The sequence below is a fragment of the Pituophis catenifer genome, unplaced genomic scaffold (assembly GCF_029215685.1).
Source record: "Pituophis catenifer annectens isolate HBS135680 unplaced genomic scaffold, rPitCat1.0.hap2 SCAF_13, whole genome shotgun sequence".
NCBI classification, from domain to species: domain Eukaryota; kingdom Metazoa; phylum Chordata; class Lepidosauria; order Squamata; family Colubridae; genus Pituophis; species Pituophis catenifer.
In genome coordinates this window covers 14,288,659-14,349,606 of record NW_027256893.1, presented here as the reverse complement: position 1 = coordinate 14,349,606, position 60,948 = coordinate 14,288,659, and the positions used below count along the sequence as shown (strand labels likewise).

Here is a 60,948-nt window from a genome sequence, read left to right as displayed (position 1 = left end):
TAGGTTAGCAGAAGCTGGGACAAGTAACGGGAGCTCACCCCGTTACATGGCACTAGGGATTCGAACCGCCGAACTGCCGACCTTTCAATCGACAAGCTCAGCCTCTTAGCCACTGAGCCACCACATCCCTCTGTATAAGGATTATTCTTTATATTATTCATGTTGTCTTGTGTTTTCGTATGGAATGCACCAGTAGAGGCTAAACCAATTTCGTTGGATACATGATGTACAATGACAATAAAGGTTTTGAATTGAATCTAAGCTTTCTTTTAACAGGCAAAAGAACCACAGTGCTTTAAAAGCATTTAAACATTGGATTTCTATATAAGGAGAAACATTTCTAATCTCTCAGTACAATGGCATTCCCATTTAGGAAATATTTAGGAAATATATATATATATATCTACAGACCTGATTTTGTTTAAAGCTTGTTTCCCTTAGGTTATCTCAGTCTGCTCTGAAAATGTGTAAAAAAGAAAATCTGATTTTCTTTTTTATGAGGAATGCACAAAGAATCGAACAGCCTTTCAGTTTTACTGTTTATGGACTGGGTTGGGATCAGGGGTGAAATCCAGCAGATTCTGACAGGTTCCGGAGAACCGGTAGCGGAAATTATGAGCAGTTCAGAGAACTGGCAAATGCCACCTATGGCTGGTCCCAGAGTGGGGTGTGAATGGGGATTTTGCAATATTTAGGAGCCTTGGTAGTACAGTGGTCTAAAGCCCCCTGTTATTAAGACCAGCTGCCTGCAATTACTGCAGGTTCGAATCTCGCCAGGCTCAAGGTTGACTCAGCCTTCCATCCTTTCTAAGGTAGGTAAATTGAGGACCCAGTTGTGGGGGCAATAAGCTGACTTTGTATAAATATACAAAAGTATGAAGGCTATTGCTTAACGCATTGTAAGCCTCCCTGAGTCTCTGGAGAAGGACGGCATATAAATCAAATTAAAAATATATATATATCCTTCCCCCAGGAGTGGGGAGGGAATGGGGATTTTGCAATATCCTTCCCCTGGAGTGGGGTGGGAATGGAGATTCTGCAGTATCCTTCCCCTGCCACGCCCACCAAGCCACACCATGCCCACTAAGCCACGGCCACACAACCGGTTTGTAAAAAAAATTTGGATTTCACCATTGGTTGGGATGATCTGCCTCTGACTACGCTCAGTAGATCAGATCTACACTAGGTTCCAGACCATAAAGGTCTGCCAGCATCTTGAATCTGGGACCCCAATCATTGAGGAAATCATAATCAATATCCAAGTCTGAGGACCCTGAACCCAGGGAGCTTAGAGATTCTGCAATAGACTCGCCCCCTTCATAGCCAAATATGTGGAGGGTGTCATAGGGCAAGATATCCCCATCATTATCAGCTTCATCTTTTTTCATCTCAATCATGATGCCCATTTCTCCAATGCCTGAAAGTCCATTCTCGGGGATCTTTTGTTCCCGGGAATATTTGCAAGGTGAATCCTCCAAAGGCATTCTGGGGCCTAGTATTCCTCTCTGGCGGGCTGAATTCAGGACCGAGACATCGTAACTGGTGGTGTCCATTTCACCGCCGCCTTCTTCATCATAGGCCACCAGCTGCTCATGGATCTCTTCGACGTTCTTCTTGAGAACACCGCGATCTTTCTTGTGCCGCCTCCTCCAGACTATCAGCAGCACCGTTAATGCTGTAAAAAAAATATATGGGGGAAAGCGATGAGTAGCCAACATAACGTATTCATATGATGTTGACTCTGTGACTTTGATGCCTTGATTCTTTACCAGACCTTTTCACTATGATGAGAATTAAATACCTTCCACCTAGCTGAGTTCAAGGGTGTTGCCTACCTTTTGAATGAAATAGTTGGGTTTGAATACAACTGTTTATCATTTTAATTTGATAGGGAGGCATATCTATAGAATAGGAATAGGAATAGAGTAGAGTAGAGTAGAATAGAATAAGAATTGGAATGGAATGGAATGGAATTGGAATGGAATAGAATAGAATAGAATAGAATAGAATAGAATAGAATAGAATAGAATAGAATAGAATAGAATAGAATAGAATAGAATAGAATAGAATTGGAATTGGAATTGGAATTGGAATTGGAATGGAATGGAATGGAATTGGAATTGGAATGGAATTGGAATTGGAATTGGAATTGGAATTGGAATGGAATGGAATGGAATGGAATGGAATGGAATGGAATGGAATGGAATGGAATGGGAATGGGAATGGGAATAGGAATAGGAATAGGAATAGGAATAGGAATAGGAATGGAGTAGACTAGATTAGACTAGACTGGACTGGACTGGACTGGACTGGACTAGACTAGTTGGAAGGACTTTTGCTTGGAGGACTTCTGCTCAGGCAGGAAATCCTATACCATTTCAGACAAAGGTTGTCCAATCTCTTCTTCAAAACTTCCAGTGTTAGAGAGTTCACAACTTCTGGAGGCAAGTTGTTCCATCTTCTCTGTCACTACACCTGACCTGTCTCATGGCACCCCCTTTGAGATTTGAATGGCCCCCAATCCTGCTATCCTCAACAACAGCTTGAAAACCACAGGCACTGGTTCAAGGTAGTGCATGAGCCATTTTAAGGTGATTTAAGTGTGTTGTCTCTGGTTCAACCTCTCTATGGTGTTTTAATGGTGTGTGAGAATGACCTTGAGGACTGAGGGAAAGAGATGCTGCCCAGGAAATGATCAGACAAAAGAGGGGTGGAGGAGCCCCCAGTGGCTTAACAAACAGAGGAAGAAATTTAGGAAGGAGTTGCCCAGGGGTGGGAATCAGCCAGTTCAGACCAGTTCGGGTGAACCGGATGTTAATTTTAATGTGGTTCGCCGAACCGGTTGTTCCAAGGACTGGCTGACCCCACCCATCCCGCCTCTCCCAGGAGTCTCCATGTGGCCCGTTTTGGATGCTAGGTAAGTGCAGGGCGTGCACGGAGGCTCTGGGAGGGTGAAAAATGGGCCTACTGGAAGTACCAGAAGTCCGAAAACGGGCTTGTTTCCAGCCTCCGGAGGGTCTCCGGAGCCCAGGTGAGGCCGTTTTTGCCCTCCTGGAGGCTTGAGAAAAGCCTCCAGAGCCTGGGGATGGCGAAGACTCCCCCAACACCGCCGTGGTGCAGGAGGCCGAGTAGGCCATGCCCCCATGGCCACGCCCACCCAGCAACTGGGCAAAGAACCTGTTGCTGAAATTTTTCAATCCCACCCCTGGACCCACCTTAATGAATCAAGCAGTAAAAAGTGGTCGTGGGAAGTTTCTGCCTTCTGCAAGATTCTGTTAATGTAGCCTTACAAGAAAGTAGAATTAGCTCATGGTTCCCGTCTGGTTTATTTGGGAGGGCTGATGTCAAGCTTGCAAATCTGAAGGTACAAATCTCTGCCACTTTTAACCAGTTGATCCATTAGGATGGGTCCTTCCTAGTCCGTCCCCCCCCCCACCTCTCTTGTCTGATCTGGGGACTCCCCCACCTCTCTTGTCTGATCGTTTCCTAGGCAGCATCTCTTCCCTTGTCCCTCAAGGTCATTCTCACATACCATCACAGGAGTTTTGTTCTATTAAAAAAAAAAGCTTTTAACACTCCTGCAATTTTTCCACTGGTGCTCCTTTCACTCTTATGAAAGAGAATTTATTCTGACATTTCTACCCGAAGAGGAGGGAATGGGGATGTTCGTGTGAATGGTAACGCAGCGTTCTTGCCAAGGAGTTTCTGTGCACAGATGATCTATCATGGCACTGTCTCTTTCTTGTGATCTGCAGGGCCCTCCTCCAGGTTCACAGGCTTCAGTCAAACTCCAACCCCTTTCAGTTTGGGAAGTGAGGACTGTCAAGGAAGTTTCAAAGAGCAGGAAGAAGTAGAGGCAGAACCACCAGGTTCTTCTACCCCCTTCAAAGACTCAGAAAGCTGGAGAAATTCTAAAGGAATCCTTAGGTAACCTGACAATAAGGGGAAAAACAGAAGCCCCCCCCACTTTTTTTTTCGAAGGGGAGAAAAAATCTAAGAAATCACCAAGTCGTCTGAAGAACAGCCTTACCAAGTACCAGAGTCCTTCAGTGTCATCTTGGTTAACTTTACGAATCCATGTTAAAGCATTTTATATTTGCTCAGTTTATATTAGCTGCATTGCCTATGGTAACAGGAAAATTTAACTTTATTATTTTTTTAAAAAAACCCTCTTGCTGGTTTTTTTTTTTTGGTTCTGTGACGGTTATTTTATGAATTCTGCAAGGCCCAATTGATTCTGAGAGGAGGGAAACAAAGATGATTAGGGGACTGGAGGCTAAAACACATAAAGAATGGATGCTGGAATTGGGTATGTCTACTTATGTTAGGTTCAGCTTGCAGCTTACTCCTAACTTGTTGGTCAGGCAATATATCTGTTTCTTTAAGAAGCAACTGAGCCACGTAATCAGGGTTTGCTGAACCCTGTAATTAGGCTACAGTGCATAAATAAGCAGCACAGAGAAGCGTTCGTTCTTCCTGCTTCTTCCGGATTGATACCTGATTGTATCCTGTTGCTTACTGCGTCTGTTATATGGTACTGTATACCAAGAGTTACTAAAGTCTGTTTGCTTTGGTAAGGGAAGATACTTACTGGACTGATATTACTGTTTATGACCTTGGACTGTTTTATTTACACTGAGACTGCTTGTTATCTATACAGTAGTTTTCTCACACGAGCTGGACGTTTATCTCCTTCCCTGTGTGTTTCTGCTCTGCTCGTTGCACAAGCAACAAATACTTTTTACACACACCCTAACATCTTTAATGAAAAGAAGGACCAGGGGAGACATGATAGCAGTGTTCTGATATCTCTGGGGCTGCCACAAAGAAGAGGGAGTCAAGCTATTCACACCTGAAGGCAGGACAAGAAGCAATGGGTGGAAACTCATCAAGGAGAGAAGCAACTTAGAATTAAGGAGAAATTTCCTGACAGTTAGAACAATTAATCAGTGGAACAACTTGCCTCCAGAAGTTGTGAATGCTCCAACACTGGAGGTTTTGAAGAGATTGGACAACCATTTGTCTGAAGTGGTATAAGGTTTCCTGCGTAGATTAGAAGACCTCCAAAGTCCCTTCCAACTCTGTTATTCTGTCCCGTCCCATCCCATCCCATCCCACCCCATCCCATCCCATCTTTTTAAAAACCACCATCACATGGGTTGCTACTTGTATTAAGTTCCCTTCCATCCCCTGCCCTGTTCAAAGCAGAAAGGGAGAAGCCAAAAAAAGCCAAGATCGATTTACCAAGGATGGTGAAAATACAGACAAAGATGGTCACCAACACTTGGATGCCGACTCCCACTTGCTTCGCTTGCTCTTCGCAAAGAGTGAATTCCCCTTCCTTGTCGCACTGGCAAATCCGGATGGTAATAGTGTTTGTGCTGGTCTGTGGTGGTGCCCCATTGTCGGAGATGATGATAGGCAAGAGATGAGTTTTGAGTAGCTCTCGGTTGAACTGTCCAAACTTGACGGTGATGTTTGCTGTGTTATCTGGAAAATGCAATAGCGTGCAGTTGAATGATCAAAAAGTGATGGTTTCAAAAGGATTTCCAGCTACCACACGTAATAGTGGCCTCCAGTTTATGGAACCCAACTGATGGGTAGAAGGAGACAGCATTCCCATTCTAGGTAAGGTAAAGGTAAAAGTTCCCCTCGCACCTATGTGCTAGTCGTTCCAGACTCTAGGGGACGGTCCTCATCTCTGTTTCAAAGCTGAAGAGCCAGCGCTGTCTGAAGATGTCTCCATGGTCATGTGGCCGGCATGACTAAATGCCAAAGGCGCACGGAATGCTGTTACCTTCCCACCAAAGGTGGTCCCTATTTTTCTACTTGCATATTTTACGTGCTTTCAAACTGCTAGGTTGGCAGAAGCTGGGACAAGTAACGGGGGATACTTCGGGGGAAGCAAACTGCCTACCCCTGTCTTAATGCATTAGAAATGCAAAATCTTCCTTCCACTTTGAGGGCATTGAACTTCTGTAGAGGGGTTGGAATAAGATATGGAGATTACCAGGATGATAGGGCTAAAATCAGGGGTGCTATTTAGCAGGTTCTGACAGGTTCTGGAGAACCGGTAGCGGAAATTTTGAGTAGTTCGGAGAACCGGTAGCAGAAATTTTGAGTAGTTTGGAGAACCAGCAAATACCACCTCTGGCTGGCCCCAGAGTGGGGTGGGAATGGAGATTTTGCAATATCCTTCCCCCTGGAGTGGGGTGGGAATGGGGATTTTGCCGTATCCTTCCCCCAGGAGTGGAATGGGAATGGAGATTTTGCAGTATCCTTCCCCTGCCATGCCCACCAAGCCACGCCCACCAAGCCATGCCCCCAGAACTGAATTTTGAATTCCACCACTGGCTAAAATGTTTGTTCTACCCTTTTTTTTTAAAGACAGTAAGCTATGTTAGTGGAACTTTGGAGTTCACCAGATCTGTTTCTTTGTTTATTTCTGCTAAGTAGCAAACAATCTTAAAAAGCCATAGTTCCTATTTTTATTGCACATATTCCACAGACACGCACCACGATTGTCAATGAGGGTAAAGTTGCTGTCTTCAGAAGTCAGGAAATACTTGAATTTCACATCTGGTGGCGTTTCATCCTTGTCCACAGCCGAAATTCTTGTGATCACCTTTATGAGTAGAAAAATGTGATATTGTCTGATTATTTTCAACAAATCCTTGGGGATTATAGAACAAATGCACTGCCCTCAATCAAAGGGCATGGTTTGGTCTTGTTAGCAAAAAACCCAGATAACCCCTTTGAATAATTCTGCTCTGAGTAACATGTCTTGCAAGCTACCTGCGCGCTGATCAGTGGTGGGTTCTAACCGGCTTTACTACTGGTTCTCTTCGTGCACGCGCTTCGCTGAATAGCACCCCTGATTTTAGCCCTATCATCCTGGTAATCTTCATATTTTATTCCAACCCCTCTACAGAAGTTCAACCCCCTCAAAGTAGAAGGAAGATTTTGTATTTCTAATGCATTAAGGCAGGGGTAGGCAGTTTGCCTCCCCCCAAGTATCTGGAGAACCCCAAGATGTCGCTTCGCTCGCATGCGTGCCAAACTTGCGCTCCACGCAAGCGCATTAGGAATATGCCCAGATGACGTGCGGCAATCCACTCTGCCGCACCTATCAGCTGGGCTTAAAATAAAGAAATAAAAGGTAGGAATAACGCGGGGGCGGGTGGGAGGGACCAGCTCCCGGACAAAGAGAACCGGTTTGGTGATGTCATATCGTCACCGCTACCGGCTCGGCCAAACCGGGCTGAACTGGGAGGAACCCACCATTGGCGCTGATGGCAGAAAATGAGTCCTGTGATGTGTTCCATGAAGAGAAATATAGCAGTAGAACATCAAAGGGGAAATCTAGCCTGTAAACTAAATATGCATAATACATTTACCATGATTTGTTTAATAAACCGTAATTGGCTGAAGCCACCCAATACATCACACCACAAATCACACGGTTTGCATGATTTATGGTGCGATATATTGTATTTACAAATCATCACTGACTGAATTCAGGCAATACGTTTAAATGAAAGCGAAATAAAATAAACCCATTAGGGCTGATGAATTCAGCTGTAATGAAGTATTTTTACACCAGGAAACTCAATGATACCTAGCTAGCATTTCATGAAGCCTTTGCACAGACTGACTATTTAGTCCTCAACTTAGAACAGTTCCTTTAGGGACCGTTCAAAGTTACAACGGCACTGAAAAAAGTGACTTATGACCATTTTTCACACTTTACACCCATTGCAGCATCCCTAGGGCCATTTGATCAAAATTCAGTTGCTTGGCAACTGGCTCACATTTATGACGGTTGCCAGGTCCTGGGGTCATGTGATCCCGTTTCGCGACCTTCTGACAAGCAAAGTCAATGGGGAAACCAGATTCACTTAACAACCCTGTTAGTAACTTAACAGCAGCAATGATTCACTTAACAATGGGGGCAAGAAAGGTTGTGAAATGGGGCAAACTCACTTAACAAATGTTTCACTTAGCCACATAAATGTTGGGCTCAATTGTGGTCGTAACTCGAGGACTACCTGGGTTAAGGAGACACTACACCATACGCATGACACCGCCATCAGCATTGGCTGATCTTAGAAAAGTGAGTAGGGTTATGACTTAAATGGGAGACCAGCAGAAAATCCCAGAACTGTAGGTCACACTAGGAACTGGAAGAAGTATCCTAGAAGAAGGCAGTGACAAACTTCTTCCATATCATTGCCAAGAACACCTACATGGATATACAGACACCAGAAGACAAGCTAGACTTGAGGGAATCTTCTCTACGGGCTTAACTCTTTTACACTTATATCTCACTGTGCCAGGAAATGAAGCTGGCAAGGCAAGAAACTTTACCTGTCCAGGTGCAGCATTTTCACACACACGTGGATCATATGGAAAAGCGAATTCTGGGGCATTGTCATTTATATCCTTAATTTTAATATAAACTGGTACGTGGGTTTCTAATCTGGGGATTCTCTTTTCTGAAAAAGGAAAAAAAAATATTAACTGGTTATCATCCTGAAACCAATTAGAGTAAACACATCCAGACCATATTATTATGAAAAGTACAGTGAAGGAGGGAAACTTGTGGGAAGATCCCCAGATTCCAAATTCTCTACCTAATAGTTCCAGATGGGGCTAGGAATGACTCTTGGTTCAAACCCCTGGAGAGTTACTGCAGATCATTATTGATAATATCAAGCAAAACCATCTGATTCAATTTAAAATGAGTTCTTAAACCTCCTATTGGTGTTCCCCATTATTCAATTGTCATGAAGCAAACCTTTCTACTGAGCTTGCTTAAGACTATGTTATAGCTCAGGGGTGTCAAACTCAAGGCCCGGGGGCCGAATCAGGCCCACGGGGTACTTAGATCTGGCCCACAGGGTCGCCCTGGAAACAGTGAAGGACCGGCCTGTGGTGCATCTGCCAGTGAAAACGGACCTCGGGAGGGCTGCGTACGGTCCTCACAAGCTCTGTTTTCGCTGGCGGAGGGTTGCAGGCGGCTGTTGCAACCGAAAACAGAGGTGCTGGTGGAGGATTGCAGGAGGCCGTTGAAGCTGAAAAAGGAGCTCAGGAGGCCATTTTTGCTGGCGGAGGGTTGCAGGAGGCCGTTGCAACTGAAAAAGGCTCTCAGGAGGCCATTTTTGCTGGCAGAGGGTTGCAGGAGGCCGTTGCAACTGAAAAAGGAGCTCAGGAGGCCATTTTTGCTGGCGGAGGGTTGCAGGAGGCCGTTGCAACTGAAAACGGAGCTCAGGAGGCCATTTTTGCTGGCAGAGTGCTCAGGCCAACACAGGCACCCCTGACACGAGTGATGTCGAACTGGCCACGCCCACCCTGGCCACACCCCTCCCCAGTCCCCTGAGGTCAAACACAACCCTGATGCGGCCCTCAATGAAATCGAGTTTGACACCCCTGTTATAGCTGATTTAAAAGCTTATTTATATTTATAGGCTTATAGTTGATTTAAAAGTTACTTCAGAAGTGGTTCAACGAGTGTTGGGCTTTCCTGTTTATTGCAAATTACAGGCAATTAGCTGTAAGGTTTAGAGTTGGTAGCTATTTATTAGGGCTCTGCAGCGCTTCAGATTCAAAGGCGGAAAATGTTTTTAAAGATCATGCGGTCATGTAACATCTGTTTGTAGTTCCTTCAATGGGATCTTGTACCAGATGGTTGGATATCTGCTTTGTACCAGATGTATCAGGAAAAGGTGTGTCTGCTTTAAGGAATAGCTGCTTAATGAGCACTACAATGCTGCCAAAAGCACATTTGCTTTTTCAAATCCAAAGCACTGAACAATCCTATTGTTTATTGATATTTATTTACTCCATTTGTAACTGAAAGGATCTGAAAAGCAGTAGGAGTGATGCACTAATCAACATGTAGATCATCATCATCTTTTAACCCCATAATCCCTTGTGGGGTGGAGTCTGGGCAACTGAAAGGAGCTAGCAGAATGTTTAATGGCCAGATGCCCTTCCTGTCACCAATGCAGAGTTTTGTTTGACAGATATATTCTCATTGCGCCCAGAGAGAGAAATACCCACCTCTACCTAGGATCGAACTCACAGTCACCTGATTGTGAGGTGAGAGCTCCACCTCTAGGCCATCGCACCACTAATCAACATGTAGGTGATACAGGGAAATACTTACTATTTTGATCCAGCTCATTGGCTGCGACAGTTATATTATGCCAACTGTTTTCTTCCCTGTCCAGACGCTTTGTGGCGAAAATGCACCCACTGGTACTTATTTCAAAAGAAGTGGATCTTAAGATATGGTAACTATAGTGGGTAGAAGAAAAAGTCAACTTAGTATTACTGAGCCTCATAAAAATGGGGTTGTTTGGCAAACTGGTTGTTGAAAGAAATCCTTAGGGCAGAGAACTGGTTGTTAAATTACTTGAATCCCACCACTGGGTAGACAAATTCTTCGATAGAAAAACACTACACACACACACACACACACACACACACACACACACGTACACACACACACACACACACACATATATATATATATACATATATACATACATACATATATGTATGTATGTATAAAATTAAGTTTAATACATGGCCACCCAACTCATTCCCAGGGACTCCGGGTGGCTTAGAAGAATAAAATCCCGATACAAGAAGCAACAATCAGACTAGCCACTTGAGGTGTTCTAATGTATGTCCCTCTCCATATCACCCAATTTAATTGGATGACAATCAGGAGTTGTTGGTTTTGGTTCCTGATGGTTAGATGTATCAATGGCAGATCTACCAAAGTGTAGGAGAAGAGCAGGGAGAGATGGAGGGTGGAGTTAAATGCACCATCGGCTTAGAGTTATTACGATCCCACAAATAGTCTGAATCCAACCCTTCTAAAATTCTGTTGACTCTTATCTGGCACTAATTTGGTATTGAACTTTAGTTGACATTAAGTCAGGCGCAAAGGATCAGGACCCTACCTTAAGTTGCAATTTATAAGATTTATTGCTCAAACCCATATATTAGAATTTAGTCAACTAAAGTTCAGTACTTATTTGTATCCTATGACTGTCATTAAGTGTTGTACTTTATGATTCTTGACAAATGTATCTTTTCTTTTATGGACCAGGAGAGCGTATGCACCAAGACAAATTCCTTGTGTGTCCAATCACACTTGGCCAATAAAGAATTCTATTCTATTTTAGTAAATTTGCACCAGGTAATGGTCAACGGAATTCAAGAAGGGTTGGACTTAGAAGGTTTGTGGGATCATAATGACTTTAAGCTGATGATGCACTTAACTCTGCCTCCTGCCTCTCCCTGCTGTTCTCCCACACAAAGCTGCCTCTTTGTAACTTTGGTTTGGAGGCAATGGAATAGAATTCTTTTCTAAGTGCAAATTGAGTCATCAGGGTAGTGGGCCTCCTTAGGAATAAAGCAGGAAGGGAGAAAACAATACATTTTCTTCTCCAAACTTCCTTCTAACCTTGACAATTGGCAAGGTTACAGGAGCTGATTTTTGCATTAAATAAAAACAGAAGCATGTTAAATGCACTTTAATGCCACATTAGGGCAATGAATCTCTATGCTTATATTTTTAATATATATATTCAGAAGATACTTTTAGGATACGGTCAGTTAACTTTCCATTACTTTATTTTCCGCCTGGCTTTATCAGGATCACTTGCAGAAACACATCCAATGGATATCTTCGTTGCACCTTCTTCTTGGACGGTGAATGTATAGGAAGACCGGCTGAAAACTGGGGGTTCATCAACATCGATAACTTTGATAATTACTCTTGCAAGGTTCTCCAGGCCCTTCCGTGTAGCATAGGCATAGTTGATATTAGCATCCGTGGCTTCAACCACAAACCTGTATTCAGGTATCTTTTCAAAGTCCAAGAGCTAAATGAAGAAGGAGACATGTTCAGTTCACAAAGGCAACAGAAACTGATTGGCTAGTATTGCTTTTTTTATTGGGGTGGGGGACAACTTTTTTGAGATGAGACTTTTGAGTTACGCTCCTCAAAGCATGTGACATCGGATCAAAAGTTAAATTAAATTCATTTTTAACTGAAATTTGGATTGAAAATATACAAATATACAGTAGTGGCCAAAATTGTGGAAACCTTTTGGGAAAAGTGTATTTTCTAAAACTAACTAATCACACCACTTCTTTTTTGGAGTAGTATCATAAAAGTATATATTAATGGAAAGATAATTTAATCAAGAATGTAATGCAATAACTTTTACGAAGGATTTGCTATTAGAATAGCAGTTACAATATAAAGGAGAAAAGTGAAACACGTAGAAAAAAATGAGATATACAAAAATGATCACGTCAGTTAATGCTTAGTTGGGTAACCTTTAGCATGAATTACGGCCTTACAACGTCTTCCCATGGAGTGAACCAAGCCTTTTAGTTCTGCAGCTGTTATAATGTGAAACCAAGATTGAATGGCTGCTTCTATTAACTGGATTTTATTGCTGGGTCACTTCTGACTAACAAGTGTCTTTAGTCGGCTCCATAGATTTTCAATTGGGTTAAGATCTGGGCTATTCCCAGGCCATTCCAGCAGTGGAATAGGATTATCTTGAAACTCCAAAAAAAGTGATGTTATTAGCCATCAAACATCAAAAATACACTTTTCCCAAAAGCTTTCCACAATTTTGGCCAATACTGTAACTGAACACTTCTACCTTGGTGTAGTGGTCTATATTATTTGGAACTCCCTTGCAAGAGATTATCTTGCAATTATCTACTTTGTACTAAAGAGCTCTCTGCTTCGAGTGGGTTTTAATTGATACTAGACGACTTGTGCCCTAGTTAACTAATGATTTCATAGACATTTCATTCAGAGAAACAGAATCACCAAGGGCAGATAAAAAAAGCAGTGGGAGCGGGAATGACTTCTAATTTCCTGCTGGCTTCCCCATTGAGTTTTTTGTTAGAATCTGGCAGGGAGCATTGCAAATCCACCCATCCTTCCTTCCTTCCTTCCTTCCTTCCTTCCTTCCTTCCTTCCTTCCTTCCTTCCTTCCTTCCTTTCCTTCCTCCTTCCCTCCCTCCCTTCCTACCCCTTACCCTTGCCTTGCTGTGCCCTACAGGCAGGAAAGGGCCTGCTGGATGAAGGACAGCATAAAAAGTTGTGAGATTATCTGGAAAATTGTCATAGAACATTGAAAATGTGAATCATGTGACTGCAGCAGCAGTGCAGCAGCCGGCAGTACCACTGACGCAGCCACAACCTCTCCAAGTTTCATTCCCTCGGGAAGTTTGGATGCATTCTGTAAGTTAGCCCATTTAAGATATTTTGGTTCAAAAATTATTGTCCTGTAATGCACCGTTTCACCCAGTTAAAGGTCATGACAACAAGAGTTTTAGTAATATATCGAGATTATTTTTTAGTCTCATTTATTTATTAAATTGATATAGCCACCCATCCCACTTGCATATTTACTAATGCAGTGGTGAAATCTAAAATTTGTTACTACCGGTTCTGTGGGCGTGGCTTGGTGGTGGGGGGATAATGTGACTGAGTGGGCGTGGCCAATTTTTTTTTTAAACTTTTAAAACCATTTTTTCTACAACCAGTTCGGCGAAGAGGTTATAAAAAAATGCTTTCAAAAGACACTGACGATCCCAGCTGAGTTGCCTGTTCGTCAGAGACTTTTTTTCTTTTAAATGCCTCTGCCGATCAGGCAACTCAGCTTGGATCATCAGAGGCATAAATGCCTTTTTTAAAAAGCCTCTGCTGATCAGGCAACTCAGCTTGGATCGTCAGAGGCATTTAAAAGAAAAAAGAAAGCCTCTGATGATCGCGCGGCTCAGCTGGGCATGGGGGAGGGCCAGGGATTTTTGCTACCGGTTTTCCGAACCACTTGCCTCCATCGCTACCGGATCGGGCGATCCGGTCTGAACCGGGAGCATTTCACCCCTGTACTAATGCTGTAACAGCTAAACAGCATTAATAATAATAGTAATAATGTTTGAATGTTACTTTTCCCCTCCCCCATAACATGCATTCCACATATCATGTATTCCATAATATGCTTTCTTCACTTTACTATTTCAGGTAGACCTAGTTCTAACTGGCAACGTATAAATATCTCAAGACACAAAATCAATTGAGGTTCAAAAACAATACCTTTGTTGGTTGAATTACTCCTTCATTTGTGTAGCGATTTGGTATAATTTTAAAGGTGTCTTGGTAATTCCCTTGGCGAAAGCTATACTTGGTATCCCTGTTTTGCGGTTCATCGATGTCCTCTACTTTTAATCTACCGACTTCACCGGTCAAACTGACATTTTCAGGGACTTCGAAAGTGAAATTTTCTGAAAAAGATGTTCCCCAAAACCCCCCGGTATTTCAGATAAAGTTTTCAATGATGAAGAAGAGATAAATGTAATGAGAGGGACTTGCATTTTTCCAATCCACACTTTTACAGTGTCTGAAGATACTATCGCAAAGAAAACATGCCAAAAGTTAAGTCCCTCAGCAATAACAAAGCATTGCATTTTTATATGATATGTTAATTGGAGCCTGCAGAAATAAAGATAGAGTGTGTTTAGATTCAGCCCTTTGACTTTGCAAAACTCACTTTCCTTAAATGTTGGGAAATTGTCATTGATGTCAATTAATTTAATGATGACAGTAGCAATGCCAAATTCTTCAGCATGTAGACCCATGCCGTCCCTCGCTTTCACCCGAATGGTATAAGTAGCCTTTTGTTCTCTATCCAAGTCAGGCACAGCTGTGTAAATGGTTCCTTTAACATAAAAAGAAAACACAAACGTTAGTTTATATTGTCACTTCCACTGGTTTTTTTCCCCCAACAGGGTTTAATTTTGAGTGCTGGTGATTAAAATAACAAAGCACAAAGATTGAAATTCTTCAGGCAATGGTTGTTCCTGTGATGTTCTATAAATGTGAAAGTTGGACTTGGATGAAACTGGATAGAAATATACAGTCTCTCTCTCTCTCTCTCATCTCTCTCTTTCTTTCTCTCTCTCATCTCTCTCTCATCTCTCATCCCTCTCTCTCTCATCTCTCATCTCTCTCTCATCTCTCTCTCCCATCTCTCTCTCCCATCTCTCATCCCTCTCTCATCTCTCATCTCTCTCATCTCTCATCTCTCTCATCTCTCATATCGCTCTATCTCATCTCTCTCTCTCTCTCTCTCTCTCTCATATCTCTCTCTCCTTCTCTCTCTCCCATCTCTCTCTCATCTTTCATCCCTCTCTCATATCTCATCTCTCTCTCTCATCCCTTTTTCATCTCTCTCTCATCTCTCATCCCTCTCTCATCTGTCATCTTTCTCTCATCTCTCATATCGCTCTCTCTCATCTCTCTCTCTCATCTCTCTCTCTCATCTTTCATCTTTCATCTCTCATATCACTCTCTCATCTCTCTCTCTCTCATCTCTCTCTCATCCCTCTCTCTCATCTGTCATCCCTCTCTCATCTGTCATCTCTCTCATCTCTCATATCACTCTCTCATCTCTCTCTCATCTCTCTCATCCCTCTCTCTCATCTGTCATCCCTCTCTCATCTGTCATCTCTCTCATCTCTCATATCGCTCTCTCTCATCTCTCTCTCTCTCTCTCTCTCTCTCTCTCTCATCTTTCATCTTTCACCTCTCATATCGCTCTCTCATCTATCTCTATCTCATCTCTCTCATCTCTCTCTCTCATCTCTCTCTCTCATCTTTCATCTCTCATATCACTCTCTCATCTCTCTCTCTCTCATCTCTCTCTCATCCCTCTCTCTCATCTGTCATCCCTCTCATCTCTCATATCGCTCTCTCATCTCTCTCTCTCTCTCTCTCTCTCATCTTTCATCTCTCATATCGCTCTCTCATCTATCTCTATCTCATCTTTCTCTCATTCCTCTCTCTCATCTCTCTCTCTCTTTCTATTGCTATCTCTCATCTATCTCTCATCTATCTATCTATCTATCTATCTATCTATCTATCTATCTAAAAAAAAGATAGAAAGATCGATTTGAACTTTGATGTTGGAGAAGATTTCTGGTCAGCCTGGAAAACAAACCAATGGATCATAGAATAAATCAAGCTGGGATTCTCACACGGAGTACTAATGGCTGGGCAATTACTGTTATATTTTTGACATATCATGAGAAGTTCCACTTCCTTTGAGAAATCCAAAATACTTTGAAAAATTGAAAGAAAAGGAGGAAGGGGATGGACAACAGCTAAGTGGTTGGACCTAATAATGAAGGCATCACTGAAAGAACAAAAAGGCCAAGTTGAAGGCAGATATTTTGCAGGCAGTCTATTCATGAGGTCACTAAAAATTGACACCGATAACAGAACTTACTCAAAAGCTTTAAAAAACATCTAGGTTCTATTGGTGCTTGTTGCTAGGACAACATCTGGTCAGTTCTCTGGTCAGAAAATTATTATAATTCTTTGACTTGGAATATATTTATTAAAAATATTTTGTCCATCCATCTATGGAGATTCTCAATGATCCAAGTCATGGTTCTCCGAACTGAAGAGAAGCAAAACATCTTCAAAGAAAATACCAATAAAGTCCACTTGTCTTTTGAAAAAAGCACCTTTGGGACATTTTGTCCAGCGTTTTTTTAATTAAAAATTTCCCAGAATCGATTTCAACTTTCAGTGAAAAAAAGTTTAGATGACTTTTTGGGTTTATAGAAGCCTATTATCCTATGCATTTAAAAGGGATAGACCACTCAAAAGTCTTGAAAAGCATAAATAGATTTCCAAGACTTAGAATCCAAATGTCAACTCACAAAGCTTCCCTGGCCAGCTCTCAAGTTGCCATAGGCCAGGGGGGATGGGAAATCGGCGAAACGGCATTGCAACCAAAGACAGATGCACATTCCATGCTTATCTCTCTCAAGGCTGTATCCCAGGGTTACCTACAGCAGCCGGAGGGGAGTGACCTGTACAACCCACGAAATTGCTCCAGTGGTGAATGTGATTGATGACACATCCTGGGGTATGTCATAATTGGGGCATAAATTATGTAGAGTCAGAGCTGGCTTCACTTGGGAAATGCCGACATGAAGCTCCTAATAAATAACTGGATTTTTTTGGAGCTTGGCTCGAGGCTCATGATTTAATTATGGCATCCGTCAGAACCCTGACAGCAAGTATGGCTAGTCACTTCAGATATGACAAGGAATATACCTCCTCAGTCAGATCTGAAGTGTACCTCAGCCTGCTATTAATAATTGAGTGAATTAAGTGAGTTAATTAATAATTTAAAATAATCACAGGCTTACTAAGCAATCTCTTCTACATGGAAAAGAGAATAGATGTCATTTTGTTCTTTGATCAGGCAGAAAATAGACAGTTACGTTTGCTTGTTCTTGTACAAATTTTTATTTATACGGTAGATCCTGTACCTGAGTTGTCTATTCTGAAGTAGTTTTTGCCATCAGTAACTTCATAGAAAACATCTGCATGACCATGAAGGGTTGGGTCATCAGCATCCACAGCTGTCACTTTGGTGACAGATGTTCCTAAAAGGAGAAAGAGAGCGAGAGAGAGAAAGAATGAAAAATAACAAGTATATTTGAATGGTTTGAAACATCTTGTGTCAACAGAGGGCTGAGGAAATTAGCCGTGAAAATAGAAATACAATGATGAGAGACATTTCCCTCAGCTCTTCTCCCCCTATTCTAGATCATGGCATGAATATATTAGAGACCTTTAATATGGCAATCTCCATTTTGCTCTCTGAATTTCCTGTAAGACAACCTAACCTTAACTAACCTTGTTCCTAACCCTAACGCTCATTTAGTTTTCATTGGCAATGTGTCCATTGATTGAAGCCATTAATATGGCTTCCAAAGCTGACACAATGGGATTTTCCCATGTATTTTGCCGTGGTCCAGAAACAAATCCAAACAAAAAGCTTTCACTTGTATCTGTATAGAGGATTAAGAAGCAAAGCAAGGGTTTCAGATTGTTTTCTCACTGAAGGATTAATTCAGCGACGTGATATGAAATTTTAGACCAGGGGTCAGCGACCTGCGGCTCCGGAGCCACATGCGGCTCTTTGGGGCCTCTGATGTGGCTCCCTGTCCCATCACTGGCTGGCCCCACCCCTCACCCTTCCCTCCCAGTCACTCCTAGCCTGGCCTGAGAAGGTAAGGGTGACGGTGGGGGATGGAGAAGTGGCCAGGGCAGAGACAGAGAGATACAGAGAGAGGGGAAGAGCGAGAGAGAGATATAGAGAGATACAGAAAGGGAGGGAGGAGAGAGAGAGATATGTCAAAAGGGTTTTGTGGTTCCCGGTGTTTTTTAACAATTGGTTCTCTGCCCTAATGACCAGCTGGGTAGGCGTGGCTGGGGGGGTGTCATGTGACTGGTGGAAGTGAGTGACATCGGGTTGGCCATGCCCACCCAGCTTTTGTGGCTCCCGGTGTTTTCTTTTCTGTGGGAAACGGGTCCAAATGGCTCTTTGAGTGCTTAAGGTTTCAGACCCCTGTTTTAGACAATCTGGCTCCAAAATGAGGAGTAAAAAGCTTACCTAGTGGTGACATTTCTACCACTGAACCATTAAACACCTTTTGAACAAATACTGGGGCGTTGTCATTAATGTCATGAACAATAATGCGGAATTTGGAGGGGTCCTCCAATTGTTGATTGGTAAGACGATTGTAAATCAGAGCTGTGAGTTCATATTCAGCTTTCTTCTCTCGGTCCAGCGTTTCCGTCACAGAGACATCTCCAGTAAATTCATTAACTCTGAACAAAGTCCCAGCACCTTCACCTTCAAGGACATATTTGGCATTGGGATTCTTGATCGTTGAGGTGATCTAGAACACATAGGTATGTGAGAAAATCACTTCTAAAAGATGTGAGAGGATAAAAAAAAAATCAGTATCACCACTGTTATTCTTTAACATTTCATTATTTTTATTAAATTTATTTGATGCCCATCTCATGGTCTGAGAATTTTATAGTTCCACCCAGTGGTGGAATTCAAATTTTTTTTACTACCGGTTCTGTGGGCGTGGCTTGGTGGGCATGGTGTGGCTTGGTGGGTGTGGCAGGGGAAGGATACTGCAAAATCTCCATTCCCACTCCACTTCAGGGGAAAGATGCTGAAAAATCTCCATTCCCACCCCACTCCTGGGGGAAGGATATTGCAAAATCTCCGTTTTCACCCCACTCTAGGGCCAGCCAGAGGTGGTATTTGCCAGTTCTCTGAACTACTCAAAATCTCCACTACCAGTTCTTCAGAACCTGTCAGAACCTGCTGAATTTCACCCCTGGTTCCACCTCAGGTTACAGCATCTCAGTTTTATGTATACTTTTTTGATTTTGAGTTTCTAAAGATATTCCTCTGCCATTTCTGACATCTATGTTCTACCTAACTTTTCTCTGTTTTCCAGAAAATTCTTAGCTGTAGGCCCAAATGCGGATAATTTTTCCTCAATAAATCAATGAACAAATTTAATGTTTTGGAATCATTGATGTCATTGGATTCCCTTTATCTTGCTTTTGGACTTGTGTGAAGAACACATCATATTTTAGGTCATATTTCTGCAGAAACATTGGTGATTCACAAAGGTTCGTAAAGTTCAAAACCACAGTTTGAATTCAAAAAGAAATTTTTAAAAAGCTTTAAAAAGCACCAACATGCTTCTTTTTCATGCAAAATGGTAAATTCATTTAAATGTTTGGGGATTATTATTATAAATTATGGATCTTTTAGGTTAAAGGTATGATGAACGGAAATAAAATATACTAATTTCTTCTACATCTGTTTTGTGCTTAGTTGTAACTATATAATCAGCAAATAATGCATAACCAGGGATGGACTGCTGGGGATTCACTGGTGTTTAGGAGAACCACTAGCTAAGATTCTGTGCAGTTCGGAGAAGCCCCAAATCCCACTCCTGGCTGGCCCTGCCCATCCCACCCTGCCCCTCCCAGGAGTCCCCAAGTGATCCGTTTTGGATGCAGGTAAATGCAGGGCACGCATGGAGGCTCGGGGAGGGCAAAAACCAGGCCTATCAGAAGTTTGGTAAGGCCTCCAGAGGGCCCCTGGAGCATGGGGAGGTCGTTTTCACCCTCCCGGAGGCTCGAAAAAGCCTCCAGAGCCCGGGGAGGGCAAAAACGCCCCCTCTGCCGTGGTGCAGGAGGCCGACTAGGCCACGCCCATCATGGCCACGCCCACCCAGTAGCTGGGCAGAGAACCCCTTGCTAAAATTTTTGAAGCCCACCCCTGTACATAACATTACTGTTACTACTCCTATATAGTTCTATAAAGCTTGTAAAGTTTTGTACAAAAAGGTTAATATATAATTGGCTGAATACAATATAAATAGTATATTCAAATCTTGGTCCAAAATTAATAACATCATCTTATTAGATTTATCTTGAAAATGCATCTCCCCTCGGGGTCCCTATGAGACTTGAGTTATGCAGAAATATCTACTTTAGAATGGAGCTTTTGAGACTTACTCCGTGCACTGCAAATCATCCTAGCTAGCAAAAGGTTTTGTTTAGCTGGTTTTTAATGGCCGTGTGCATGTTTTTCTTTCTTTCTGCTTTTTGTGGGATAAGTCAGATTGCCGTGACAAAGAGGCGAGATCTTTTGAGGTCAGAAGTATTGCCTAGATGGGCACTTGGAATAAGTGCTATCAGCTAAGTTAAGTCAGCTGTGTAGGCTGCAGTGAATTCCTTTCCTCTTCTTCCAAGTGCCTTTTTTGGGGGGTACTTTTGTTATCGGATCTTCCAAGAAAGGCTTTTGTATCTAATGTCCAAGAAAGGCTCTTATATCTAATGTCTCGGCATTTTTTTTTTTTTGATGGGTTCTCAGAACTGAGTGCATTCAGAATTTACTAAGAGGCCATTCATGAGGCGAAAATGTCACATGTTACAAAACTGGAAAAAGTATATAAAAAAAGAGGAGTGTTCATGGCTTGAACAAGAATGCTTGCTTAGAGAAGTTTCTAGCAGAAAGAAAGCATACTTAAAATTATTAAGACTCCTTGCCCACCAGATAATTCAACCATGTATCCCAGTGTCATCTATTTGGATTGGCAGGAGTTTCACAGGATCTTTTGAAATAGGAGTTTTTCTCCTACCCCATTATCCCATTATCCACCACCTAGTTCTTTTCAATAAAGGCAGGGGTGGGATTTCAGCCGGTTCGGATGCTAATTTTCCAGCTGGTTCACCGAACCGGTAGTTGCAAGGACTAGCTGGCCCCGCCCTGCCCTGCCCCGCCCATCCAGGAGTCTCCACATGGACCGTTTTGGATGCCAGGGCCCGCATGGAAGCTTTGAGAGGGCAAAAAACAGGGAAGTTCCAGAAGTCTGAAAACGGGCTCATTTCCGGCCTCCGGAGGGCCTCCAGAGCCTGGGGGAGGCCATTTTCGCCCTCCTGGAGGCTTGAGGAAAGCCTCCGGAGCCTGGGGAGGGCGAAAACACCCCCTCTGCCATGATGCAGGAGGCCGAGTAGGCCACGCCCACCATGGCCACGCCTACCCAACCACCAGGCAGAGAACTGGTTGCTAAAATTTTTGAATCCCACCCCTGAATAAAGGGGTCATGGCATTCCAATTGCAAAGAAGAACATGGACACCCGACACTAAAAATCTGCTTCTCCCCGACAATGGTGATGATTGAAATGGGCCTTCCAGAAGTCTCATGGGACATCAGATTTGATGATAACCAAGCTCCCAAAGATTTGCTGCCTGCATCTCAGAACATCAGGAAATGGAAGGCAGCATTCAATTATGCAAAAGGTAGATAGGTACTATTGCATCTCTGCCTAATGGGCTTTGCTGGGCAAGTGGAAAGCGAAAGTCCTTCTCCATGCCAGGAATTTGCTTGTGGTACCTCTTGGGTGGGTGACTGTTAATTGACCATGACCAAATCTATGCATACCTTTCCAACATGATGAGGCAAAGTCCCATTCTGCTCTTCAGGAATATGCATTTTATTCCAGATCCATTCTCTTTTCATTCGCTTATGCAAGTTATCGTTTGTGTTTGACTTTGAGGAATGATCTCCATGCACACCAGAAGACGTCGGGATCAAGAAAACGAGGAGGAGGAGGAAGTAAGAGCAGCTCGCCATCTTTGTCGTTCAACGATGTTGGAAACTCCTGCGTTTGAAGAAGTCAAAAACCATCTGGTGAACTACATGGGCACAACATTAACACAAAAGATTTGTTACAGGCTGGGGTTTGTTTGTTTGTTTGAACTTCCCAGTATAGCCTGTAGTCTTGGAATTCTTTGATGGTCTGTCATCCCAATGTTAACCAGGTCCAATCTTACTTAGCAGAGAAGGTTAGACACTCTACCTGCTGAAAAGAAAACCCTATAGCCATGATGGCGAACCTATGGCATGCATGCCACAGGTGGCACGTGGAGCCATATCGGTGGGCACGCGAACTCAGCTGATTTTCGGGCCTTCTGGGCCCACCGGAAGTAGGGAAACAGGCTGTTTCCTGCCTCCAGAGGGCCTGGGGGGTGGGGAAGGCCCGTTTTTTGTTCTCCCCAGGCTCCAGAGCCTCTCTAAGAGCCTGGGGAGGGTGAAAACGGCCTTCCCCACCCCCTGGAGGCCCTCTGGAGGCCTAGAGAGGCTCTGGAGCCTGGGGAGAGCAAAAAACGGGCCTACTGGGCCCACCATGCATTCGCGTGCCAAAAGTGGGGGGAGCATGGGGGGGGCGCATGCGCATGCAAGGGGGCCAGGCCCATAGAATTATGGGCATGGGCACACATGTGTGCGACCACCCCCCGCTCTCCCCCCGCTTTTGGCACGCGATGGCAAAAAGGTTAGCCATCACTGCCCTATAGTATAAGGCAGATGATTCATTAGACATTTAGTTGGTGTTTTCATATAAGAATGTTTTCAGGCACCTAGGGCTGTTACTCACCAGCTGTTTTCTAATAGCAGGTTAAAAAAAAATGAAATTCAAGGTTTAATTAGTGAATTAAAAGTTAATAGTGAATTTTTGCTGTCATTTTTAGACACGCAGATCCCTGAAACCGAATGCTCTTTTTGAAAACCAAACTAAACCAAATCCTTTATTCCACATGTCTATGGAGATTCTCAGTCATCCAGGTCATGGTTGTCTCAAGTGTTTTTTTTCAAAAGGCAGCTGGCACTTTATTTTCCTTGAGAACGTTTCTCTTCTCATCCAAGAAGCTTCTTCAGTTCTGAGGAGAAGCTTGCTTGATAAGCCAGAGAACCGTGATCTATGCTGACTTCGTAAGATTCTTAATTTATTGGTTCAAATTCGCAGTTTTGTTTCTGGCAAGCCTTCATCATCAATATATATGGCATAAAAATGTAATCCAGATCAGAGTGTGCTTCTGTTTTCTTTCTAAATAACTTGAACTTTCTCTCTATTTTCATTTTCCCAACACTCAATTCTCACTTCCTCTGGCTAGTTTTTGAGTAGACTTTGTGTCACCAGATAAAATAAAGTTGTCTCTCAGTTCAAAACTGGAGGGTTAGCCTTTTCTCTAAATAATGTCTCTCTTTTTGAGATCCCCCAATTCTAATGCTTATTTATTTATTTATCAAGCATGTATAAGATAACAGATATAATTATAAACATGATTATGAATACAGGAAATGGATACAAATAAATGGGGACAGTAGGACAGGGACGGTAGGCATGCTGGTGCACTTATGCACGCCACCTTTATGGACCTCTTAGAAATGTGGTGAGGTCGACAGTAGACAGTCTAAGGTTAAAGTTTTGGAGGTTTGGGGATGAAACCACAGAGTCAGGTAGTGCATTCCAGGCATTGACCACTCTGTTGCTGAAGTCGTATTTTCTGCAATCAAGTTTAGAGCAGTTTACCTTGAGTTTGTATCTATTGTGTGCTCGTGTATTATTGTGGTTGAAGCTGAAGTAGTCGTTGACAGGTAGGACATTGTAGCAGATAATTTTGTGTACTACGCTTAGGTCAGACTGAAGGCAGCGTAGTTCTAAATTGTCTAAGCCCAAAATTTCAAGCCTGGTGGCATAAGGTATTCTGTTGCGAGCAGAGGAGTGGAGTACTCTTCTCGTGAAATATCTCTGGACTCGCTCAATTGTATTAATGTCCAATATGCAGTGCGGGTTCCAGGCAGATGAGCTGTATTCAAGAATTGGTCAAGCAAAGGTTTTGTATGCCCTAGTTTGCAATACAATATTACCAGAGATGATATTTCATAATAATTAATATTTTTATATAATTAATAGTTATATATAATTAATACTATTTATATAATTAATATTTATATATAATTAATAATTAATATTTCATAATAATTAATATTAATATTTTTGAGATTTCCATGTGTTCGTTCAGGAGCTACGTTTTTTCTTTTAACCAGATACTGCTAGAAAAGAAGCTGGTTTAGAAACAATGAGATATCAGTTTCACCTAGCAGTGGTGTGTGATTAAAAAAAAAAAATAACAAGGAAGCAGACTACCTTTTAGAGCAGGGGTATCAAACTCGCGACGACATGTTGTCGTCACGTGACGTATCACAACTTCCCCCCCTTCGCTAAACCGGGGGTGGGCGTGGCCAGTGTGTGACGCATCTGGCCTGCTGGCTGTGAGTTTGACACTCCTGTTTTAGAACTGCATATGCAACTCCACGCAGAAGGCTATTAATGTTCCTCCGCTTAGGGTGAACAACTGGAAGGATTTCATCCCTGGCATTTTCGGAGTCGCAAATCAGCAGGTTCAAAATTAACGACTGCATTATTTTTCCTGCAAGCTAAACTGACATTTAGGATATGGGCTACCTCAATCCTTTGGGAAAGCAGGCAAATGATATAAACAACAACAGTAATAATGGAATGGTCCCCACCCAAATCACGGGATAGAAACTGTTTATACCCAACTTGATCTACAGTATTATCTCTGTTTGAATTAATTTTCCAATATTTTTTTAAAAAGTGGTCATATATTCATTCTCAAAGATGGAGGCTTTTTCTTCATGGCCCTGTCTCCAAAGAATCTTGGGAATTATACCTGGACAGCAATTCCACCCAAAATTTCTGCTAATTTGCAGAATCACAATTCCCAAGGAAAAGTTAATACATTTTAAAAAGAATCCGGAATCCTCCGTATCTCTGGGGGGAGCTCATTCCAGATCGTTGGTGCCCCCACAGAGAAGGCTCTCCCCCTAGGGGCCGACAGCCGACATTGTTTGGCCGACGGCACCTGGAGGAGCCCCTCTCTGTGGGAGCGTACTGGTCGGTGGGAGGCTGTTGATGGTAGTAGGCGGTCCCGTAAGTAACCAGGTCCTAAGCCATGGAGTGCTTTAAAGGTGGTAACCAGAACCTTGAAGCGCACCTGGAAGACCACCGGGAGCCAGTGCAGCTCGCGCAGGAGAGGTGTTACATGGGAGCTCCATGTTGCTCCCATAACCACCCGCGCGGCCGCACTCTGTGCCAGTTGGAGCCTCCGGGTGCACCTCAAGGGGAGCCCCATGTAGAGAGCATTACAATAGTCCAGACGAGAGGTGACGAGGGCATGAGTGACTGTGCAAAATAATTGCTCTGGAGGAGTGAATATGCTCAAAATATGCAGTTTTTATGGTTTGTAATAATTGCGGGCAACTTGTTAGCTTGTTCCTGAGATCAAATGATTTTGCATCTCGACCGACTCTGAGGTTACTTTGGCCAAAAGAGCCTCTGTATACCACAAATTGCATTTCAGCTAGAAAATAAAGTTTGCAATTGCTATAGAAAAATAATTAAAACAAAAAGCAGCACTAGGAATGATGGATAGAAGTTGCTGGGAAATAAACGTTGATTGATCTTTGAGAATATCTTCTAACACAGCTTTCCCCAGCTTGATGCCTTCAACGACTTCCACTGACTCCAAAAGATGCCACCACCAGGTGATCAAAGTCCTGCCTGTTTTTAACATGTGTTGTATACATTGCACACAAATAAAAAAAAGCAGAGCTCTATTCTCCATGTCACACCCAAAATTTCAAAGCCTGTGACTGTCACTGCTGATGCTATTGTCCTCCAAATAACATTGGTCTTCAAATTCTATACTTTCCAGCCAATATGGCTGACTATGGAGATTGGGAATTCTTGTCTTTGAAGTCCTACACATCTGGAGAACATCATATTGGGAAAGACTGTTCTAATATTGCAAATATCAGATTTACTATCTCAGGAAATAGTGATTTCTCCTTCCTTTGACCTATATTAACAAGGGATGGATCCAGTCCATTGCCCTGGCCCCATCACATACATCCAATATTTGAGGGGCTGCCACAGAGAGGAGGGGATCAAGCTATTCTCCAAGGCACCCAAAGGCCAGACAAGGAATAATGGATGGAAACTGAACAAGGAGAGGTTCAACCTCGAAATAAGGAGGAATTTCCTGACCATGAGAACAATCAACCAGTGGAACAGAAGTTGCCTTCAGAAGTTGTGGGAGCTTCATCCCTGGAGGCTTTCAAGAAGAGACTGGACTGCCATTTGTCAGAAATGGTGTAGGGTCTCCTGCTTGGGCAGGGGGTTGGACTAGATGACCTACAAGGTCCCTTCCAACTCTGTAAATCTGTAAAGTGTATCTTGGAACAGATACCTTCAAAAATAACTTTCCACTCATTTGTGTAGTCCTTCGATTGTTGTTTCTCAACCTTATCCCGTTTAAGATGTTTGTCCTTCAACTCCAAGAATTCCTGAACCAACAGGTTTGCTGGGGAATTCTTTGGAGTTGAAGTCCACACATCTAAACTTGCTAAGGTTAACATTGCCGTAGATCAAGGGTGTCAAACTTGCTTTCATTGAGGGCTACATCAGGGTTGTGTCTGACCTCAGGGTGCCAGGGCCAGCTCAACGTCACTCATGTTGGAGGCACCTTTGGTGGCCCAGTGCTCTGCCAGTGAAAACGGGCTCCCAAGCTTCATTTTCGGCTGCAATGGCCTTCTGTAACCTCTGCCAGCACAAATGGAGCTGCCACGAATGGCAGAGGTACCTTTGTTATCTCCAGGGCGGCCCTGTGGGCCACATCTAAGCACCCTACGGGCCAGATCTGGCCCTCAGGCCTTGAGTTTGACACCCCTGCCAAAAACCTGCTGTCAACAGTTTGCCAGACCTGCTCCTTGGCTGACATCCTGAGCTACTAGCTTTATATAATTGTATGTAATGCAATTATATAAAACTAAATAATTACACTGAAGAACTGGTCCCTGTGTTTGGAACTGCTGTTCTTGAATTGCGAAGAGGAATAGTTTAGTTGTTCCTACTGTTCTATCTCCAAATGGTCATAATGGATGAAAGGTTAGTTGGAACTGAAGAATCCTCAGTGCAACATTTATTCTGTTTCTCCTCATTCTTGAATTCTACCTTGTTTTCCTGAATAGACTGATGATTGCTTAATCATACCCTCGCTATGAGTCTGGACTTGGAGAACAAGTGGGCCCACACTTGAAATAAAATAAGCCATGCTTCTGGACTTTAATGAAGAGTCTCTGGTTTTGTCACCCTTTCAGTGGTGTTCTTGTTTAGATGACAACATGGCTTAAGAAGTTCGTTGAATGTGGTCAGCAGTTGTACGATGTTCTGAAGAAAATAGAAACATCAGTCATGCATTTGCGCTCCAACTGCTTCCCAGACGTGCCAAGATTCCTTCAGAGGAAATGGGGTGGGACCTGGATTCTGAATTCCAGGGCTGCTGATGTGAGTTGCAGTTTAAAGAAAGCTTCGCAGCATTCAAGATTTCCGTGGCATGTGTTGCTTAGAGATTAAAGGAAGGAGAAGAGAATGACCACATGGCTGACTTCCTCCAGATGGCAAAAGCTTGACTAGAGCAAATGACTCCTAAGGATATCAAGGGAAATCTTTAGACACCCCCTTCTTCCTACTGCAGGAGAGAAATGATGCAGTCATGAGATCTGGGCAAAGACCTGAATTTCTACCAGAGCTTCAGGTTTCCTACAATTCCAAGAAACTGAACTGGGCAGAGATAGAAATAGTTCCCAGAAGGTTTCCCCCACCCAACCCAAGTACATTTAAAAACACAAAGGAAAGTCTTTAGAATTCTATTTTGGAAAAGTTGATTATTAAACAATAATGGAATAGATTGCATTGTTTATGATGTTTCTATGAAAAAAACTGAAAATCGTGTAATAAAATCTGTAAGAAATTAAATCAATGCCCATTTTTTTCTCCCTGAGCTGACAATAAGACTTGAGTAAAGGATCATACATTCCAAAACGCCTTAAGAACCCAAATGTAATTAGAATCCATTTTGTTTACATTTCAATTGAATGAACATTTAAAATATACAATTACTCTCCAGTCAGATACTGAATGCTTTTAAGTGCGTTACTGAATGCTGAATGCATTCCTGCATCACTGAATGCATTACTGAATACTTTTAAGTGCATTAAAAAGTGCTTTTAAGTGCATTTAAAGTGCATTTTTAAGTGCATTAAGTGCACTTTGCTAAGTAAATAAAGAGAAAGACTCAGAGGCCACAGGAATCCATGGCTCTCAATTTGCCCATCTCTGATATAAATTTTAGGCTTATTGGTTAGAATATCTTCTGCTGGGGAATAATTTGGCTTCTTTCCTGCTCTCCAATTTAATGGAGTTGGAATCTCCATTAAAAGCAGGAATCTATAATGATTAGATATAATAGGCACAATAGGAATATTTGAATTTTTTGTTATTGCATTATTTAATGCTAATATGCTAAATCTTTTGTTGTTAGCACATGGTTCTCTTAAATACTTTCTACCTTAAAGCTTTTCAAAGTTTAACATTTTCTTTCTTTCTTTCTTTCTTTCTTTCTTTCTTTCTTTCTTTCTTTCTTTCTTTCTTTCTTCCTTCCTTCCTTCCTTCCTTCCTTCCTTCCTTCCTTCCTTCCTTCCTTCCTCTTTCTCTCTTTCTCTTGTTTTTCCCTTCCTTGTTCTTCCCTGCCTTCTGAAAGTTTGATAGAAAAGGAATCTGAGAAATGGTGACCATTAATTGGATGCCCAGCTTTTCAAAGTACTAAAACTTCATTCCTTCACCCCCTTTTGCAAGATGGGAATTCCCTTGTAAGGTTCAAAATGGCAAGGTTTTAAAAATACGTAGAAAATCCATCATAGCAACACATCCTACCTACTCCCTTACATAGAAGAATAAATGATAACGGTTGAGGCCAGAGCTCTAAAAACATGCACAGCTATGGAGAAACTGTTAATTAGCTGGAGTCCTGTGGAAATTCTAGTTTCTACCTTTGTTGAGTTTGCTAATTCAGTTAGTTTTAGCCTTGGTTACATTTTTGTGGCTTGGTGTGCTATGAGAACCCAACTGGCTTAATTCATTTATCTTTCCCTGTATTATGAAACCATCACTGTTATTACTCAATCACCCTCCCGTGATGGATTAATGCCAGTTCGGGGTGGTATGAGAATGCAAAACTTCTGAGCCATGGTACAATTTCAGTCCGTTCACTCTTGTCTAATTTGTAAGCATACACTTAGCGGTCAGGAGGCCTATTTAATAGGTGTGAGAAATCAAAACCCAAGTTGGTGGTTGTATCGATACTACAGTAGTGGCCAAAATTGTGGAAACCTTTTGGGAAACGTGTATTTTCTAAAACTAGCTAATAACACTCCTTTTTTTGGGGGAGTAGTACCATAAAATTATATATTAATGGAAAAATAATTTAACCAAGAATGTAATGCAATAACTTTTATGAAGGATTTGCTATTAGAAGAACAGTTACAGCATAAAGAAGAAAAGTGAAACACGTAGAAAAAAACGAGATATACAAAAATGATCACCGTGTCAGTTAATACTTAGTTGGGTAACCTTTAGCATGAATCACGGCCTTACAACATCTTCCCATGGAATGAACCAAGTCTTTTAGTTCTTCAGCTGTAATAATGTGAAACCAAGATGGAATGATGGCTTCTATTAACTGGGTTTTATTGCTGGGTCGCTTCTGACTAACAAGTGTCTTTAGTCGGCTCCATAGATTTTCAATTGGGTTAAGGTCTGGGCTATTCCCAGGCCATTCCAGCAGTGGAATAGGATTATCTTGAAACTCCCAAAAAGAAAAAAAAAAGTGGTGTCATTAGCCATCAAACCTCAAAAATACACTTTTCCCAAAAGGTTTCCATAATTTTGACCACTACGGTAAGCCTGTGGAGACATATTCCAAAGGTGCTTTTCCAAAAGGCAATTGGACTTCCTTGGTTTTTTTCCCCCTTGGCAACGTTTAGCTTCTCATCCAAGAAGCTTCTTTTCAAGGAAAAAAGGAAATCCAGTTGCGTTTTTGGAAAAGCACCTTTGGGACAACCATGACCTGGATGATTGAGAATCTCCATCAGCATTGTGCAGCCACAGTTTGAACGTGTCTGGACTAAGAAAGTTGGTTTGGTTTCTTTTGACTTCGTAGACATTGCAGTTCTTTCTTTTTTTTTTTTTTAAAATTGAATTTAACCTGTTTCCTATTTAGCTTGATCTACACTCTTGTGATCCTGTTTCTCATGACAATTGAGACTGGCCTCCGTAATGCCGTTGGGAGGAGCTCAGAGGGTGCCCAAACAGGATGCTTTCCCCAGCATAGGCAAACAGGAAGGCACGTGCTGCCCAAAACCTGCACTTTTCAGAATTTTGTGCTGAAGTCTGCAATTCACAAAACCCTTGCAAAAAATGTACTATTGGAGGGAGAAAAAAAAAAAAGCCTGCCCAAAGGGCTCACACTAAATTGTGAAAAGCTGAGACACAGGAGGGCTGGGAGTCATTGCTGGGAAACTGGAAAATGCATTTCCCTTCTTTTAGGCATATGTGGCACCTCTCCAACTACCCTAAACCAGAACTGAAATAAAATCCTGATGAACTCTGGCCGTAGTTTGAAGGGACCGTCTTTTGCCTTTCCATAAAAAGGGGAAAGGAAACAAAAATTGCTTGAAGGGTGTGGCTTTGGAGGATTTCTGCCACAGGCTCCATTTATAATGTGGAGCACAACATTTTGTCTTCATGGAATGCAGAATATTCAATCACTTTCTGACTAGTGTATCATTCTCTCCCTCTCTCTCTGTACTAGAATCTGCCCATTTTATACACACTTCATTTTTCATTCTCCTGCCTGTGTAGGTCCTTTACAGCTCATTTATACAATCCTGTGAACTTAGCCAAAAAAAGAAGAGGCGTAGAAAAATGTGTGGAAAATTATATGCATTTTCTTGACAGCCATTCTGGTAATGGATCTATTTTTCTGTGCACCTTTGCAAGCAAACCCCATTGGTGGCAAGCTATTTTCCTTTAAAATAAGGGGTGTGCATTCTACTCTTACTTGTATGGGGAGTCCTTGCTTAATGACTATTCACAATTAGAATGGACTCCAAAAAATGTAGTTACATCCCATCCTCAAAGTTACAACTGCTGCACTTAATGATTGTGACCAGTTATGATCAAAACTCCAAGCCAGTGGTGGGATTCAACCGGTTCAGGCCGGTTCGGGTAAACTGGTTGTTAAATTACTGGCTGGCCACGCCCCTTCCTGGAGTCCCCCTGAGGCCCATTTTGGCTCTCAGGAGGCTGCAGAGAGGCCTACTAGGCCCAAAACGGGGGCAGGGGGTAAACCCCCCCCACGATCCATTTTTGCTCCCAGGGGGGTGCAGGAGGCCGAGTGCTGCCTGTCACATCCCCTGGCCACGTCCACCATGGCCACACCCACCCATCCAGTCATTAGGGCAGAGAACCGGTTGTTAAATTATTTGAATCCCACCACTGCTCCAAGCCCAATTGTTGATTTGTGACCCATGCTGCTAAACCAAACAGCTGGGCTTGCAAGTTCATTCTAGCTCTTCTATAATCTTCTGGAGCGGATAATGTAGTCAATCTGTATAAAGGTTGTGATGGGACGATTTTTTTCTCAGTCCCTCACAGATTCATTTCAGGTCTGCTTAGATCCTGCTTAAGCTTAGCCAGGGTGCTTTCTCCTGTGCCTTCTGATAGTGTTGGGGCTCAAAAAGGAAGGGGCGTTGCCTCCTACAGATTGGTTTTTCATTCAGTTATGATATTTGTGTGTGGGGGGAAAAAGAATAAACAAACAACTTGGCAACTTTAATTTTCCTAAAACCTTTCTCACCTCAGTGTCCAGGGATCCGCTCCAGAGAGAACTGCTTTGAGAAGAATCTACAGCTACAAGCCAACATCCTTCCCTTTGTTCTCAGAGAAGAAAGCTAGCAAGGGTATTGCATTTGTTAACTTAAGCAATTTATGCCTTTTTTTTTCTTCATTTGGGGGAGAGAAGCTAGAGAAGAGCCCCCCCCCCTCTTTTCAAACCAATATCTGATGTTCTTACAATTCGGCAAAGGCAATCAATCACAGAGGGCTTCTAAAGGTGAAAGGACTATACAAATCCATATATATATATATGTATATCCTGTTTTCCATTACAATAACTTGCTTCAACAAAAGCAGGATATGAGAACAGGTTATCCAGTTTGGCAAATCCCCCCAAAGCTGTTAATTGTTTAGGTGAATTTCCCCTGAGTCCGACTTTTATTTTATCTGCTGCAGCTTAACCAGATGTGGAGGAAAATAAAGCTCCTGGACCTTTAATCATTTCATTGAAGAGGGCCTTTCAATATTGATGCCTGTTTTAGATTTATATTTTCTTCTTCCCCAAACAACAATAATCTCAGGTTAGCCTGTGAGAGAGAAAGTAACCAGGCTAAAGTTAGCTTCAACGGATGATGGTATGCATCAGTCTCACACTTCCTGGGTTTAGCCCTATATCTGAGCAGGTGGAGTCAAGCTATTTTTTTTACAAACCTGTGTATTTTGTCCACAGTTCATTAAAAATGACGCATGATAACAATCAAGGTCTTGGCAGTTATTTTAGAATCCTCAAAAAGTATTTATCATCATTTCCATGAACCGTAAACTGATAATTCAAGATGGATTTGCATAACAGACTAGACTAAAATGTCATTAAGTAATTTGTGTTTTGTCTACTGAACAAAGGCAACCGAGCTGAGGCAAACCAAATGAAACATACAGCAAATAAATAAAACAAAATAAGAAGGATTGGCAATACGGTGCTACAATATGAAGTCTACTGTGTTTTCCCCAAAATAAGACTGGGTTTATATTAATTTTTGCGCCAAAAGATGCATTATGACTTATTTTCCCATTAGGTCTTATTTGGGGGGAAATATAGTACTAAATGCCTCCGTCTGCTGACGATCTTAACTGGGGCTTATTTTTGGGGTAGGGCTTATATTACGAGCATCCTGAAAAAACATGCTAGGCCTTATTTTCCGGTTGGGTCTTATTTTCGGGGAAACAGGGTACAACATGAAGTCATTTTTCCTTTTCTTTTCATCTTCCTTCTCTTCTCATAATAGACTATCATGGTCAGGCAACATTTGGAATGGCTTCACCCATTTCATCAAACTTTCCTTCCTGAATAAGCGATACTTCACAAACACATATATTCATTCATCATGATTTACTCCCAAATGTTAATACCATATCTAGACATGGCATGTAACCAAAGACAAATAAAGCACATTACAGTTTAGTGTTGTCTAAATCAGATTGTAGTGTTTCTTTTTTTACCTCATGAAAAGATTGGAGTGGAAGGAGACAAGAAAGAGGGAAAAAGTCTGAAAATGAGGAGCAGTTGATTTGGAAGGTACAACTTTTTGACGATTATTTTTCACTTACCAGAAAGCTTTCTGAGATGAGTGGCAATTCACAAAAGTCCCAAAGGTGCTTTTTCAAAAGGCAACTGGACTTTCTTTGAAGTTCAGTTGGTTTTTGGGAAAAAAAAACACCTCTGGGAAAACCATGACCTGGATGACTGAGAATCTCCATAGACGTTTAACTCAGAAAAGGTTATGTCTTTTAATAAAATGTGTTAGGCAGAAAATACGTTATCAAATTCCTGATTTTTTTTTTTGGTTAAGCAAGATCAGTTGCAGTAAAGAAATGTGTATGACACATAAACTGAAGAATAGTTCTTGCAAATCTCATATGTAGAGTTCAAATATGGAAAACGGATTATTCTTCTCATAAGAACAAGGAATAGCTTTCGTGAATTGCTGAGTACAAATTATTCTCCCATTCAGAAATGCTTAGACATTGGCAGATGGCAAAGACATCATGACAATTCTTTGGTGGTTTTTAAGAATATAATCCAAATCCATAATCTTATAGAACCAATAAATGCACTTTTTGCTCATTGACTAAAATACCCAGCTCAGCTCACAGAATCACATGAATTAAAAATAACAGAATTCTAGAGCTGGCTTAGAACTGAATTGAATTTCCAGTTTAGTGAAGGAATCCCGATCAAAGCATTCTAAGAGAATGGCTAACTACTTTAAAAATATAAGGCTTTGTAAGTTTTTTGTAACACAAAGAGCCAGCATGGCCTTCCACAGGTGGATTGCCATCCTGAGATGGCTGTTGAGAGATTTTTTTTCCAATTTTCTACAATTTCCCCTCCATAAATGGGAATATTGAGCGGAGAAAAGTAAGGGAAGAAATATACATGGTACTGTGTAAGGCAAGTGTTATTACTACCCTCCCTATGCCACATATTTTGGAGATAACAACAACAACAAAAAAATCAAAATCCACTCCTAATATTCATCCTGTGTGAAGTTGGTTTATTTCTAGAAAACAAAGCATCCGTTTTCATGAAAATATGAAAACCTGAGAAAACCTAAGAGGTTTTCCTAAATTTTTATTTGAATTTTTTGAATGCAACAGTTTGGGTTTTCACGTAACAACTAGCCCTCAAATTTCTTATCTTAAACCACAAAATCTTCTATTATCTCCCTACTGTTTTTCAATTGAAAAATCTCCAGTGACAGTTAAGGTGGCACTGATAAGGTAACTTGATCCCAAGTAAAATATCCAGAAAGTTGGTGGCAACAGGCCTACAAAATATCCTTAAGGAGAGACTCTGGGTCACCTAACACTGGCAAACAAGCAACACAGCTGTCAATTACGGGATTTTTAAAAAAATCTAAAAATAATCTCAAATCTTGTGTTTCTTACCTGGCTTCCTCTTTAATCGCAATTCGAAAAGATTCTGGTGATTGCAATCTTCTCTAAGCACCCTCTAGATGAAGTCATGGGGGGGAGTGTATTGGATAAAGTAAAATCAGTTATTTGACTGCATGAAGCAAGTCAGGGAGTGATCAGCTTCCTTGTGTTGCCAATGGGTCTACAGCTGGGAGATCAGCCCTTCCCCTCTGTTGAGTCTGTACATCCTGTTATTGTTCTGATATTATTAATGTTACAAAGAGAAGAGTGGAGGAAGGAGATAACGCTTGGGGTCATTCCCTTAATCACCTTCCCAACAAGTAAGAGGTAGAGAACAGGATGGCAGGACTCGTTGCCTTTTGTTAACAAAAACACAACTCAAGCCAGAGGCTGAGAATGGGGATTGTGAAAACTTAGAAAGAGTGGAATGCAACTTTTTTTGGGGTGTGTGTGTGTGTATTTTTGTGTTTTCTTGGCTGAGAAATCTTATGGACTTCTTTAAGACTTTGCACCAAGTCCCTTATCTTTTCCCATAATTCCTTAGTTTCTGTTTCTTACAAATTAAACATACTAAACTGGTTCTTTGCACTAGTCTTATGCAGAGGTCTTCAAACTTGGCAGCTTTAAGGCTTGTGGACTTCAACTCCCAGCATAGCTGGCTGGAGAATTCTGGGAGTTGAAGTCCACAAGTCTTCAAGCTGCCAAGTTTGAAGACCTCTGGTCTTATGTTTTTAATCTGGAGCCTTAATACAAGGGGCAGGTGCTACTATTGAGAAGATGCATTCCTGGGGTCCTGATGGATGATGATGTGACCTTACCAGGAGCAAAAATCCACCGTGATTAATTTCAAGGTTATAGAAGCCACTATGGTTTTAAAAGCATATATTGTATCTTGTAAATTCTTGATTCTCACAATTATATTTTAAAAATGTATTTAAATTGGTTTTCTTAATTTTCTTTGAGTGCATTTTATAGAAGCATGGGATTAAATATTTAAAATAAATACTAAAAATACCCCTGTAACATTTTTTTTTTACTTTTATTACTGATATACTATGTTTGTGGTTACCCTTTTTAAAATGTAGGTTTTATGTTTTCTGGCAATTGTGGTGAAGGGAAAACTCCAGACTCTTTGAGAGTAAGCCACATCAGCAAGAAATACTGAATTTGCAGACTCAGTGCTTGCTGAGGATAAAGGCTAGTTGGCTGAAGGAGAAGATGCTTGAGGTCAACAAAGAGGAATCTAGAAAGAAGGCATCTGCTGAGTTATCTTTTGTTTGTACAAACAAATCTTTTCCCTTTTATGCTGCTTGGCTTTGATGGAACTTATTGTCCAAGCAGAGAAGAAAGCTGAATGATCAAGCTGTAAAGTCAGAGGCTATCTAAGGAAACAGCTGCCTAACAACCCTCAGCTGAAGCTAGAAGATTTTCAAGACTGTTGGTGGGAGAGCAGGAGAGCAAGCTTCAAACTGCTGCTACCTACTTATCCCAAAAGGTGCTTCTGGGAACTGGGTATGTCTAATTTAATGAAATGAAGGACTAGGGGAGACATGATAGCCATGTTCCAATATCTCAGAGGCTGCCACAAAGAAGAGGGAGTTAAACTATTATCCAAAGCACCTGAGGGCAGGACAAGAAGCAATGGGTGGAAACTCATCAAAGAGAGAAGCAACCTAGAACTAAGGTGAAATTTCCTGACAATGAGAACAATTAATCAGTGGAACAACTTGCCTCCAGAAATTGTGAATGCTCCAACACTGGAGGTTTTTACGAAGAGATTGGATAACCATTTGTCTGAAGTGGTGTAGGGTTTCCTGCCTAAGTAGGAGGTTGGACTAGAAGACCTCCAAGGTCCCTTCCAACTTTGTTATTCTATTCTATTCTATTCTATTCTATTCTATTCTATTCTATTCTATTCTATTCTATTCTATTCTATTCTATTCTATTCTATTCTATTCTATTCTATTCTATTCTATTCTATTCTATTCTACTCTACCCTACCCTACCCTACCCTACCCTACCCTACCTAAAAAAGTTTCTTGGATGAGAAGCAAAATGTCTTCAAGGGAAAACAAAGCTGCCTTTTGACCTGGATGACTGTGAATCTCCATAGAGATTTGCTACTTAAATAGTTTACTTCTTTCATTGGGCATTTTATTTTGGACATTATTTTGAGTTTTTAGCTTGGAGTCCCTTAGTCTCCAAAGAGTGTTTTTTTGTCTTCAAAAACTCTATCCCAGAATGCTCAACAAATTGGAGGCAATAACCTGCTGCTTCCAGGGTTTGCTTTCTCCAACTTCTTAGTCAGCTCCTCGCCTCTCCGTCTTCAGGGATCTCTGCCACAGCAGTGTCCTGGTATTGAAACGCAAGCTGGGTTTGTTTGTTTGATTTTTGTGACAGAGACAGAAAGGAAAAAAAGCAAGAAAAAAGAACAATGCTTTGCAAAAGGTAAGGCAGAGGAGAAAGAGAGAGAGAAAAAAATGCAAATATAGTCGTGCTTGCCAGGAACTTGAATGTCCACTGTGCACTTCCATGAGTCACTTCCAGTTTCCCTTTTTCATGGTGAATTTTATCCTCGAGTAAGCCTGACTTCAGTTTCCTGTAATGAGAATTGCTACACAAAAGAAAATGACAGTGAATGAGTTTACTGTATTGTGAAGTGTGTGGGCAAGCAAGCAACCTTGTCACTGTAGGTCTTCTAACGAACGCTTGGGGTCAAATGCTTAAATCATTTTCCTACAGTTGACAATTTTCCAAGAAAATAGGAATTCAACTCGATTTAAGTCCCTGTAGTGGGTGTTAGAGAAGTAAAGCAATCTGACTCACACTCTTGCTCGAATCTACATTGCATCTTTTTGCCCTGACGTTAGCTTTCCGTTGATTGCATTCCAATTCCATTGATGGCAATACAAAAGAGATGCAGGAAACACATTGCCATCATCCCTGTAATTCCTCTACATCAGGGGTGTCAAACTCAAGGTCTAAGGGCCAGATCCAGTCTGCATGGTGCTTAGATCTGCCCTGCAGGGCCAGCCTGGAAACAGCAAAGGACTGGGCCAAGGTGCCTCTGTTAATGAAAACTGAGCTCGGGGGGCACATGCGACCCCCCTGCACCCTGTTTCAGCCACAATGGCCTCCTACAGCTCTCTGCCAGTGAAAATGGAGATGGGGGGGTGCAGGCGGCCCCCTGGGCTCTGTTTTCGCTGGCAGTGGGCTATCAAAAGAAACTAAAAATAAAATGAAAGAAGTGTTTCCCCTTTTGCATTTGAGCATGCAAGAAGGGATAGGAAAGGAGAAAGGGAAAGAGGAAAGAAAAAAAAGGAAAGATGGGAAGAGAGCAAGGAAGGAAAAAGAAGAAAAGAGGGGAAGGAAAAAGAAAGGAGAATGAAGAGGGAATGAAAAAGAAGGGAAGGAAGAAAGGAAGTAAGTAAGGAAATTAGGAGATTATAATGAGAGTGACGCTGAGCTTGTCGATCGAAAGTTGGCAGTTCAGCGGTTTGAATCCCTAGTGCTGCATAACGGGGTGAGCTCCTGTTACTTGTCCCAGCTTCTGCCAACCTAGCAGTTCGAAAGCAGGTAAAAAATGCAAGTAGAAAAATAGGGACCCCCTTTGGTGGGAAGGTAACAGCGTTCCGTGTGCCTTTGGCATTTAGTCATGCCATCCACATGGCCACAGAGACGTCTTCGGACAGCGCTGGTTCTTCGGCTTTGAAACGGAGGTGAGCACCGCCCACTAGAGTTGGGAATGACTAGCACATATGTGCGAGGGGAACCTTTACCTTTTAATGAGAGTGAGGGAGGGCCTCAGGGAAGTCCTGCCTTAGCACTTGGCCACCACAGGTGCCCCCGACACAAGTCCTATATCAACCCCACCATGGTCACATCCCTGGCCCACACGCCCCCTCCCAGCGCTCCAAGGTGAAACACAACCCTGATGTGGCCATCAATGAAATCGAGTTTGACACCCCTGCTCTACATTGATGGAGGTTTTGAGATTTGAAGGAACATTCGTGGCATCCTTAGCGACCTGCAAATCAGAAGTCCCTGGAGAACATCATGAGGACTTCATTAGCTTAGAACGATACCTGTGGTTGATTTCCATTCTTGTGCTGGAATGCAATTTATTGTTTGCATCTTGATAAACTTTCCTTTCTGCGCGATTTCTGAAGCTCAAATGAAACTTAAATTGACTCAGATGGATTTTTACTGGCAGTAAAATTGACTCACCAATCATCCTATATAAACGCTCTTCTGCTTTGCAAACTGCTTACTGCCAGGTTTTGGTACATTTTGGAGGTTTATGCTCTAAATTCCATCAAGAAGTTGCTGAAGTCTAATTTTTATGAGCCCTAACAGCGAGGCAAGTTAGGAGAAATAGCACAGCAGCACACAGGGGGCCACTGTGCCTCTGTGCACTGTGCATGGGCCATCTTTTGCAAAGATGCAGAACAGTTATATGGTCAGTTAATAGAAATCATGTCATAAAATTAACATGAAAAATTAAATGTGTTTGGTTTTTGTTTGGAAGGATCGAATGTGAGGTGGGGGGGGACTAGTGACCTTCCAGATACTGGACTCCAATTTCCTGGTCATTGGAGATATTATCTTGAACTGATGGAAACTGGAATTCAAGACAAGTGGGTCATTGGTGGCCCATTTCTGACTTAGGGTGATCCATTCATTCATCTATGCATGAAGGTAAAGGTTCCCCTCGCACATATGTGCTAGTTGCTCCCGACTCTAGGGGTCGGTGCTCATCTCTGTTTCAAAGCCGAAGAGCCAGCGCTGTCCGAAGACGTCTCCGTGGTCATGTGACCAGCATGACTAAATGCTAAAGGCACACAGAACACTGTTACCTTCCCACCAAGGTGGTCCCTATTTTTCTACTTGCATTTTTACATGCTTTGATCGGCTAGGTTGGTAGAAGCTGGAGCAAGTAATGGGGGCTCACTCCGTTAAGAGGCGCTAGGGATTCAAACCGCCGAACTGCCAACCTTTTTGATCAACAAGCTCAGGGTCTTAGCCACTGAGTCACCGCATCCCCATATATGCATACAAATGGCTAAAAATGGAACAGTGTTTAAGCATATCTAGATGTACTCTACACTACCATCCTTTACTCTTCCTTGTTCCTCAAAAGCAGTTTGATGATGATCCATGAATATCTTCACTCCTGCTGACATGGAAATGCTGATGAGAGGGATATGAGAACATCATTTATTCCTCATGCCACTTCACCAGATTATGGAGTAGCAAAAATCCTCTCGTTCCCTGTTCCAGGTGATCAGAAAATCAGAACTTTTATTTTCATTCTTGCATCATGTAGTGTGTGTTAGTTTCATTACAGTCAAGAGAATCCAGGAAGCTTTGTGATGGGAATTTACGAAGACATTGCACCACGTTTCTTGTTGAAGGACAACCGAATTCCAGGAGCAGAGATGTGACAGTGCTCCAAGATGTACAGAGGAGTCTAGGATTATAAATTTCAAAGAAATGGCCAATTCTATTGTGGTTGCAGGGACACAGTGTCTCAGTGGCTAAGATGCTGAGCTTGTCGATCAGAAGGTTGGCAGTTCAGCGGTTTGAATCCCTAGTGCCATGTAACGGGGTGAGCTCCTGTTACTTGTCCCAGCTTCTGCCAACCTAGCAGTTTGAAAGCACGTAAAAAATGCAAGTAGAAAAATACCCACCCTTTGGTGGGAAGGTAACAATGTTTCATGTGCCTTTGGCGTTGAGTCATGCCGGCCACATGACCACGGAGATGTCTTCAGACAGCGCTGGCTCTTCGGCTTTGAAACGGAAATGAGCACTGCGCCCTAGAGCCTAAAATGACTAGCATGCATGTGTGGGGGAACCTTTACCTTATTGTGGTTTCAAAGAGAATTCAGCTAAGTGAGAAATAAATCTTGAACATAGAAGGCTTCATGTGGTCACAGAAACTCATAGCTATTTTTGAACCAACCACAAGTCCTCAGGGGGGAAGTCTTTAGTCACAGAGAATGACAGAAAAATCATAATGTGTATTTTCTTTCTTTCTTTAATCAATCTATTCAGAGAATGACTCTGGATTGCAAACAATAAAAATTAAAATACACAGCAATCCAGAAAACCAATGTTGCTCATACAGGTAGGAAACAGGGCCCTTCACGGACAAGCACAAAGTCAAGTTTTTAGGGCTTTACAAAAGAGCAGTGGAACTGGGGCCATCTTAATCTCTGGAGGGAGAATGTTCCATAGGGTATTCAGCAGGTTTTGACCAGTTCTGGAGAACTGGTAGCGGAAATTTTGAGTAGTTCAGAGAACCGGTAAATACCACCTCTGACTAGCCATCTATCCATCTATTCTCTGCCTCCTGAGTCCCAGCTGATCGAGAGGAAATGGCGATTTTGCAGTAACCTTCCCCTGGAGTGGGGAGGGAATGGAACTTTTATAATATCCTTCCCCTGGAGTGGGGTGGGAATGGAGATTTTACAGTATCCTTCCCCTGCCATGCCTACCAAGCCAAACCCACCAAGCCAAGCACACAGAACCGGTAGTAAAAAATTTTTAATCCCACCCACTGGGATTTAACAGCTATGGCTAGGAAATTCTAGGAGTTGATATCTCCTCATCTTAAAGCTGTCAAGATTGATCTAAGCAAATGCTTAATCCCTTAGTTTTGAAAACAAATCACTATAATGGCCTTGCCTACATCTACATCAAGATCTACTGTCAGCAGACTGCAGTAAAAAAAAGTTAAGTCATGACTGTGCCATTCTATTTCTGCCAATTTTTTATAGGTGGTGAACATAAGGCACACACACACAAAAACGGACAAAGCTTTAATCACACCATAATGGCCACCATTTTTTTTTTTAAAAAAAATCTCACTCTTCAGATACCCCAGCTTCAGAAACAAAAGGAATGTCTTGTTTCCTCTGTAAAGCATTTCAGTTAGAAACTCAGAGGAATTCTTCAATCTCTGGGAAGGAAGTCTGTTGTGTACAAAGCTTCAGGCTGGCTACAAATGAACGGAAACACATGGTAGGCACTATCCTTCCAAGATGGAGGCCTCAGACTCTGTTTCAGAAAAAGTGTGCCTTTTTTAAAAAAAATATGCTTTTTGAGCCTTGCATTTAAGAAAAAGAAAAAAAAAGAATTGGCATGAAGTGCATTTGCTGCAGTATAGTGTAAAAGCCTTCAAGACTGAGCTATGTTAGAGTGATAACTCAGGAGTTAAGGATTTCTTTTGAGTGGAATATTTTACTTGATTGGCTAAATAGCGCCAGCTGAGTTTGAGTGGAAGCTAACTGCTTCAAGCCAGTGAGTTTCACCTGTTAATTTAGGTTCTTCTTGTGCTGTCTGAATGTTGGCCTTTGTATGTGTGTATTTACTTACTTATTTACTTACTTACTTACTTTCTTCTGGATTTTTGAACTGCCTCAACTGTTTTGACCCCAGACTGGACTTTGAACCTGTTGTAAGTGGCTATTTTATTCCTGAAATTGGTTTATTGGACTTTGTGTCTCCTCAGAAAAGCTGACATTTGGGTTGTTAGAAAAAAATGTGAGATGAATGTACTGCTATGTATTCATCCATATTGTCTTCTATGAATTGTAAGACCAACACCAAATACTCAATTAAAAAAAAAAAAAAGAAGCATGGTGGGAAAAATTAAATAATGGTAGAAATAGGAATTGAAGTATAATTGTTAATATGAGGAAACAAAAATTGTAGAAATGAAAGTGGGTACACGGGTATTGTTATGTATATATGTAAATAAACAAAGTTTAGAAGTATATGTATAAATGATATAGTAGAAATAAGGGAGGGAAAAAATGTATAACTATGAAATTTTTGTCAGGTGCGAAACTGTTGAAACAGAAAAAGTGTTAAAGCTTCCTGTTTGTTTGTTTTTTAAAAAATGTTTAATAATTAAAAAAAAATAAAGAATCGTGGTAGACTGTAATAATAACATTGCTTTCCTCAAGTAAGACTGAAACATTGTTAAGAACAACCATAGCAAGCGGGGCAGAGCTTATCTTTAAATGACAAAGGGAAACTGGCTCTTTGCAATCCATATTTGGTGCACGATAATGAAAAAATTAAATCATTTCCTTTCTTTGGAGTCATAAAAAGCAAGCTGAAGGATTTTGACTGAAATAATGCGCAGTTTCTAGGACCTTAAAATCTCAACTAGAGCATCGGGGAGAGAGGCCTGGCTTCAGTTTTGTTGAACTTTACCTCAAGGTGACTCTGCCCAGAGTCCTCCTTAATCCTCCAGGGAAAGATTGAAGGCAGACAAGGTCCAGGCAGAAGAAGAATATTATGGCTTCAAAATCTAAGGGACTAGTTTGGACAAAACTCAGCAGCACTTTTTTCGTGCGGCTGTTGATAAAAATAGGATCACCAACATGATCGCCAACGTCCGATGACGGATATGACAGAAGAAGAAGAAGAAGAAATAAGGGGGAGGGGGAGGAGGAGGAGGAGAAGGAGAATAATAATAATAATAATAATAATAATAATAATAATGATGATGATGATGATGATGATGATGATGATGGAACACTGACAACTACTGGAAGCAACTTGTTCCAGAGATTAATTGTTCGAACTACCGGGAAATTTCTCCTTAGTGTTCTAGGTTGGTTTTCTCCTTGTTTAGTTTCCATCCATTGTTTCTTGTTCTGCCTTCAGATGCTTTGGAGAATAGACTGAACCCCTCTTCTTTCTGGCATCCCCTAAGATATTGGAACACTGCTGACATAATAAATTTAGTAATGGAAATATGGGGAAATAAAATCACACGGTGAGAGGGCCAAATTGGCAGCAATTTCAAAACGATTGGTACCAATGGGAAAGTTCTAGAAAGAGGAGCAGAGAAGTCATTTTAGCATGTGGGAGGGGTTTGATTTATTCTACGTCAATATTTTTCAACCGTGGCAGCTTGAAGATGTGTAGATTTCAACTCCCAGAATTCCACGCTGGCTGGAGAATTCTGGGAGTTGAAGTCTACACATCTTTAAAGTTGCTAAGGTTGGGGAGCGCAGTTCTAGATCTTGCAATTCTTAGCTCAATCTACTTGTTTTTAGTTCAGTTAACAGCTGCAGAGCCTTCAGTTGCTTTTCAATCACTGCCGTTTTAATGGTCTATTAAGACTTTAGGAATTGCTGTCACAGCTTTAAATCGCTTTGGATGAATCTACACAGCATCATGTATTGTTCAAAGCTCTGTTCTGGCAAAGACTTTAATCATTTAGTATGATTGTAATTTATAGACGGTTATGAATTTTTGATTGTTTATGTAACTGGATATATTCGACACAGATCTGGCTTTGGAAGGCTATGATGAAGATTTAAAGGAAACACATGGAAAGTCCCAAGATGCTAATTCAAAATAATGAAGTTTTTATGTTGTAGACTTTAAAGGTGTCATCTTTTTTAAAAAAGTTGTGTCTTCAAAGCACAGATGGAAAGCAATTTTCTGGAAATCCTTTCCTGTTGTTTGCTTTTTCTCTCTAACTGCAGATGTACCATTGTTCCTTCATTTGAAAGAAATACATTTTTGATTGCTGACATCCAAAGTGTCAGCAGGCTTTGACTGTATATATTTATTTTTAAATATCCAAATTGTGGCTCTTGGAAGAAAATGGCTGAACAGGTCTGTTTGCTTGAGTGGATTAATTTTATTTCCACGGAATCAGAATCTGCTTAATTAGTTTAGAAAGTGGTTTGGTTAGGAGTAAATTGGCTGAAATCTGCAGAAATTATAAATATCTTGAAACTGAGGATGTATTTCAACAACAGGTTTTGTAAAGTTGCAAGGCCTGAGGAAATGAAATTACACTAATTCTATATCTTAAAGCTTTCCGTATGACTGAGTGGTTGAATTGTAAATTAGGACATAATCTTCTTGCCCCTAATTCTTGTGAGATTGCTTGAGGCAAACTGTTTTAATTTTATTTTAGCCTCTTTCTCCTCCATCTGTGAGGTAAAGATGAAAGTCTAAGCAAGGCTTGGGATTAGGGGAGACATAATAACAGTGTTCCAATATTTGAGGGGCTACCACAAACAAGACCGAGTCAACCTGTTTTCCAAAACACCAGAAGGCAGGGCAAGAAGGATGGATGGATGGAAACTAATCAAGAAGAGAAGCAACCTAGAACTAAGGTGAAATTTCCTGACAGTGAGAATAATTAACCAGTAGAACGACTTGCCTTTAGAAGTTGTGGGTGCTTTTAAGAAGAGACTGGACAACCATTTGTTTGAAATCATACAGGGCATGGGTGTCAAACTTGTGGCATCACGTTGTCATCGTGTTTCATGACATTTTCCCCCTTCACAGAGCTGGGGTGGGCATGGCGGCACGTGAAGCATCTGACCTGTAGGCCACCAGTTTGACACTCCTGATATAAGGTCTTCTGTTTCAGCAGGAGGTTGGACTAGAAGATGTTCCAAGGTCTCCTCCAACTCTGTTATTTTATGTTCTATGTTCAGTACCAAAGGTATTTTAAGGGTGGACTGAAATCGCTAGTTTTTGCCAACATAAAGCAATTGCTATGGCAGAAGGTGCCATCTTAAGCCTATTTCGAAGTTCGTCCTACATATGAGAAGTGTTTCCCATCTCAAAATGGTAGGAAATTAGGTCTCCAATTTTTGGCAATGCATCACATGTGACTCTCGAGTGTCAGACCTCGGAGCTGCAGTCTGATTAATGAAAATGAGTCACCAACCCATAGATTAAAAGCAGTGGTGAAATCCAAATTTTTTTTACTACCGGTTCTGTGGTGGGCGTGGTGTGGCTTGGTGGGCATGGCTTGGTGAGCATGGCAGGGGAAGGATGCAAAATCTCCATTCCCACCCCACTCCAGGGGAAGGATATTGCAAAAATCTCCATTCCCACCCCACTCTGGGGCCAGCCAGAGGTGGCATTTGCCGGTTCTCCGAACTGCTCAAAATTTCTGCTACTGGTTCTCCAGAACCTGTTAGAACTTGCTGGATTTCACCCCTGATTAAAAGATTAAAGCTGAATAGAGAGCAAGGATCTCTAATAAAGAGCATATTTGTATCTCAGAGTTGAGTCCTTGGTGATCTCTGAGCTTGGTTGTTTTCTTGCAGATGTTTCATTACCCAACTAGTTAAACATCATTAATGCTGTTACAACTGATGATGTTACGCTGTTGGGTAAGGTATTGTTTGCAAGGAAACAACGAAGCTCAGAGAGCACTAAGGATCCCACAGTAAGAATTCTGGTGGGTTCCAAGATACCTGTGGCATCTTTGGACCTTCAGTATCATTTTAGTCTCTCCAGATCTCATTAAATATACAGAGCCCTCAGCCACAGTCATAAGAGGCATATTTGTAGTGATTTGCTTGTCTTCTTTCCTTCAGGAAACATAGGGTTTACTATATTTGAAGGGGTGGATCAGGGGTCTGCAACCCGTGGCTCTGGAGCCACATGTGGCTCTTTCATCCCTCTGCTGCGGCTCCCTGTAACTCAAAATATGCACCACAACCACCAATCTGCGACATCCGCCGGCACGTGATTTATTGAGCTTTTCGACTCATCTTTTTTTTCCCGGAGTTCAAAATGTTTTCGTTGCATGCAGAAATAAAAATGTGTTTTCTCTGTAGCAGGTCATTGATTTCATAAATGCAACACACTATAGTTTTTTTTATACATAGCATAAAAGGTAAAAAACGATATGTGCAGTGTTATCTTCATTTTAGATGTCAAAAGGGTTTTGTGGTTCCCGGTGTTTTCTTTTCTGTGGTCTTTGAGCGTTTAAGGTTGCCGACCCCTGGTGTGGATGGAGGACTATAGTTAGCAATTTAGGTTTTTTTGTTATTGTTTTGGGCTAAAGTAAGTGCAATTTAATGGGAAACATTTGTGGGAAAAAGAGATCCTTTGTGCTAACTCTTGTCTAAAAATAAATAATCATGCAACACTTGAATATTATGAGCTGAACATACAAACTGTATGTATATGAATGTTTCTTGTTCATAAAAGATTCATGCAAAATTAAAAGATAGCTCGTCTTGCAATGCATCCTTTGAAAGCTTGCAATCACTTGCTTTGGAGACTGCATTTTCTTCCCATTACTGTACAGTATCCAACTTGCAGCACTCTTAATGCTGTAGAAAACTCACCATTACCTATTTTAGCCCCATCTGCTGACTGAAAATATACTACAAGCTTCCAAAAGCATTGTTTGTATTAATGTAGAGCCCCTGAGGCTATTGGGAGGGTAGGTGACAGATGCCATTCAAACATTTATTTGCATTTGAGCTGCTATCAGCACTATCTGCAATGGTTAATGACAAAAGATTGCAAATTAAAACTCTATAAACATCTGGACAATATCAGGCTGTGGATTGTTCAGCTATTGAATCAGGACTACATAACAAGTTCTAATTAAACTGATTTATTGCTCATGCCTCGTACACAAGAATGTAGTCAACTAATAGTCAGCAATAAATTGGTGCTAGATAAGAGTTAAGAGAATTGAAGAGGACTTAAACACAAGCTTAATTTAAATTAAGCCTTAAATTATGATGTATGTAATATATGGCAAAGAAAAGGCCCCTGATCTTTGGATAATGCTGTTAGGTATCATGATGAACCTTAGTCATCCATAACTAGTACATTTGTTGTTGTTAGTTGTGAAGTCGTGTCCGACCCATCACGACCCCATGGACAACGTTCCTCCAGGCCTTCCTGTCCTCTACCATCTCCCAGATCCCATTTAAGCTCATCCCTACTGCTTTAGTGACTCCACCCAGCCACCTCATTCTCTGTCGTTCCTTTCTTCTTTTGCCTGCAATCTTTCCTAGCATCAGGCTCTTCTCCAGTGAGTCCTTCCTTCTCATTAGGTGGCCAAAGTATTTGAGTTTCCTCTTCAGGATCTGGCCTTCTAAAGAGCAGTCAGGGTTGATCTCCTCTAGGACTGACCGGTTTGATCGCCTTCCAGTCCAAGGGACTCGCAGGAGTCTTCTCCAGCACCAGAGTTCAAAGGCCTCTCAATTCTTTGGCGCTCAGCCTTCCTTATGGTCCAACTTTCATAGCCATCCATTGCAACTGGGAAAACCATCGCCTTGACTATACACACTTTTGTTGGCAGGGTGATGTCTCTGGTACATATTGCTGTTAAAAATTGGAATACACTGATCAAAGTGAAAATCCATTTGCACAGCAGAAACAGGATGGGGGAACAAGTAAAAATCTTAAAAGTATTTGTTTTCAAGCCTGCTACTTAATAAAAACAGCATAATATTAGCTTTTCTATAACCGATGTTGGGTGGGTTTGTTTTGTTAGCCCTTATAGAGTATGCTTGGATCTGGCTCAATACCTTTATCCAGGTAGCTGTTTAAACACATACCATCTTTTAAATCCCGTCAAGCAGTTTCTACAATGCCCTGTGTAATTATTATGAAGAATGAGGGCGATCTTTTCTCTGCCTTAACTGTTTTCCCCATGATAATTGAAAAAGGTAGAATGCTAAGAGATTTAGCATAACTTGGCATCTTATTAAGGAAGCGAGCAAAGTAGAACCAATCAGTCATGAAACGTGGTGTAATTTTGCTACTTTATGAACTGCAGAGGATGGTAACACTTGGCTGATCTCTCTCTTTTTTTTAATCTTTATTTTGGTCATAGAAGAGCATAAAATGACATTAGTAAGAATTACCACTATTTCAGGGAAACCTATAAACATATCTAAAAGCTAGTGTTACTCCACAATATAATTTTATAATATAATTTTAAAATACTAAGATCTAAATATACATGTTCTTAATATTAAGACTATAAATTAAATGGAGGGGAAAAATAATGTACAATATAAGATAGATTAGTGGTAAAATAATTACATTATCAAGGAGACAAATGCATGGAAACTTTTCTAATCTAATTATTAATCTAAACTATTAAACTAAAACAATGAATGCAAATATTAAGGGCAGCAGCATCCAGAGCTGTTTGTTGTAGAATTTGTCTTATTGCTTCCTCCATTGCTATAGTAACCGTCAGGATCAATGTTTCTTGCACTGAATATTGGAGAAAGTTGTCCACCACTTGTCCCAAAGGTGCTTTTTCAAGAGGCAACTGGATTTTCTTTGTTTTCCATGAAGACATTTCGCTTCTCATCCAAGAAGCTTCTTCAGTTCTGATTGAATGGTAAAGAATGGAAGGATTTATATTCCTTGCAGTCATCTGGTTGTTAGCACTCCCTCTGAGAGTCGTTGAGGCCACTTGGAGGTTTACCTGTGGCCTTGGGGTCATCTGAACGGTGCAAATAGGGGTGGAACCTTCTTGGAACTGTTGAAAGGGCTGTGTGGTAAATAGGAGATGGGCGGTGTTGACCAGATGACTGCAAAGAATATAAATCTTTCCATTCTCCACCATTCAGTCAGAACTGAAGAAACTTCTTGGATGAGCAAGCAAAAAACAAAGGAAGTTCAGTTTCCTCTTGAAAAGTCTTTGGGACAATCATGACCTGGATGACTGAGAATCTCCATAGACATTGTCCACCACTTCTTTCGCCATAGAGAAATATTCCTGGAGAAACATGCTCATAGCATCTGAAGGTAGGACAAGAAGCAATGGGTGGAAGCTTATCAGAAGAAGATCCAACCTAATCTTCCTGACATTGAGAGTTATTAAGCAGTGAACAACTCGAGTTCTGAGTCTCCATCATTGGAGGATTTCAAGAAAAGATTGGATAGTCATTTGTCTGAGATACTCTCCAGGTAGTCAAGCAGCAGGGCTCCACATCTTTCCTCTCTGTGAACCATCTAAGAAACTCTTTCAAGAGGATGAATCTCAGAACTTCAATAATGTCTTCAGCAGTTTCATCTTGCTTTCAATGGAGAAGGTTGAAGTAATGCTTCATACTTGCGTTCCTTCAGCTCATCGGTGATGAACCTCTACCCTGAAAACCAGGAGATTCTTGTCTGCACTTCTTAGTGCAGAAGTCCACAACATCTTTCATTGCCTGAAAATTCTGTTTTTGGAAACAGAATGAGAACTTCTTGTGACTGAGGCCCACGTAGTGATTACCAAACACAATTCAGTCCTGAACAAACTTATTTTATTAAAACAGCTGAGAATTAATTCATTCTCAGCTTTAGTCCAAAACAAATTCTTCGGCCTTATCATCAACCTTTGATGTCTTTGGCAACTTGCCAAAGGCTTTTCTTGGCAAAACCCCCACAAAGTTCAAGAGATGCTGATAAGAAGCATTGGACTCAATGTTGCTTTTCTACAAAGAACCCAACGGCTCGTTACTGCTCTTTTAAGCCTTATGGGAGGGGCCAATCATCTCCAGGCCTTACTCCTGAGTCGTCCCTTTTGTTTTAACTGTTTGTGCCTTCTGGCAGCTCTGCGCATGTGCGCACTAGGAACAGGCTCCTCCTGTTCCTCTGCCTTTCTGCTGTCTGCCTCTGGAGGCTCTGGTGTCTGTGATCATTCCCAGATGGCCTTGGCCCCATCTCTGCCTCCGATGCAGAGCCCTCGTCCGGGCCTTCCCCTGACTCCAGGACTGGCTATTGTCCTCTCCAGCCTCCTCACTGTCTGACTCCGCTGCCAGCTCTGCAGGCTGCAAGAAGTTATTAGGAAACCATGCCGAAAAAAAAAATGTCTTTATCTTAGTCCTTACATCACCCAACCGGTACAATCTGCCACCTATTGGGAGATTCTCTGTCCTGAAAGAAGATCAAGATTGGTCATCTGAGATCTTAACTTGGGACATTGGAGGCTGTGACATCACACTGCTGTTCTCACCGATCTTGGCCTACTGCTAAAAATCATTTAATTTTTTTTTTTTAAAAAAAATAAAATATATCATCACTTACCCTGTGTTGAGAGGCAAGTCATTACATCAGATCATGTTTGAATGATGTGTTTTAAACAGAATTTTTAAATGCACGATGTTCCAATCAATAAAGATTGATCCGTTCATTCCTCAAAGGAAGAACTGGACCATAAAGTTTAGGAATAAATTAACGCTGCTGCTTTCTAAGGCAGGCAGGAAAAGGAGTGTCCACGGGGGCTTTTGTGAGTGTGCATTTCTTTGCACCAAGGTGTTTTTTCCTCCCCTTTCATTACAGATTAGGACACAGATCTGAAGGAGAACTGAATTTTGTATACTCTATTTTTCTGTAATTGTCAGCGGAGCCTTGGCTGAAGGAATCTATTATTGCTGGCCGTTGTATTGAGCTCATGATTTTTTTCCCAAAGGTTTTTAGTTTTTTAAAGAAAATATGAATATAGGTTCCAGATTTTCCCTCATATCCTTACAGAATTCCTCAGAAACTACTGAATTTGTGTTCCCTCAGATTCCTTAGAGCAGAGGTCCTCAAGCTTGGCAGCTTTAAGACGTGTGGACTTCAACTCCCAGAATTCTCCAGCCAGCTATGAAGTCCACACGTCTTAAAGCTGCCAAGTTTGAAGACCTCTACCTTAGAGGGAAGTTTAACAATACTTTTATGATTAAAATTTGGCTTTATGATTGAACGTGAGCGTACATTTGTTGTTGTCATTAGGGCTTATGGGAAGAATTGGGTAGCACTCTTGGTAAGATTGAGGCTCTTCCTTAAGGTAAAAGCTGTATGATATGTTGTTTGACTTTTAAGGAAACTAGAGGTTTCCAAGAAAATATTGGACAGCCATTTGTCCAGAATAGCATAGAGCAGAGGTCAGCAACCTGCAGCTTTGGAGCCGCATGGGGCTCTTTCATCCCTCTGCTGCGGCTCCCTGGACGAAATAATGCTTTTAAAAGGTAAAAAAAAAAAAAAAAAAAAAAGCCTCTGACGATCAGGCAACTCAGCTGGGATCGTCAGAGGCTTTTAAAAGCATTTTTTTTAACAACCTCTTCGGCTGAAGAGGTTGTAGAAAAAAATGCTTTTTAAAGTTTTTTTAAAAAAAGTTGGCCACGCCCACCCAGTCACATTACCCCTCCCCAACCAAGCCACGCCCACAGAACAGGTAGTAACAAATTTTACATTTCACCACTGAGCTAGAACCATTTTTAGCCGTGTTTCTTTTCGTTACACTTTAGTTTCTTTTTCCCTGCTCCTTGTCCGTCTTTTTACCACGCTTTGCATAATGTGACTTAACTCAGAAGGGAATAGCACGAAGGGCGTGTATATTGCTATACTCATAATTTGCTGAACCACCTATGTTAATCTCATTCACACATTTACATTGCACCAGTGGTGGAATTCAGTTGTTTTAATTACTGGTTCTGTGGGCGTGGCTTGGTGGGCGTGGCAGGGGAAGGGATACTGCAAAATCCCCATTCTCTTCCCACTCCAGGGGAAGGATACTGCAAAATCCCCATTCCCTCCCCACTCCAGGGGAAGGATACTGCAAAATCCCCATTCCCTCCCCACTCCTGGGGGAAGGATATTGCAAAATCTCCATTCCCATCCCACTCCTGGGGGAAGTATGTTGCAAAATCTCCATTCCCACCCCATTCCTGGGGGAAGGATATTGCAAAATCTCCATTCTGACCCCACTCCAGGGGAAGGATACTGCAAAATCCCCGTTCCCTCCCCACTCCAGGGGGAAGGATATTGCAAAATCTCCATTCCCTCCCCACTCCTGGGGGAAGGATATTGCAAAATCTCCATTCCCTCCCCACTCCTGGGGGAAGGATGTTGCAAAATCTCCATTCCCACCCCACTCCTGGGGGAAGGATATTGCAAAATCTCCATTCCCTCCCCACTCCTGGGGGAAGGATATTGCAAAATCTCCATTCTGACCCCACTCCAGGGGAAGGATACTGCAAAATCCCCATTCCCTCCCCACTCCAGGGGAAGGATACTGAAAAATCCCCATTCCCTCCCCACTCCTGGGGGAAGGATATTGCAAAATCTCCATTCCCTCCCCACTCCTGGGGGAAGGATATTGCAAAATCTCCATTCCCACCCCACTCCAGGGGAAGGATACTGCAAGATCCCCATTCCTACCCCACTCTGGGGCCAGCCAGAGGTGGTATTTGCCGGTTCTCTGAACTACTCAAAATTTCCGCTACCAGTTCTCCAAAACCTGTCAGAATCTGCATGAATAGCATCCCTGCATTGCACCTTTTACTAACTTCAGTTCACAGGACACAGTAAAGCCAAATTAAACGGGCCATATTTGTTTACGTAATTTATCCGCGGCCTCAATTCTTGCAGACTCCAGGTAACTTACAGCTTATGAAATATATATATGCCAATAACGAAACTATTGCAAGTTGCATCAAGTAATAACATTAAATGAATATATAAATAGATACATTGTTGTTTAACGCCCGTCATCTCATGTCTCTTCCTAACTTGTGAGCATCCTTTCTTTCACAACCCTTTTTCGTTCTACATTTATGAGACGAGTCCCTGAATAACAGAGAAATGTGCAGAGATAGTGATTAAAACAAAACAATCTGTAGGACTTATAAAACTGTCAGGAAACGCTGGATTTCTAAAAGGAGGAGACAATAACTGTTCGAAGCACCATGTTTTGTACTCTGCCTAGTGGCTGTACGGTGGCAGTTAATTAACAAACCCAGTTCTTAGATATGTGTTGACATTAATCATTGTTGCCTATGCACACAGAGAGATGTTATTCGCGTAAAAAGTGCTTTGAAAGTTTATGTTATGTTGCAGTGAGCTGCTTGAATTAATTTTCCTGCTTTCCCAAATGCAGTTGAAAGAGGAAAAAATTGGTGTATGGAAAAGTCACATGCATATAAAAACCTTATGATAAATCTGAATTAAACATGGACATTTTGGAGTGCCGTTGTGAAGTAACTACTCTAGATAGTACAGGTGGTCCTTGACTTACAACAGTTCACTTAAGTGTCCGTTCAAAGTTACAACGGCACTGGAAAAAGTGACTTATGACCATTTTTTAAAAAATTTTGATTTATATGCTGCCCTTCTCCGGAGACTCAGGGCGGCTTACAATGTGCTCAGCAATAGCCTTCATCCTTTTGTATATTTATACAAAGTCATTTTATTGCCCCCACAACTGGGTCCTCAATTTACCTACCTTAGAAAGGATGGAAGGCTGAGTCAACCGTGAGCCTGGAGAGATTCGAACCTGCAGTAATTGCAGGCAGCTGGTCTTAATAACAGGGTGCTTTAGACCACTGTACTACCAAGGCTCTTTTCACACCATAGCAGCATCCCCAACAGGCAGACACTTGGCAACTGACTCATAGTTATGACAGTTGCAGCGTCCTGGGATCAGGTGATCTTATAAGCAAGGGGGAAATCAAGGCTCATTTAACAACTATTATTAACTTAACAACTGCAGTGGTTCACTTAACAACTGTATCAAGAAAGGCCGTAAAATGGGACAAATTCACTTAACAAAGGTTTCACTTAGCGACAGAAATGTTGAGCTCGATCACGGTCGTAAGTCGAGGACTACCTGTAGAGCGGCACAAAAATACGCTGAGGAAGAAGCCATTACTTTTTAGGATGGAAAGCAATGATAAAACTAGGCAAGATTGTGAAGGATAAGGATATTTATACGCCAGGAAAGTTCAGAGCAGTTAAAACAATGTTGTTGTTTTTTCCCCCCAGTGGTAATCTTCAAGTATAAAAACCTGGACAGTGAGGAAAAAGAAGATAGATGCCTTTTGAATCATGGATTTGGAGACAGTTACTTAGAGTGCCGTGAACTGGAAAAGAGCCACTCAATCCATTCTGGATCAAATAAAGATTAATTGCTCCCTTGAAATGATCCACAGCCTGCAACCCATACACTGTGGGCATATGATGTAAACAGCTGATGGACTAGCAAAAAAAAAATGGCTACGCGTGACAAGATTGAAGGAAGCAGAAGAAGAGGAAGACAATGGGTAAGATAGATGGATGGGCTCGGGGAAACTTACTTGGAAGAGCTATTGATTATCACTATTGCATCAGGCTGAATTAGTGCCTGCATTGTCCATACAGTCAGCAGAGGTCAGGTTTAATCTGGTGGCATCTTGCTAAGAGGGTAAGCGGAGGCTGTGCTTTGAATGATTAATAAATAGTTAATAATAATAAAAAAACAACCCACAAATAAGCCCAACACTTTTATTTTAAGAGTGTTGTGGCACCTCCTTCAACTGCAGCCACTTTTTGGATGATGGCTAGGTTGCTAATTTTTTCTCAAAGCGCTCTGCACATTTGCAGGCATTAATTTGAAGTGTCACCTTTTAAAAACGATTCCTGCGGTTTGACAGTGCTGTCCCTATTGTGCTAATATGTGTGGGAGAAAAAGCCTGCCACATTTACTTTCAAACTGGAAGTTTGGGGGAGGGGAAAAAAAAAAGAAAATAGAATGTAGAAATCGGGATGAATGAATTAATGTTGCTCGCTGAGGTTTTATTCGCACGGCACAATGGGAGATGGACCAACCAATTCTACTTTAGCCTAGCACGTTCTGAGAACTTATCCTGAATGTTTCTGTTGAGTTATATATATTTCTGCTGGACAATCACTCTCAGCCCAACCTACTTCACCTGGGTTGTGATGGGGAAAATTAAAGGAGAGAGTTCAATGGAGGTGGCCCTGAGATCCTAGAACCGTGTTGGCAAACCTATGGCATGCGTGCCGGAAGTGACACGCAGAGCCATTTTTCCAGGCACACAAGCCGTCGCTAAGCTCACCTGAAATTGCGCATGTGTACGCGCCCCAGCTGGTGTTCAGGCCTCTGGTGGGCATGCACGCAATTCAGGGGACCCAGCTGGTCTTTGGAGCTCTCCTGTGCATGAGAAAGCTGTGTGTGTACGCAGATGGTGCGGTTGCGCACGCAGCGCATAAGGAGGAGCACACGTTACCGCGGGTGGCATGCGAGTGCACGCAGTGCATGAAGCACGTTCCTGTTCGGCACTCAGTAAGTAAAAGGTTCGTCACCACTGTCCTAGAAGAAGATGGGGAATAAATATATCAATCATGAGTGAACACAACCTATGCAGTGGTGAAATGCTACTGGTTTGCACCGGTTCGGACAAACCGGTAGTGATAAAAACTACCGGTTCGGGTGAATCGGTAGTAAAAAAAAGCTACTGGTTCCTCCGTCCCGGTATTTCCAACGATCAGCTGTGCCGCACGATTTAAAATCGCTAGAAAGCAGGAAATCCTGCTTTCTAGTGAATGTGAATCATGCGGCACAGCTGATCCTTCCCTCACTGTTCTACTTACCTTCCCAAGTCTCCTTTTTCCACTGTTTGGCATGTATTGGGCATGCATGCGCATGTAGTGTGCATTTGGCATGCACTGTGTGTGCACTGTGAATGTGCGTGTAGCACACATTTGGTGTGCACTACACATGTGCGTGCATGCAGCGCATGCTTGGCATACACCACCCATGCACGGCAGCGAACCGGTGGCAAACCAGTTCAGATTTCACCACTGAACCTATGTGTAGCTTGCGACCACAATTGGCACCACGATTTCCACTGCTACGCAAGATGGTGGTGAACCGTGAGTCACACCCGATTTTACGACTTGTTTTTTGTTAAGTGACTCACTTAATGGTTGTTAAGTGAATCACTGCAGTTATTAATCCCCGCCTCTGGCACCACATCTTCTCCAGCCTCCTCATTGTCTGACTCGAGTGCCAGCTGCCCAGGCTGCTGGCGCAGCACCACACCAGCCTCCTCACTGTCTGAATCAGCTACTAGCTGCACAGGCTGCTGACCGGCCACAACACTAAGGAACCACCAAGGCCACTCCCACTAACACTGACAGGGCAAGCCAACGAGAGCAAATCCCATTCTCCCTTCTAGCATTGATGATGTTACCTAGCTGGGTAACGAAACCTCTGCAAAGAAACAACCAGAGACCAAAAAATGACTCTGTATTTCTTTCTATCTTTGACAGCATGATGAACTTCTTAAGGGATCTGGGTCTTTGCACAAGATTTAAATAGAAACTCTTATACTGTGTTTCCCCGAAAATAAGACCGGGTCTTATATTAATTTTTGCTCCAAAAGACACATTAGGACTTATTTTCTGGTTATTTTCGGGGAAACAGGGTATTAAGATAGAAGGTATGCTGTAAAATTTAATTGATAAGTTACAAATAATATTAGGATTGAAATCAAATGGAAGTCAATTCCATTTCCAAGCCAACTTGCGCCATGAAATAAGGCATATGGTTTTGAATTTTTTACCATTGCAAGGTTCCCATTCTGCAAAGTGGCATTCAGATCTACCTCTGAATATTTCTCACTACTTAAAGGCCAGCGGCTAAGAGCATGTTGGTATATTTTTGTAAATAAGCTTTCATTTTGATTTTCATTTGGATGCTTCTTTACCCCCCTCCCGCTCCCATCCCAGGTGCTGGGATGAGAAAAGCCAGTCATGGGAATTAATTAAGAAAAATAATTTGCAGACGTGCTAAAGCAGGAAAATAACCAGCAGAGGGCAGTAGAGTTCTAGACTTCACATTTTATTGTTGCCACACTAGCTGGGAAAATATTGAAAAACCAAAAGTCTTGGGAATCTTTTCTTCAATTTATCAGCCTTCAAATTTCCAAACATATGACAGTGTCAAACTGTAGCGTTTTATAAATGGGAACCAAATGCAGTTTAACAATCTGATTTTCACCCCACCCCTACCCCGTCACCAAAATGCTTGCCGACAGATATATCTCCCCCCCCCTCCGACAAAATGTTTCTGAATTCACTTTGGTGTGTTTTGATTTAGGTAGTGTATGCATTCAGAGATTTTCAGTCAGGAAAAACAAAAAAAAAAGTATGCCTGTAGCGTGTGATCTAAAATGACAGATAAATTGTTTTATGCCCTTTGAGTAGGATTTATCGTAATGGAATGCTTGATTCTCGGTGTTCCTTGGGCATCTTGGCTACTGTGCAAATGGCGAGGAACACGTTGATTGGTGAAGGAAAACAATCTTGCCTTTTCTGAAGGTTTAGAAAGAAAACCGGTGTGTATGTAGAACATAAAAAAAGACGATAGAGGCTCACAACATCTAAGGCAGGGGTCGGCAACCTAAAACACTCAAAGAGCCATTTGGACCCGTTTACCACAGAAAAGAAAACACCGGGAGCCACAAAACCCCTTTGACATCCAAAATGAAAATAACACTGCATATATCATTTTTTTAAACCTTTATGCTATGTATTAAAAAAAAAAAACACTATAGTGTGTTGCATTTATGAAATCAATGAACTGCTACAGAGAAAACAAATTTTTATTTTTGCATGCATGCAACAAAAACAATTTGAATTCCAAAAAAAAAAAAAAAGATTGCAAAGCTCAATAAATCACGTGCTGGCGGGTGTCGCACATTGATGGTTGTGACACATATTTTGAGCGACAGGGAGCCGCAACAGAGGGATGAAAGAGCCACATGCGGCTCCAGAGCCGCGAGTTGTAGACCCCTGATCTAAGGAGAAGAAGGTTCCCCCCGCCCCAGCCACCTAAAGCAGGGTTCTCCAACCTTGGCAACTTTAAACCTGGAGGACTTCAACTCCCAGAATTCCCCAGCCAGCAAAGCTTGGAGGAGTTGAAGTCCTCCAAGCTTAAAGTTGCCAAGGTTGGAGAACCCTGCTCTAGAGTGATTGAAGTAATCCCAAAACCAACTATTACACGATTACTAAGTTGCACAACTTGTCCATTCTGTTTGGTGGGCCACCTGCATTTTCCGCGTTCATTCAGCGCCTGCATTCAAATGGGAATTGCTTATTTTTCAACCACCCTTTGGGTTACGATTTCAGATTACAGGGAGGTTGAGGACACAAAAGGCCTTTTCGCCGGTCTGCAGCTGGGAAAAAAATTCTTTTCTGATTTCTTCACTCCTGTGTACTCCTACCCCCCTCCCAACTTTGATAGCTGTAAGGCTTTCTGAGTTGGATCATGTTCCTCGTTTTAATTACAGCTTTCTGGAGTGTGCTTATTTGATCATCCTCTGATACCTGGAGAGTTTTTATATGCTGAGGCTGCTTTTAAGTGAGATCAAATATGACTGCTGGTCATTTGGTTCCTGGCTGATTGAATGTATGATTTATATTAACGTTGGGGAAAAAAAAAAGAAAAGCAGCAATAGCAAAGATAAGTTAAGAATTCAACTGCAGTGAACCTGGTGGAACAGGGGGTGGAGGTTTTGCAATGCACTTTCTGATAAATTAGGTAGAAGGGTGTGGTGTAGAATATATATATATATATGCAAAAAATTAAAATCTCAGGTGTTTTCCCGCGTCATTATAAATTGGTTAAAATATTTTAAATCCTGGTTAAAATCCCAGCTTAAAATCTTCTAAAAATCCTTACAGAGCACTCTGCAACGTCCTTTAAAACCTCAGCTAAAATCCTACCAGTGACTTTAAAAGTTTTTAAAGTCATAGCTTCTACATGAAACAGAGCCTGAAGATGACAGGGTTGTGAGCCTGTCGAAACGTTGCTCTAAGAAAAACTTTTAAAGTTTTTCATGTTTTTCATGTGGGTTTTGCATATGCACACCCGCGAAAATTTAAGAAGACTATATATATATATATATATATATATATATATATATATATATATATATATATATATATTTTCTGAAGTTTTCGCGGGTGTTTGTATGTAGGTCTATGGTTATTCGGGTTTTCTCGCGCGTAAAATTGGATATTTCTTGGCCAAGAAACCTCCAATTTTACGTGGGAGAAAACCCGAATAACCAAAGACCTACATATATATATATATATATATATATATATATATATATATATATATATATATATATATATGTATGTCTTTGGTTATTCGGGTCTTCTCCCACGTAAAATTGGAAGTGTCTTGGCGACGTTTCGACGAAGTCTCATTCGTCATCTTCAGGCTGGTGTTCTCGGCTTCGTGCTTCCAGGAGCAATGTGAGATCGCAGCTGTCTCTTCCTTTTAACTGCTAGTGGAGGTGTGAGCTGATTGGGTGGGAACTTGGCTGTGTTCTGATTGGGTGGAGGTGTGTTCTGATTGGTTAGGGGCTTGGCTGTGCTCTGATTGGCTGGGGTTGTGTTCTGTTTGGGTGGGGGCTTGGTTGTGCTCAGCTTAGTCTGAGTTGCAGGGGGATTTGAGCTGGTGAGCTGCGTTGTTGTTGTTTGGCTTCGTGTTTGTGGCCGTGCGAGCTCTTCATGGTGGGTGTCAGTCTGCTTCATGTATGGATTGGAGGGGTTTAAAGTGGCTAATGATGCAGCTGCAGTCTGGCTTCTGGTCCTTGGTCGTGGCTCATTATCAGTGTGGGTTTGAGTCTGCTTTCTGCGTGGATGTGTGGTGGTGACATCAGGTGTGGCACTCGTGAGTGTGGGTCTGGTGTCATTCGTCGTGTTAGGGACTCGTTTGTCAATAAGGGCGGGTTTCCAAATGGCTGGTAGGCGGGAGGTATCGTCTCGTTTGTTCATGCTGTGTGGGCGTTTTTCTATCTCAATGGCTTCTCTGATTATTCTGTTGTTAAAGTGTTCAGTTTTGGCGATAGTTCTGGTCTTTTTAAAGTCAATATCATGTCCTGTGGCTTTAAGGTGTTGGACCAGGGAAGAAGTTGGTTCCTCTTTTCTGACTGAGTTCTTGTGTTCTTCTATGCGTGCACTTATTCGTCTGTTGGTTTGTCCGATGTATGTGGTGGGGCAGGCGGTGCATGGGATTTCATATACTCCTTGATTTTCTAACTCAATTTTGTCTTTGGGGTTCCTTAGGATGGTGGATATTTTTCGGTTTGTGCAGAATGCTGTCTTGATGTTATGTTTGTGGAGAGAAAACAAGAAAACGGCAAGGCCCTCCTCCCATACATAAAAGGCACCACAGACAGAATAAGCAAAATCCTCCACAAACATAACATCAAGACAGCATTCTGCACAAACCGAAAAATATCCACCATCCTAAGGAACCCCAAAGACAAAATTGAGTTAGAAAATCAAGGAGTATATGAAATCCCATGCACCGCCTGCCCCACCACATACATCGGACAAACCAACAGACGAATAAGTGCACGCATAGAAGA

At 41.8% G+C, this 60,948-nt stretch overlaps 1 protein-coding gene across 1 annotated transcript; it reads right to left on the bottom strand.

Moving 5' to 3' along the window:
- Positions 1–357: 357 nt before the first annotated feature.
- Positions 358–35,075, bottom strand: CDH5 (cadherin 5). Its single transcript, XM_070952699.1, has 12 exons — positions 35,003–35,075; positions 21,895–22,114; positions 18,522–18,810; positions 17,392–17,508; positions 14,598–14,765; positions 14,144–14,331; positions 11,647–11,900; positions 10,169–10,299; positions 8,368–8,495; positions 6,517–6,625; positions 5,245–5,490; positions 358–1,675 (listed from the first exon to the last, which is right to left on the bottom strand). The coding sequence occupies exons 2-12, from the start codon at positions 22,084–22,086 to the stop codon at positions 1,164–1,166; spliced, it is 2,334 nt and encodes a 777-aa protein (XP_070808800.1). The 5' UTR covers positions 22,087–22,114; positions 35,003–35,075; the 3' UTR covers positions 358–1,163.
- Positions 35,076–60,948: the final 25,873 nt, after the last annotated feature.

What these genes read in the sequence shown, in the direction of transcription:
- CDH5 (XM_070952699.1), bottom strand. Translation starts at nt 22,086, where the DNA reads ATGGCGAGCTGCTCTTACTTCCTCCTCCTCCTCGTTTTCTTGATCCCG. An exon ending in TACCCTCATTGACAATCGTG is followed by an intron (nt 5,491 to 6,516) that starts GTGCGTGTCTGT and finishes TGCATTTTCCAG; the next exon opens with ATAACACAGCAAACATCACC. An exon ending in CTGTATTTTCACCATCCTTG is followed by an intron (nt 1,676 to 5,244) that starts GTAAATCGATCT and finishes TTTTTTTTACAG; the next exon opens with CATTAACGGTGCTGCTGATA.